General features: G+C 35.8%; 6 protein-coding genes and 2 long non-coding RNA genes across 10 annotated transcripts; 1 reads left to right on the top strand and 7 right to left on the bottom strand.

Annotated features, from left to right (window-relative positions):
* The first annotated feature begins 6,103 nt into the window (after positions 1 to 6,103).
* Positions 6,104 to 8,755, top strand: LOC147277074 (RNA-binding CRS1 / YhbY (CRM) domain protein). The gene is made up of 2 exons (XM_086254707.1): positions 6,104 to 6,729; positions 8,036 to 8,755. Exons 1-2 carry the CDS (start codon positions 6,136 to 6,138, stop codon positions 8,312 to 8,314), a joined length of 873 nt encoding a protein of 290 aa, XP_086110833.1. The 5' UTR covers positions 6,104 to 6,135; the 3' UTR covers positions 8,315 to 8,755.
* A 2,953-nt stretch (positions 8,756 to 11,708) lies between these two features.
* Positions 11,709 to 18,863, bottom strand: LOC147277075 (MATE efflux family protein). The gene is made up of 14 exons (XM_086255156.1): positions 18,348 to 18,863; positions 18,151 to 18,245; positions 17,176 to 17,284; positions 16,947 to 17,002; positions 16,319 to 16,374; positions 15,706 to 15,844; positions 15,447 to 15,584; positions 14,015 to 14,083; positions 13,828 to 13,938; positions 13,467 to 13,595; positions 13,020 to 13,097; positions 12,252 to 12,323; positions 12,093 to 12,155; positions 11,709 to 12,012 (listed from the first exon to the last, which is right to left on the bottom strand). Exons 1-14 carry the CDS (start codon positions 18,805 to 18,807, stop codon positions 11,908 to 11,910), a joined length of 1,680 nt encoding a protein of 559 aa, XP_086111282.1. The 5' UTR covers positions 18,808 to 18,863; the 3' UTR covers positions 11,709 to 11,907.
* A 1,304-nt stretch (positions 18,864 to 20,167) lies between these two features.
* Positions 20,168 to 26,051, bottom strand: LOC147277076 (protein DETOXIFICATION 46, chloroplastic-like). The gene is made up of 14 exons (XM_086255158.1): positions 25,628 to 26,051; positions 25,456 to 25,550; positions 24,312 to 24,420; positions 24,088 to 24,143; positions 23,421 to 23,476; positions 22,756 to 22,894; positions 22,505 to 22,642; positions 22,196 to 22,264; positions 21,995 to 22,105; positions 21,646 to 21,774; positions 21,227 to 21,304; positions 20,955 to 21,026; positions 20,802 to 20,864; positions 20,168 to 20,686 (listed from the first exon to the last, which is right to left on the bottom strand). Exons 1-14 carry the CDS (start codon positions 26,034 to 26,036, stop codon positions 20,585 to 20,587), a joined length of 1,626 nt encoding a protein of 541 aa, XP_086111284.1. The 5' UTR covers positions 26,037 to 26,051; the 3' UTR covers positions 20,168 to 20,584.
* Positions 26,052 to 26,631: 580 nt separating this feature from the next.
* Positions 26,632 to 32,474, bottom strand: LOC147277077 (protein DETOXIFICATION 46, chloroplastic-like). Its single transcript, XM_086255157.1, has 14 exons — positions 31,956 to 32,474; positions 31,341 to 31,435; positions 30,987 to 31,095; positions 30,787 to 30,842; positions 30,190 to 30,245; positions 29,847 to 29,985; positions 29,585 to 29,722; positions 29,434 to 29,502; positions 29,209 to 29,319; positions 28,806 to 28,934; positions 27,872 to 27,949; positions 27,307 to 27,378; positions 27,139 to 27,201; positions 26,632 to 26,982 (listed from the first exon to the last, which is right to left on the bottom strand). Exons 1-14 carry the CDS (start codon positions 32,401 to 32,403, stop codon positions 26,881 to 26,883), a joined length of 1,665 nt encoding a protein of 554 aa, XP_086111283.1. The 5' UTR covers positions 32,404 to 32,474; the 3' UTR covers positions 26,632 to 26,880.
* A 6,233-nt stretch (positions 32,475 to 38,707) lies between these two features.
* On the bottom strand, positions 38,708 to 44,383 carry LOC147277078 (protein DETOXIFICATION 46, chloroplastic-like). The gene is made up of 14 exons (XM_086253254.1): positions 43,852 to 44,383; positions 43,582 to 43,676; positions 43,285 to 43,393; positions 43,081 to 43,136; positions 42,412 to 42,467; positions 42,071 to 42,209; positions 41,846 to 41,983; positions 41,694 to 41,762; positions 41,470 to 41,580; positions 41,107 to 41,235; positions 40,113 to 40,190; positions 39,365 to 39,436; positions 39,196 to 39,258; positions 38,708 to 39,038 (listed from the first exon to the last, which is right to left on the bottom strand). Exons 1-14 carry the CDS (start codon positions 44,300 to 44,302, stop codon positions 38,937 to 38,939), a joined length of 1,668 nt encoding a protein of 555 aa, XP_086109380.1. The 5' UTR covers positions 44,303 to 44,383; the 3' UTR covers positions 38,708 to 38,936.
* Positions 44,384 to 48,396: 4,013 nt separating this feature from the next.
* Positions 48,397 to 50,011, bottom strand: LOC147277079 (uncharacterized). Its single transcript, XR_015123773.1, has 4 exons — positions 49,833 to 50,011; positions 49,700 to 49,745; positions 49,175 to 49,246; positions 48,397 to 48,532 (listed from the first exon to the last, which is right to left on the bottom strand). It is a non-coding gene; the product is annotated as an uncharacterized LOC147277079 (long non-coding RNA).
* Positions 50,012 to 55,766: 5,755 nt separating this feature from the next.
* Positions 55,767 to 57,397, bottom strand: LOC147277080 (uncharacterized). The gene is made up of 4 exons (XR_015123772.1): positions 57,219 to 57,397; positions 57,086 to 57,131; positions 56,561 to 56,632; positions 55,767 to 55,918 (listed from the first exon to the last, which is right to left on the bottom strand). It is a non-coding gene; the product is annotated as an uncharacterized LOC147277080 (long non-coding RNA).
* A 2,454-nt stretch (positions 57,398 to 59,851) lies between these two features.
* On the bottom strand, positions 59,852 to 66,901 carry LOC147277081 (protein DETOXIFICATION 46, chloroplastic-like). Of its 3 annotated transcripts, none has more exons than XM_086253257.1 (15): positions 66,765 to 66,901; positions 66,291 to 66,625; positions 66,102 to 66,196; positions 64,787 to 64,895; positions 64,542 to 64,597; positions 64,115 to 64,170; positions 63,492 to 63,630; positions 63,213 to 63,350; positions 63,063 to 63,131; positions 62,857 to 62,967; positions 62,452 to 62,580; positions 61,811 to 61,888; positions 61,113 to 61,184; positions 60,960 to 61,022; positions 59,855 to 60,347 (listed from the first exon to the last, which is right to left on the bottom strand). In XM_086253257.1, exons 2-15 carry the CDS (start codon positions 66,409 to 66,411, stop codon positions 60,246 to 60,248), a joined length of 1,338 nt encoding a protein of 445 aa, XP_086109383.1. In that variant the 5' UTR covers positions 66,412 to 66,625; positions 66,765 to 66,901; the 3' UTR covers positions 59,855 to 60,245. The 3 variants fall into 3 exon arrangements, with proteins under 3 accessions (XP_086109381.1, XP_086109383.1, XP_086109384.1); XM_086253258.1 differs by having other exon boundaries at positions 66,291 to 66,639; positions 66,765 to 66,859; XM_086253255.1 differs by having other exon boundaries at positions 59,852 to 60,347; positions 66,291 to 66,859.
* Positions 66,902 to 70,246: the final 3,345 nt, after the last annotated feature.

Here is a 70,246-nt window from a genome sequence, read left to right on the forward strand (position 1 = left end):
AGGACATCTCAAGTCATTCCTTAAGGCATCCAAAGTCGTTCCTTAAGAATTTCAAATGTTTATACCCTAAATACATTTTAAATTATATCTACTGAAATTTCAAGTCATGTTTTGACACTTCTAAAGTCATATCATAGAGTTTCTCAAGTCGTGACTTAGGGCATTCCAAGTCGTTCCTTGAGAATTTCAGTTCGTAGCTCGAGATATTTTAAATGTTTATTCTCTTGATACATTTTAAATTGTACCTAATGACATCCAAAGTCATGTTTTGACACTTCTAAAGTCACACCCTGTAGTTTTTCAAGTCATGCTTTAGGACATCTCAAGTCCTTCATTAGGGCATCCCAAGTCGTTCCTTAAGAATTTCAGTTGATAGCTCGAGACATTTTAAATGTTAATACCCTTAATACATTTCAAATTGTACCTAGTGATATCTTAAGTCATGAACACTTCTATTGCCATACTTTAGAGTTTTTCAAGTCATGCCATAGGAAATCCAAAGTAGTTCCATAAGGCATCTCAAGTCGTTCTTTGAGAATTCCAAATATTTATACCCATGATGCATTTCAAATTGTACCTAGTGACATATCAAGTCATGTTTTGACACTTCTAAAGTCATAACATATAGTTTCTCAAGTTGTGCCTTATGGCATCTCAAGTCGTTCCTTAGGAAATCTTAAGTCGTTCCTTAAAAATTTCAGTTTGTAACTCGAGACATTTCAAATCTTTATACCCTTGATGCATTTCAAATTATAGTTAGCGACATCCCAAGTCATGTTTTGACACTTCTAAAGTCATACTCAAGAGTTTTCAAGTTATGCATTTGGGCATCTCAAGTCGTTCCTTACAGTATCCCAAGTCGTTCTTTAAGAATTTCAGTTCATAGCTCGAGGCATTTTAAATGTTTATACCCTTGATGCATTTCAAATTGTACCTAGTGATATCTTAAGTCATGAACACTTCTAAAGCCATACTCTAGAGTTTTTCAAGTCATGCCATAGGAAATCCAAAGTCGTTCCATAAGGCATCTCAAGTCGTTCCATAAGAATTCCAAATATTTATACCCATGATGCATTTCAAATTGTATCTAGTGACATATCAAGTCATGTTTTGACACTTCTAAAGTCATAACATATAGTTTCTCAAGTTGTGCCTTATGGCATCTCAAGTCGTTCATTAGGGAATCTTAAGTTGTTCCTTGAAAATTTCAGTTTGTAGCTCGAGACATTTCAAATCTTTATACCCTTGATGCATTTCAAATTACAGTTAGCGACATCTCAAGTCATGTTTTGACACTTCTAAAGTCATACCTCAAGAGTTTTCAAGTTATGCATTTGGGCATCTCAAGTCGTTCCTTACTGTATCCTAAGTCGTTCCTTAAGAATTTCAGTTCACAGCTCAAGGCATTTTAAATATTTATACCCTTGATGCATTTCAAATTGTACTTAATGATATCTTAAGTCATGAACACTTCTAAAGCCATACTCTAGAGTTTTTCAAGTTATGCCATAGGAAATCCAAAGTCGTTTCATAAGGCATCTCAAGTCGTTCTTTGAGAATTCTAAATATTTATACCCATGATGCATTTCAAATTGTACCTAGTGACATATCAAGTCATGTTTTGACATTTCTAAAGTCATAACATATAGTTTCTCAAGTTGTGCCTTATGGCATCTCAAGTCGTTCTTTAGGGAATCTTAAGTCGTTCCTTGAAAATTTCAGTTTGTAGTTCGAGACATTTCAAATCTTTATACCTTTGATGCATTTCAAATTATAGTTAGCGACATCTCAAGTCATGTTTTGACACTTCTAAAGTCATACCTCAAGAGTTTTCATGTTATGCATTTGGACATCTCAAGTCGTTCCTTAAGAATTTCAGTTCATAGCTCAAGGCATTTTAAATGTTTATACCCTTGATGCATTTCAAATAGTACCTAGTGTCATCCCAAGTCATGTTTTGATACTTCTAAAGCCATACCTTAGAGTTTTTCAAGTCGTGCCTTAGGGCATCCCAAGTCGTTGCTTAAGAATTTCAGTTCGTAACTTGAGACATTTTAAATGTTTATATCCTTGATACATTTCAAATTGTACTTAGTGACATTTCAAGTCATGTTTTGACATTTCAAAAGTCATACCCTAGAGTTTTTCAAGTCGTGCCTTAGGGAATCCCAAGTCGTTCTTTAAACATCCTAAGTCATTCTTTGATAATTTAAAATGTTTATACCCTTGATGCATTTCAAATTGTTTCTAGTGACATCCTAAGTCATGTTTTAATTGACACTTATAAATTCATATCATAGAGTTTCTGAAGTTTTGCCTTAGGACATTCCAAGTCGTTCATTAAGAATTTTAGTTCGTAGCTTGAGGCATTTTAAATGTTTATACCCGTGATACATTTCAAATTGTCCTTCATGACATCTCAACTCATATTTTGACACTTCTAAAGCCATACCCTAGAGTTTTTCAAGTCGTGCCTTAGGGCATTCCAAGTCGTGCCTTAGGGCATTCCAAGTCGTTCCTTAAAACATCTCAAGTCGTTCCTTAAGACTTTCCAAGTCGTTCCTTGAAAATTTCAAATGTTTATACTCTTGATACATTTCAAATTTTACCTACTGACATCCCAAGTCATGTTTTTACATTTATAAAGTCATATCATAGAGTTTCTCAAGTCGTGACTTATAGCATTCCAAGTCGTTCCTTGAGAATTTCAATTCGTAGCTCAAGGTATTTTAAATGTTTACACCCTTGATACATTTCAAATTATACCTAATGACATCCAAAATCATATTTTGACATTTCTAAAATCACACCTTATAGTTTCTCAAGTCATGTCATAGGACATCCCAAGTCGTTCTATAGGGCATCTCAAGTCGTTTCTTTGAGAATTCCAAATGTTTATACCCTTGATGCATTTTAAATTGTACTACTCACATTTCAAGTCATGTTTTAACACTTCTAAAGTCATAAACTAGAGTTTCTTGAGTCGTTCCTTAGGACATCTCAAGTCGTTCTTTGAAAATTTCAGTTCGTAGCTCGAGACATTTCAAATGTTTATACCGTTGATACATTTCAAATTATATTTAGCGACATCTCAACTCATGTTTTGATATTTTAAAGTCTTACCCCAAGAGTTCTCAAGTTGTGTCTTTGGGCATCTCAAGTCGTTCCTTAGGACATCTAAAGTCTTTCCTTAAAAATTTTAGTTCGTAGCTCGAGACATTTTAAATGTTTATATCCTTAATGCATTTTAAATTGTACCTAAAGACATCCTAAGTCATGTTAATTTTGACACTTCTAAAGTCATACCCTAGAGTTTTTCAAGTCGTGCCTTAAGGCATCACAAGTCGTTCCTTAGGGCATCTAAAGTCTTTCCTTAAGCATTTTAGTTCGTAGCTCGAGGCATTTTAAATGTTTATACCCTTAATGCATTTTAAATTGTACCTAGTGACATCATAAGTCATGTTAATTTTGACACTTCTAAAGTCATACCCTAGAGTTTTTCAAGTCGTGCCTTAAGGCATCACAAGTCGTTTCTTAGGGTATCCCAAGCCGTTCTTTACGAATTTCAGTTCGTAACTCGAGGCATTTTAAATGTTTATACCTTGATGCATTTCAATTGTACTTAGTGACATCTCAATTCATGTTTTGACACTTCTAAAGCCATACTCTAGAGTTTTTTAAGTTGTGCCTTAGGACATTCCAAGTCGTTCATTAAAAATTTCAGTTCGTAGCTCGAGACATTTTAAATGTTTATACCTTTGATGCATTTCAAATTTTACCTAGTGACATCCCAAGTCATTGACATTTCAAAAGTCATACCCTAGAGTTTTTCAAGTCGTGCCTTAGGGCATCTCTAGTCGTTCCTTAAGGCATCTTAAGTCATTCCTTGAGAATTTAAAATGTTTATACCCTTGATGCATTTCAAATTATATCTAGTGACATTCTAAGTTATGTTTTGACACTTTTAAATTCGTACCACAGAGTTTCTCAAGTCATGCATTAGGGCATCCCAAGTCGTTCTTTAAGAATTTCAGTTCGTAGCTCGAGACATTTTAAATGTTTATACAAATGATGCATTTCAAATTGTACCTAGTGACATCTCAAGTCATGTTTTGACACTTTTAAAGCCATATCCTATAGTTTTTCAAGTCGTGCTTTAGAGCATCTCAAGTCGTTTAGTAGGACATCTCAAGTCGTTCCTTAAGGCATCCCAAGTCATTCTTTGAGAATTTGAAATGTTTATACCCTTGATATATTTCAAATTATAACTAATGACATCTCAAGTCATGTTTTGACACTTCTAAAGTCATATCATAGAGTTTCTCAAGTCATGACTTAGGGCATTCCAAGTTATTCCTTGAGAATTTCAGTTCGTAGCTCGAGTTATTTTAAATGTTTATACCCTTGATACATTACAAATTGTACTTAGTGACATCCAAAGTCATGTTTTGACACTTCTAAAGTCACAACCTATAGTTTCTCAAGTCATGCCTTAGGACATCTCAAGTCGTTCATTAGGGTATCCCAAGTCATTCCTTAATAATTTCAGTTAATAGCTCGAGACATTTTAAATGTTAATACCCTTAATACATTTCAATGTAGCTAGTGATATCTCAAGTCATAGACACTTCTAAAGCCATACTCTAGAATTTCTCAAGTAATGCGATATAACATAGCAAGTCGTTCCATAAGGCATCTCAAGTCGTTCCTTAGGGTATTCCAAGTCGTTCCTTGAGAATTTCAAATGTTTATACCCTTGATGCGTTTCAAATTGTATGTAGTGACATCTCAAGTCATGTTTTGACACTTCTAAAGTCATAACTTAGAGTTTCTTACGTCGTTCCTTAGGGCATCTCAAGTCGTTCATTGAAAATTTCAGTTCGTAGCTCGAGACATTTCAAATGTTTATACCCTTGATACATTTTCAATTATACTTAGTTACAACTGAAGTTATGTTTTGACACTTTTAAAATCATACCCCAAAAGTTTCTCAAGTCGTGCCTTAAGGCATCATAAGTCGTTCCTCAAGGCATCCCAAGTCATTTCTTGAGAATTTCAGTTCGTAGCTCAAGTCATTTTAAATGTTTATATCCTTGATGCATTTCAAATTGTACCTAATGATATCCCAAATCATGTTTTGATGCTTCTAAAGTCATATCCTAAAGTTTCTCAAGTCATGCCTTAAGGTATCTTAAATAGTTTCTTAAGGCATCTCAATTCGTTATTTGAGAATTTTAGTTTATAGGTCGAGACATTTTAAATGTTTATAAGCCTTATGCATTTCAAATTATACCTAGTGACATCTCAAGTCATATTTCGACACTTATAAAGTAATACCCTAGAGTTTCTCAAGTCATGCCTTAGGACATCCTAAGTCGTTTATTGAGAATTTTAAATGTTTATACTCTTGATATATTTCAAATTGTACATAGTGACATACCAAGTCATGTTTAGACACTTCTAAAGTCATACTCTAGAGTTTTTCAAGTCGTGCCTTAGGGAATCTTAAGTTGTTTCTTAGGTCATCTCAAGTCGTTCGTTAATTAGGGCATCTCAAGTCATTCCTTGACAATTTTAGTTTATAGTTTGAGACATTTTAAATATTTATACCCTTGATGCATTTCAAATTATATATAGGAACATCTCAAGTCATGTTTAGACACTTTTAAAGTCATACTCTAGAGTTTCTCAAGTCGTGCTTTAGGACATCTCAAGTGTTTTCTTAAGGTATTCCAAGCCATTTCTTGAGAATTTTAGTTCTTTGCTTGAGAGTATGACTTTACAAGTATCAAAACATGATTTATGATGTCACTATGTATAATTTGAAATATATCAAGGATATAAACATTTAAAATTCTTAAAGAACGACTTAGGATGCCTTAAAACATAAATTGAGAAACTTTATTCTATAATTTTAGAAATGTCAAAACTGACATAAATATTGTTCTAACCGGAGTAAATTTATGTGGCTATGTGGCATGGTTTAGCAAACATTATTCTATCATAAAAAATAAAATAAAAAATATTTTTTAGACAAAAAAACACAAATATTTATTCAATGTATAATAATAAAATCCTGAAAGTATTGTTGGGACTTGGGGTAACTGGGTAAGAAACAGCAGCAAAAGAAGCAAAATGGCAGCAACAGCAGTAGGAGCCCCAACCTGTCATCGTCTCCACCGCCTCCTCCACCGCCCACCACCACCTTCTTCTTCCTTCTCCCTTCTCTTCAAACCCCTTCTCATCTCCACCACCACCACCACCACTACCACCACCACTATCTCTCCATCCAAACACCTCCACATCCCACACCGCACACTTCTCTCCTCTTCCCTTCCTTACCTCCCCTCTCGTCCTCTCCTCTTCTGCTACTCTCCCACACTCTCCTTCTCTGCCACCGAAGCCTCTCTACAAGAACAAGAGGAAACCCAAGAGCTTCAAATTCAAGAAGATGATGGTAATGATGGTGATGTTGGTGAGGAAACTGAGATTGAAATTGAGAACTTGAATGGGAAAGAGGATGCCCAAGTGGGTTTGGAGTCTTCTTTGATTTTGAAGAGAGATGGGGTCGAGCTACCCAACCTTACAGTGAAGGAAAAGAAGGAACTTGCGTCCTATGCTCACAGCTTGGGGAAGAAGCTCAAGTCCCAATTGGTGGGCAAGTCTGGTGTTACTCCCAGTGTTGCAGCTTCTTTTATAGAGAACCTTGAGTCCAACGAGCTTCTCAAGGTATTTGTTGGTTTGTTGACTACATTTTTTTTTTTTGAAAATTTGTAGTGGTTCAGTTGTTAGTAACTTATTACCCAGTTGGGGTTTAAGGTTTTATGTCAAATTTGAGGGATTTTGTTGTGCTAGTCTGAAATTTCTGTGCTGTTATTGATGAGTGCTTCTCCTCTGCAAGTTGTATTTTCTTGGATTTGTCATAGAAATGGATTCAAGATAATTCATTTTCTTTTGCTTTTTTTTCTTTTCTTTTCTTTTCTGTCATACTAATGTTTTGCCTTTTTGGTTTCTGAATTTAGGAAATACAAGATTGCTGATTCCTATGGTTTTTGAATGCATAGGTGTAAGATTGTTGATTATAATAGTTGTGAAATGCATATGTGTTAGCTTTTTTTTCTCTTTGAATATCTAGTATTAATGGCTTTTGGTAAATAAATTTTGAAATCTCAAATTGATTTGATCTAAGTCATCATTCTAATAGGATTGCCCATTTACTTGTTAAACATGTGTTGTTACCTCATGAGATAGTTGTTCACTTGTTTGGGTTGTTGAAGAGGGACCAGCATGGTAACTGTCTAGTATCCAAGATGATGCTAATGTACAAGCTACCACTTTTTAATAAATGTTGTCTTCTGGTAAAAGAAGTCACTTTTCTAGGCTCCATAACAGTTTACGAGGATCGGGGTGATATTTATTTTTTATATGATTATAGAGAAAAATAATATCATCTTAAATATGATTGAACTATAGAGAAAAAATCCGTGTAGTGGACCTACATTATTTGAGGATCAGGGTTAACTTGAGTTGATTTAATTGAGTTATTGTTCTTCACGCTGTATAACTCACAAGCTTCCCTTACAATCAGTTAGTCCATATTAGAAGAGAAATCTTGTGCTAGAGTTTCTAAATTTATGATGTTTGTAGCATACACTGTGGTTTAGATCATTGCTTCATCTGATCAGATGCTGATAAGAGGTAGCAAACCATTTTCCATACCTAGATATAGGCTTGAGACTGGTTGAAGCATCACAAGTTTAAAATCAGCTGTATATCCAACTTGGTTTTGAATGTGGGCTCATGTAATTGTCTTAAATTCTGAAATGGAGAACTCCATAACAACCCTCCAAAGGAAGGTAAGATTTAACATAGGAGTAGCTCATGCAAGATGAGTTCTGCTGTTAGTCTGTATCTCATTTATTGTGTGACATTCTGTTTTCTCTTTGTTGTAGTTCTACCAATTAACAGTAAAGAACTGAAATATAGTTGGTGTGCCTAGCCTAATGCACATAGCTAACTTGAATTCCGTGAACAGGTTAAAATACATGGGACATGTCCAGGGGAGCTAGATGATGCGGTGGCACAATTGGCAGAAGCAACTGGTTCAGTTGTTGTTGGTCAAATTGGTAGAACAGTGATTCTTTACAGGCCCAGCCTCACAAAGTTGAAAGCGGAGGAGAAAAAGCTGCAGGCTCGGAAGGTATATATGAGAAAAAAGCAGACATTGAAACCCAGATTATTAATGGAATTGCAGAAAAAAGGAGAAAGACCAAGGACGTATGGGCGTGATAGGCGAGGAAGAAGCAGGGTCTAAATTCCTGTCACATTACGGTAATATTATTCTGTTAACTGTGTTGAGAACTGTTCTTATGCCTACCTTCAAAGAATCAAAGCTATGCATGTGTGGATACTCTGGAATTTTTGTTGCAAAGTCAAATTTAAACTGAAAATTAACTTGGCTGGCATCGGTGACCAAATTCAACATGTTTGACTAAATTAGGATGCAAGTTCATGAGTTCAGTAGCTTGGGTGCTTGGAATTTTGATGGTGATGTTGTCGCTGCTGCTTGTATCATGCTTGTTTGGAATCACAAGGATGAAATCTGCATATGCAATTTTACATGTACTTCTCCTCCCCAGTCTCCAGAAATTAGAAATTTACTTGTTGATGTAATATTGTGCATTTCAGAACTTTTAATCATTTTCAACTCAAAAAGGGTAAAAAAAACCCCAAAAGAAAGTGTGTTGGATTGAAACGGTGTCACTTAGCAAACTAGAAAATTGTTTCTCTTCTCGAGTAGCAGAATCCCAGAAAATATTGAGATTTATTATTGTTTGGCGAAAAAGGAAAAAAAAAACAACAATTATAATTTATACTAAAGTTCTTTCTTTGCTCCAAAAAACACAACCTGATTTTGTTGGGAGAGCAGGCAATTCCTCCCTGCCCCTCACTGCCCCATTCATTTATATGCAGTCCCTAGGTAATCCGGATATACTTAAATCCCTTCTAAATTTGATATTTTCAATAAGTTTGGCCTCAAGCAAAAACAAAATCAAAAATCAGTTTAATTAAAAAAGAATGATGAAACTACATCTCATCTATTAAATCAAACACTGCTGGATTCACAAGTAGTTTCCAGGAAGTTGTTGGGCTGTAAAAGCTACCGAGAGCAGTTTTGCTCACCTCCTTTAACTCAGGTGTATGCTCACCTCCCATCTAAAATGCTGCCATGTGTTTAAAAAATTAATCATGAGTTAATCTATTGTATTTAATTATTTATGATATTATAATGATGAGAGAGAAAAATAATTTGACAACTTTTTTCTACCTTTATCCTTATCTTTTATTACTCAACTTTTTTCCACTTTTTTTATTACCTATTAATTTTTATTCTCTTTTATTTAATTATTTCTAATAATTTTTGCTTCTTTTGTTTTTTTGCTCTTCTCCAGTACGCCTCTAGTATCTAAAAAACCACATGCATTTAATAATTTTTGCTTTTTTTTTTTTGCTCTTTTCTAGTATGCCTCCAGTACCCAAAAAACCATATCCAATTTTTTTGGGTCTTCTCATGTATACACCTTTTATCTAATTTTTTAATTAATTTAAAAAAATAATCCAACAACAAATTTTTTTTTTTTTTGCCTAAGAATTCTTCTTTCTTGTCTCATACATGACCTTTTCAAATCAAACAAATTCTTAGGTCAATCCAAGGTGTTGCAACATTTGAAGAGAGAAGAATAGTTGCAACGACATATTTTTTTTTTTTTTGAACTCATGTAACTTTTTTATTGGATTTTCTATGTATGTAAATGAGTTATTTAGATTTTTGTTTGGCCAACATTTTAGATTAAACTTTGCAAATGAGTTTTTTGTTCGAATTGCAAATGTGTTGTTAGAATATTTTTATTTTTTAATTAATTAAAAAAATAGATAAATGTGTATACAGGAGAAGACCCAAAAAAATGAATGTGATTTTTTGAATACTAGAGGCGTACTGGAGAAGAGCAAAAAAAAAAAAAAAAAGAAGTAAAAGTTATTAGAAATAATTAAATAAAAGAGAAAAGAGAAATTAACGGGTGATAAAAAAAAGTTGAGTAATAAAAGATAAGGATAAAATAAGAAAAGAGTTGTCAAATTATTTTTCTCTCTCATCATTATAACATCATAAATAATTAAATACAATAGTTAACTCATGATTAATTTTTTAAACACGTGGCAGTATTTTAAATGGGAAGTGAGCATACACCTGAGTTAAAGGAGGTGAGCAAAACTGCTCTCAAAGCTACCTACGTTTGACTGTGCTAATCAACCTAAATTTATTGGATTGCAAAACAAACCTTTGACTTTTAATGTAGTGTTAAACTTTTTCACGATTCTCACTTTGGTTTTTTAATTTGTTTTACTCTAGTTTTTTTCCGTCACATATGTGAAGTTTTTGTCTAAAATGCTTACGTGGCAGTATGAGTCCACTATTTGTCTATTTGATACTTACGGACAAAAAATAATAAAAAATTATCAAACTTTTAAAAATTTAATTAAAAAAACAATGGAGTAACATAACAAAACAACAAAAACCTAGATTCATCCCCACCGCACCACCGGCCCCTCCTCTCCCTCCTCCCTTCTCTTTCTCTGTCTCCCTCCTCTTTCCCTCTATCTCCACTCCTTCCATCTCACTCTCTCTTCCCCCTCCCTCACCAAAAATTATTGCGTGTATCCAATACACCGCTACATGGTGTAACCAATCCAACGTAACCTTTACTGGATAATATATTTATATTAGTAGGGTCTTTGAGTTTTATTGTTGTTATATATATAGAAATTTTCAAGTAAGGATGTCCTTACTTTAAGAAAAGTAAGAACATCTTCTGGGTAAAGACATCCTTGAATTTTATTTTTTTTATGGGTTTTGAGTTTTGTGGTTGTACTTCTGCACTCCCTCTATTTCAATTTGGTGGAATTTCTTTACCAAAGGCCTGCTTCGGAAATATCTATCATTACAATCTTGAGAGAAGAATTTGGATGGAACTCTTATTATGAGCCTGCACCTTGAGGGTACCTCTAAAGGATTGTGAAGATATAGTGATCATCTTCTGGTTATTATTATTATTTTTTTTATCCTTTTGTGCTTTTATCTATATGCTAATGGCATAAAGCCACAGCATGGAATATAAAGTCATGAGATTTATTACAGATTGACAATGTTTCTTTTCTCTTGGCCAAAAAAAAAAAAAGACAATGTTTCTTTTCTTCAGCTTCTATTAGATACCACATCTACAACTTACTAAGACTATTGATTGCTTACTTCTCAGTCTAGATTGAGGCTGAAGAGGAAGCAGCTCAATGTTTAGAATATGAGGTCAATTGCAATCTATCAACTGCGAGAGCCAGCTTGCAAAGGTTGGGAACTTAGGATCTTATGAATAATGTTAACGGTTTGGCAATAAATGTGGCAATAAATGTGACAACTTGGACTGTTTTACTTTGTTCTTGAGCAGGTCATTATGTTCTTATCAAAATCTGATGAAGAAACAACTTCCAACAGAAAACTTGCAAAGGTGACAAATGGGTAATGTGATTCGTTCTCTAGTCATTCATGCATATATAGAGTTCCAATTATTATTATTATTTTTATCTGAGCCTATTTGGAGTTTCTTCTTCTGTCTACAGAAAAGTTAAACAAATTGATCAAAAGAGAAACAACAGCTTTGAACTCCAAGAAATACAATTGCTTCCATTTGCTCATTGGATCTTGAAGAACCTTGCTCGTGCTTTCATTCTTTGTCAAGATACAACAGTGCTTTTTTGGCCACTAGGATGGTCCATCTAATTTTGTGACTTTGATAATTTGAAAGCACTTTTTCTACAATAAGGGAATTTGATCCTCATTCATATGATTCTATACTAAATAGCTGCTTTGAGTTTTTCCAATTTGTACCGGCTCATAGCTTCAGAGTAGAGTATGCCGTTGGGGGATATAAGTCGTCGGAGAGAGAGGAAAAGCCGAGTCTAAGAATGAAAGCTTGTATTCAGATAAGTTCAAATGGGTAATATTTAGACATGTAAAGCCACAGAGATGTTGGTCTTACCCATTGGAATGCTGCCAGTGCCCACCAACAACCTGCTAAACCATATCCCCTACTGCTCACAAGCTGGTAAAAGAAAAATGGAAGGGTAGCGTGTTTATAAAGAACCAGTAACTGAATAACTCTTGAAGTAGATACCAGAAAAACTAAAACAGATCTTACCAGCAATAGAAGTCCTCCTAAAGAGAAGCATCCACTCATTGACAGACTAATAAATCTTAAATCCCGTCCGGCCTGAAAAAACAAAATATTGATTCTAGAGAAAAAGTTTGTGCCTATGAAGTAAGAGAGTTCTCTATAGTAAATATTTAAGATCAAGAACAAAAGGTCAATGCAAGTTTCAACTTCAAATCATATCAGTCATGAGAGTGTCTTTAATTTGGAATTTGGATGATCAAAAAGTAGCCCAATATTTAGTAAAATTATGATCTTTTTTAGTACATCGAATTTCAGAATAAAAAAGAAAAGTCTACTCCCAGCATGCAGAAGTTCCCAAACACCTAAGACGGTCATGAGATGGGATATATGCATCTCAAGAGGCTTATGTATTTATTTAAACCAAGGAATATGTAATATTAATACCTCTTAATAGATATAGACAATTGAGTTCTCCCCTAGCAACTAGTCCATATTTCATGAAGATAAGACAAATCCCAAGGAACAACCATCAGACTGTTTACCATGCCACAGAGAATTAGAAACACATTCAAGTATAACATGACTATTAGATTTATTAAAACCCTTCCAAGAGAGCTTACATTTGACATTTAAAACCAGGATTAATTGCTCATTATCTCCACTGGAAACATTACACATGCAGGACTCAGTTTTCATCAATCTTTGGTCTAAAGACAGGCATAAGATATGCAAGGAAATGGTTTACAATAAGAAAATGAGAGAGATCATCACTGAAGACAAGATCAAACATACCAGCAAAGTTCCCTCAAGGCTGTGAGTGGGGGGCGTTACAGCTAATGCAAGAAAATATGGAATCAGCACTTTATGCATCTGCATTAACACATAATGAACATCAAGAAGAATTATACTGGTGGAACTTTCTTTATTAGTTATTACAACTTTCCATGATCAACGGACACCATGGGTCAGTAATCAATATATATGGAGCTCAAAAGTTTAATACAATTAGCAAAATAAATGGTGATGATTCAGTTTAAAAGCAGTTGTCGCAACCACTTATGCCATTTGGTTTGGTGGAAAGCTACATATATAGAATGATTGATACAACTAACAAAGGAGAAATACAACCCAACTTGATTCTCCCTTGATCAAGATACCACCACACCACTTATACTGAATGACAACAACAGAAGTAGGAATCAGGAAGGCTTTAAAGAGTTCAAAAAAGAAAGAACCAACCTCCTGTACGATATTCTGATCAGGTGTGAAGATATTTGGAAGCAACCATGGAACACATGTTCCAACAATTCCTAATACCGAACCAAGTATAGCTCCAATGATGACAAGTGACTTGAGAAGCATTCGAGCCTGTTTCATAAAAAAATTTCAGAAGACAATGAACAAATAAAGATCAATATAGTTTATAGATACAGGATCTAAATAGGAATAATCTACATCCGATTCATTGAAAGGGGGAGTATTCTATATAATTTATTTGTCCACAACAAAAAACACATGACAACTCTTCAAATCCAAATCAATACAACAAAGATTAAAAGTCATATGTTATAATATCAATAGAATTTTGAGCATGACAAACCTTTGGCAAACTACGATTTACTCCATATATAAACTCAGGCATAAATGATTGTGCAGTTTGAGAGAGAGGTTCACCCCACACCGTACACATGCAAAATGTTTGAATCATGACCTGAGTAAATGGTAAGTCATCAATGCACATAACCATAACAAAGAAAGCCCAACATGACAAGTATGACCAAACTAACCTGGTGAGCAGCCATGGTATTTGTTCCCATAGATGACGCAAAATATACAAGGAGAGAGTAGAAAGCCACCTACGCATCACAATGTCTCTATTAGAGAACAAAAAAAATATTTTAATTAGGATTCCAAGTTAGTCAGACTATTTGGATTCCTAATGTGTTTAGGGACTGATATAGTTTCCCAAATTAAGTGATATAGTTGTTATTTAGTTTGCTATCATTATTAGGGTCATATTCTTTTAAATCCTTTTAAGATTATGATTAAAGCATCTAATTTTCTCCCTTTCTTCTTAACATGGTGTCAGAGCATTGATTCTGAGATTTAATATTCTTAATGAAAAAAGTTTACTTTTCCGAATAGACTTTTCTATGTTATATATATATGTTGTCATATTGTTCCTCAAAGTTTTTACTTTTTTTTTTTTTTTTTTAAAGAAAAATATTTCACCATTGTTTCTCTCTCTCGCTTGTTGGTCTAAGTGTTTGTTCACCACTCTTAGTAACTGCCATACACCCTTTATTGTTTCTTATTGCATTTTACCATTAGTTGTCTAGTTTTTCATCATCAAAATATCTTCTTTTTAGTGTTTCCCATCGTGATCCCCGTATGAAACCAGTTCTCTCAAGTCAGATTTTGTTGTTGTTGTTGGTTGTTAGTAGTAGTCACCCTTGTTTCCTTTACTTGGTTGCACAAGTACTGTATGGGTGCTCCCTAAGTTGAGTTCTGGTCATTCGTGCTAGGTTGCTGAATTTTTTAAATGTAGTTTGGCTGTTGAATTTGGTGTTAAAAGTTTTTTTGCTTATTGATATTTCTGGCCACAAATTTAAAATATAAGAAAAGTGTATGTTTTGTTTTCAGGCCAGAAAGTATTGAGGTTCGTCATTGTGTTTGTGGTAAGTTGTGATACCCACATTAATCGTTTTGTGAAGACATCTGATATCTTTGTGTTGTGGAGGCACATGATGCTATCCCATTTGTAGGCACACAATGCCTAAGTTGTTGAATTGGTGACCAGAAAGTATTGAGGTCCATCATTGTGTTTGTGGTAAGTTGTGATACCCACATTAATCGTTTTGTGAAGACATCTGATATCTTTGTGTTGTGGAGGCACACAATGCCTAAGTTGTTGAATTGGTGAGGCGCGTGATGCCAGCCTGGTCTTTTTGTGAAGACACATGACGTCTTCGTGTTGTGAAGACACATAATGCCATCCAGTTTGTAGTCACATGATACCTAAGTTGTTAAAGTAGGCAGTAATCTTTCTAGTCATTTTTCAGGAGAGCATCAGCATCGAGAATTTAGACTTTTTGGTTAAAAATTGATCCCTTATCAATTTTTAGGGGGAGTGTAAGAGTATTGAAGATGAAGAATGAATGATGAAACAATCACATTAGAATCATAACACTAGATAAAGAGATAAAATGAAATTGTAACCTTCGACATCAATGTCACAAATACTGGAGCAGCAAGGCCAAATACTGTTAGAAGTTCCTTAGGTGAGGGAACAGAGATGGCATAGGCATTGTATCCTTTCTTGTTCAGAGCTTCAATCATCATATATCCTGCAACAACCTAAAATTATACCAATCAAAAGTAGTGGAAAGGAAATTAATGTGTCAGTAAGAAATATGATAAAATATCCAAACCTTTTATGATATATATATATATATATATATGTGCTTGTCCAGCATACCTGTGACACCATTGTTGCCCATGCAGCACCAGCAATACCATATCCTAAAATGCTGCACAGGAGTACATCACCAACGCCATTTATAGCACTGGCTACAGCCAAGGCCTTCAAAGGACCCCAGGAATCTTTCATGCCAAGACTGGGAAACAGATTGAGAATATCAGAGTATGAACATGAAGTAGCAGCTGCTCAGAATCTCATTAACATCAGCATTTAAAATTCCTGCCAGAGATAACTTTCCCTTAGGCAATAATTAAGTGATTAAAGTCAAAATAACAATTCTGGCAAAAATAAAAAAGAGTCAAAATAAGACTGCTTGTTTCATACTTGTATTTGGCTTGTAAATTCAAATATTCATTTATATTTACTTAGTAGGATTTGAGTTTACAAAGCCATGGTGCCAAAATTTTCCCTGACAGTAAATTCTTTTCACCTAATAGAATCAATATCCCGTGTTCAAAATATATTAAGGCTTTACAATATACATTATGTAGAGTAGTTGCTAATTATGTTGAACAAAGAGGAGGACAAGTGCTTCTATACTTCTATATCTTCAAAAGGTTAGAAATTTATGATGTAGATAATGCCATGCATGGGAAGAGATATAGTAAACCTTGCACTCTGAGAAACCCAGCCAACGAGAAGTGCAGGCCATGCCAATGCTCGTATCTACCAAAATAAAATATTCTGTTCAATTACAAAGTCATTTAAAAGAAATCAAGACAAGGATTCTTCTACTGGTCGTAGAAGAACATCAAGTAGAAAGATATTCATAGCAATCAAGAAAAGGTTCAGCTTGAGTTCCACCCACTAATGAGACATTATTAAGTAATCACTTAGTTTTTCGAGCACAAATTAATGTTGCAGAAACATTATTTTGAACTTCCTTCACAAGTATCCATTCACATGAATATACTACAAAATAAGACTTAACTTTCCTTTATAAGGACCTTCCATATGATAAATATGAACAATGGAAATTACCCACAAAAAAAAAAGACCTCATGTGTCAAATAATCTTGATAAGCTAATGCAAAGGCTACCATAAACATCATTCTCAAGTCTCCATATATGCATAAACAGAACATTCAAGTATATGCAACCTTCTAATGACTAAGAGCAAAAAAAATGCAACTAAAATGAACAAATACAAAGAAAAGGCTTCAATTAACCAACAGTTTTTTGATTAAAGAAAAAAGCACATGAATGATTACAAGAAAAAAGGAACAATGGAAAGACACCTGAACGTATGTATTTGCTGCAGGAATAATATCCACATTCTTTGATCCAGTAAAAGCTGAAAAGCCAGAATTGCATCAGAGATTAATCCTCTATGCTACTTTTATAGACTCTGAAAGCTCTTATTATCCACTTTTGCTAAAATGAATTAATTAAAAAAAACGAAACAAATCAAGCACTCTATCTTTATGTAATGTAAAGATATTGAAAATATGTACCAGTTCTTATTACCAGTTAGTGCCCATGAACCAAAAAATCTTGTAAATAAAAGCATTAAAATTCCACAAGAAAATCCAATAAAGAGCAAGATAGATATCTGATGCTGCACTTCATTTTTATCCTGCACCAATACTAAATAAGTCAAAGAAAAAAAATACAAAAAATCATGGAAATAGTGATTAAAGTAGGAGATGATCCAACACAAGAATTCAGAAGCATAGAGAATAGAAGAATTTTTTTCAGATAAAAAAAATTCTTAGAAGAGCATGGTTTTTATACCAAATCATTAACTGTAGTATGTTACAATGTAGTGATAACAAATTCACACTGACAGTGTATAGATATCTAAAAATACAGGTGAACAAGAAACATAACAAAAACTCATGCCCATGATCACATGCAAGTCATCAGTTATCATTATATATGTGCTATTAGAGATGTCTTCTAATGACTTTTCAATAAAGAACCAAAGCCACGGTTCAACAAAAAGCTTGAACAATGGCCTAAACCATATGAATCTTGACATCTCAACTGTTAAGTGTGTGTTGTGTTAGGCTCAACCTTTGGTTCTGCACACAGAGGCCCCCATTTGGTTTGCTGTTAGTGTACAGTCCTTTTAGTATAAACTGTTAGTGTGTTTTGTGTTAGGCTTCAAAATATTCTTGGGCTTGGTCTCAACAACTTTAGCCTTTAAAATCAATGGTTACTTCACATTAATTATATTGTGCTGCCTCACTAAGCATGGGATGGAATAAAGTGTATTAATTTTTATCTCAATAGTTGGCATCCTACAGGACAGTTGGAGCTATCCCCACTAATACATAATACAACTCGTATAATACTTTTTAATTCCTTGCAACTTGCATTAGATTGCCAAAGAAATTTGTGAATCAGTGTGACACAAAAATACCCAAAACATGAACTGTCTAACTCACTTTCTTATCAACACAAGCATGCATCTTATCCAAGCTCCTAAGAGGAACTAACCTGTCTCGCAAGAGAAGTGGCAACCATGTTTGAAGTTGCAATAGAAAGGAACATAAACACATAGCTCATATAATCACACATGACAGTTCCAGGGCCTGCACAGAAAATAGTAAACAGAGCTCAGCTAAAAATCAACCATTTAAAAGAAAAAAAAAAAAAAAAAAGTAAACTTGAATTTGAACTTGAACTTGAAGTACCTAAAGCAGCAAGCTCAATGGAGCTTCCCTGACCGATCACGACGGTGTCGATGAGACTCATAAGCGGGCCACAGAGCCAGAGCCCGGTAGCGGGTCCCGTAAACACTGCAATCTCCTTCATTTGATTCCATATACTCGGCGGACTCTCACTCTCCAAATCTTCTCGATTAACCTCCACAGCTTCAGACGCCGAAGCATCGTTCCCATCATCTCCGCTGCTACGAATTCCAGGGCTATCGTCGAGGGTGTCGTTAATGCAAGCGGTTACGAGCCGATTACGATGTCGTATTGGATTTGGCGTGGAGAAGCGTAGTTTTGGAATGCCGACTGTATGATTAAAGCGCGGAGTGAAAGAGAGAGGTGGATTACTGAAGAAGAGTGAAGGTTGAGAAAGAGAGTTGTGGTTAGGGTTTTGGAGGAGACGGGAGTGATGAGGAGGGTGAATAATTAGGGTTTTCATTTGCGTTTTTTCTCTTCCAGGAAAATGGGGCAGAAAAAGAGGGAAAAGGGAGAGGACGGAAGGAGAGGACGAAGGTGAGTGGTTTATATACTTTTGAATTCAAATCGAATGGAACAGCCAAGGAAAGAAACAAATTCCAAGTAGAATGGGCTGGGACACGTGGAGGATGGGTATTGGCCAATTAAATGCTCTATTCATTTTTGTTCGTAGCTAAATGATATGCCGCTATTTGATGGCGGGAATTTCTATTCATACCCGCCAATTTACTCTCCATACTCCCCTCATCTTTTGTAAATTTTAAAACTCAACTTTGCCCCTAAACAAAAATTTCCTTCTTCCTTCACATTCCCAAACCTAACCCCTCACCCACTAGAAATTTTTCCCAACCTCACCCCACCACCACTGACTGCCCCTCCCATTCCAACCGTTGGCCACCCCTCCTCCCAATTCGTCGGCTACCGCCACCCTTCCTCCCACATCATCTCTTTCTTTCTCCCTCTCTCTCTTTATCGTGCTCTCTCTATTTCTCCGTCGATGGATAATGGGAAGGGAGAGGAAGGGTGGGATTGCTTGCTGGATGGGTGGCTATAGGCCCTGTAGGGTACTTGATATTTTTTTCTTTCATTGTTCAGTTTTTTAGTTAAATGTAAAACATGAATTTTAAGGAAGAAAAAAAAGGGTTAAATACAAAAATGGTCCATGAACTTTACAGTAAATCTCAATTTGGTCCACTAACTATAAAAAGTGTCAATTTGGTCTACGAACTTTTCAAGTTGTACCAAAGCAGTACAAATGTTAACTTTCATTGAAAAATTTAACGAAAACTGGTTATGTGCACAACAAGTGACCACATTTTTAAAGACATTTTAGTCCGTTCATCACATTTTCATGTGATCAATTCCGTTAATTTTTTGATGAAAATTAACATTTGTACTGGTTTGATATAACTTGGAAAGTTCGTGGACCAAATTGACACTTTTTATAATTAGTGGACCAAATTGAGATTTACTGTAAAGTTCGTGAACCATTTTTGTATTTAACCAAAAAAAAAAGTAGAAAGTATCGCGAGCAATTTAGGGGTATGAAAAGATGCACTCTTTAATGGCTGCTAAACAAATTCATGAAAGCAATTTTTTGAGATACTTCCTCCACAACAACTTTACATAATTCAATAACTGAATGTGTTACAAAATGGCTGACTTTAAGATTCCAATAATGGCTCTTTTTCAGGTCATTAGATTAAGCTCATATAGTGGAAATGACAAGACCCATTTATAAGTCCAAAAATTGATATCATTACCAACCAGCCATCTGATTCCTTTGAGTAAGATACTTTTCCAGGCTATAAAAAATTTGGATCTTCTGTTTAATAGAAAAGAATGTGTCCCAACTATACTATATTTCTTTTTCACAATATTAACCCACCAATTGGATGGTTGTGTAATAATTTTCCATCCTAACTTAGCTAGAACTGCATTATTATGGCTGGAACCTTGAATTACTTATCCTATAGGACTATCTTGTAAGGTACATAACAATTACAACAATTGATCAAAAGAGAACCAGAAGCTGCTTCGAAATACTTTCTTGAGGCCAACATTGCCTCCATGTGGGATCTTGAGGCTGTACCTTGCTCGTGCTTTCAGCCTTGTTGCAGATAAACGAGTGGTGCCTACCTCATTTTTTGATAATTGGTAAAACGGTAACACTGGAACATGAATTTTGATCCTTACCAAGATGTTTGCCATTTATCTCATGTAATCTTATGATTCCTAAACTAAACAGCTTTGAGTTTTTCCATTTCATTCTGGCTCGTGTCTTCAGAGTAAAGTATGCCGTCGGGGGATACAAGGCGTCGTATAGAGAGAAAAAGCCGAGCCTAAGAATGAAAATTTCTATTCAGATAAGTTCAAATAGCTAATAGTAGATAAGTGAAGTCATGTAAGTTCAAGTAGCTAATAGTAGATATGTGAAGTCATGGATGTTGGTCTAACCCATTGAAATCCTACTAGTGCCCACCAGCAGCCTGCTAAACCATATCCTCTACTGGTCACAAGCTGGTCAAACAAAAATGGGAGAGTAGTGTATGCATAAGGAACCAATAGCTCTTTAAGTAGACACCAGAAAAAGATAAAACAGATACCTACCAGCAGTAGAAGTGCCCCCAAAGAGAAGCATCCACTCATTGACAGACTAATAAATCTTAGATCTCGTCCAGCCTGAAATAAACAAACAAATAATGATGCTAGAGCAAAGGTTTGTGCCTATAATGTAAGAGAGCTCTTTATAGTAGTATATGAAATCAAGAACAAAAAGTCAAAGAAAGTTTCAACCCCAAACATGCACAAGATGTGCAATGATAAGGCTTACAATACCAACATGAGAAAAATCATCACACTGCAGATAAACTCAAACATACCAGCAATGTTCCCTCAAAGCAAAGAATGGGAGGCGTCACAGCCAATGCTAAACAAAATTGAATCAGCACTTTATGCATCTGCATTAACACATAATAGAGTATCAAGAGGAATTAAATTTTTTTAAAATTTTTATCAGTTATTACAACTTTTCATGATGAAAATAAGCCATGGGTCAATATATATGGAGCTCAAAAGTTCAATATCATTGGAACATTAAATAGTCATGATTCAGTTTAAGAGCAGTTGTGACAAGTCACACCCACTTATGCCATGTGACTTGGTGGAAAGCTGCAGGTATCATAGAATGATTGACAACTTATAAAGGAGCGATAAAACACAACTTGATCATATAAATTAATGTTAACAAAGAAATATGAATCAGGAAGACTTTATAGAGTTCAAAAAAGAAAGAACCAACCTCCTGTACAATCTTCTGATCAGGAGTATAGATATTGGGAAACAACCATGGAACACATGTTCCAACAATTCCTAATACCAAACCAAGTATAGCTCCAATGATGACAAGTGACTTCAGCAGCATTCTAGCCTGTTTCATATCATAAAATCTTCAGAAGACAATGAACAAAAAAAGATTAATTTAGATGCAGACTATAAATAGGGATCATCCACATTATGTTCATCCAAAAGGGAGTATTCTATACAATTTATTTGTCCATAACAAAAAACACATGAGAATTCTTCAAATCTCCACTAATACAACCAAGATTAAAAGTTATATGTTATCATAGATTTTGAGTATGACCAACCTTTGGCAAACTATGATTTACTCCATATATCAACTCAGGCATAAATGATTGTGCAGTTTGAGAGAGAGGTTCACCCCACACCGTACATATGAAGAATGTTTGAATCATGACCTAGAGTGAATGGTAGTCATCAATGCAAATAACCATCACTTATCTCCAAAAGAAAGATCAACTAACATGACAAGTTTGACCAAAACTAACCTGATGAGCAGCCATGGTATGTGTTCCCATAGATGTCGCAAAATATACAATGAGAGAGAAGAAAGCAACCTATACATCATAATGTCTTTATTAGAGAAGAAAAGTATATGCTAATTATGATTCCAAGTTAGTTAAAATATTTGGTTTCCTATGGGTGTGATCTAGATCTAGTTTCATACATTAAGTGAATTGGTTGTTATGTAGTTTCCCATTATGATTAGCATTTTCTTCTACTGACATTTTTATGAACAAAGAATGATGAAAAAAAAATGAGGCTAGATAAAGAAATATAATTGAATAAATCGTAACCTTCGACATCATTGTCACAAACACTGGAGCAGAAAGCCCAAATACTGTTAGAAGTTCTTTGGGCGAGGGAACAGAGATGGCATAGGCATTGTATCCTTTCTTGTTCAGAGCTTCAATCATCATATATCCTGCAACAACCTAAAATTATACCAGTCAACAGTAGTGGAAAAGAAAATTAATGTGTCAATAAGAACATATGATTAAATATTCAAAACATATATGCTATATATTAATATGTTCCTCCCACTTACCTGTGAAATCATTGTTGCCCATGCTGCACCAGCAATACCATATCCTAAAATGCTGCACAGGAGTATATCACCAACACCATTTATAGCACTGGCTACAGCCAAGGCCTTCAAAGGACCCCAGGAATCTTTCATGCCAAGACTGGGGAAACAGATTGACAATATCAGAGTACAAACATGAAGTAACAGCTGCTCACAATCTCATTGACCTCAGCATTTAAAATTCCCTGTCAGAGATAATTTTCCCTTAGGCAATTAATAAGTAATTAAAGTCATAATAAGAATGCTTGTTTCATAATTGTTTTTGACAAGGCAGAGAGAACTTTCCTTGGGTAATAAATAAGTGATTCAAGTTAAATTAAGAATGCTTGTTCACACATGTTTGACATGCTATTTCATAAATTCATTCATGTTTACTTAGTAGAACTTGATTTGCAATGCCTAAATGGTGCCAAACTCTCTTTCTCCAGCAGTAAATTTTTCTCACCCAATAGATTCAATATCCCCTGTGTTCAAACGATGTTGGGTCTTTACAATATCCATTATAGTGTAGTTGCCAGTTACTTTGAATAAAGAGGGCAACTAGCCCTTCTATGATTTTCTATTTCTATATCTCTAACTGGTTAGATATATATGCTGTAGATAATGTATGGGAAGAGATATGTAACCTTGCACTCTGAGTAACCCAACCAACAAGAACTGCAGGCCATGCCAAACCTCGTATCTACCAACAGAAAATATTCTGTTCAGTTACAAAGTCATTTACAAGAAATCATTTGCAGGAGCATGTCATAAAAATCCAGGATAAGGATTCTATTTACTGGTCATAAAAGAACAAGTAGAAGGATATGTCAATAACAATAATCCATGCAAGTGGTGGACATCATATAACAATCTAGAGAAAAGATTGCGTCTGAGTTCCACCTGGAGATATTATTAAGCAATTTTTTTTGGGCACACATTAATGTTGCAGATACATTATTCAGAACTTCCTTCACAAGTGTCTGTGTGGACCTTACATATGGTAAATTTGAACAATGGTGATAGCCAAAAAATAAAAAAATTAAAGACCTCTTGGGTAAGATATGTCTTGACAAGATAATGCAAAGTCCACAAATATCATTTTTCAAGTATATGTGACCTTCTAATGACTAGGAGCAAACAAAATGCAAAGAAATAAACAAATAAAAAGAAAAGACTTCTATCATGTTTTAACACTTCCCCACCAACTAAATGATTTAAAGGAATGAATCTTCTGAAAAGAAGAGTAACCAACAACTTTTAGCTCAAAGAAAAAAGGACATGAATGATTTAAATAAAAAAATGGCAAGACACCTGAACATATGTATTTGCTGCAGGAATAATATGTGCATTCCTTGATCCAGTAAAAGCTGAAAAGCCAGAATTGCATCAGTCATTAATCGTCTATGATACTTTTACAAACACTTCTTATCTACTGTGCTGAATGCATAAATGAGAAAAAAAACAAAAAAACAAAATCAAGCACTCTATCTTTCTGAAATGTAAAGATATTGAAAAGATGTACCAGTCCTTATTACCAGTTAGTGCCCATGATCCGAAGAATCTTGTAAAGAAAAGCATTAAGAAGCCACAGGTTAATCCCACAAAGAGCAAGATTGATATGTGATGTTGCACTTCATTTTTATCCTGCATCAATACTAGACAGTCAAACAATACAACAAATATTATGCAAGAGAAAAAGAAATTAACATTGCAAATGAATTCACAAGTACACAGAAAAGAAGAAATTTTTTATCAAGAAAGAGAATTATGATTTTACATCATTGCAATAAATGTAGCATGTTACAATGTAGTACAAGAAATTAGCACACTGACAGTGCATAACTATCTAAAGAAGAAGATGCATAAAAAAAACTCGATTGTTAGTGTGTGTTAATGTTAGGCTTGACATCGATTTCCTAACAACTTAAATTGTTAGTTCAATGGTCTGAACATGGTAGTAGTACTTAGTTGTCGGTGAGATCGTTAGTTTAATTTCTAGTAACCCCATTTTAAGTGAAATATTTGGTTTTGCACCTATAATACCCCGTTTGGTTATGGTTATTGGATAGTCCTTTCACATGATGGGAATTGTTAATCTGTTTTATGTTTGCCTTAATATATATTGTTGTGTTTGTTTCCTAGCAACTTAAGCTTCTGGAATCAATGGTAACTTTACATTAATTACATTGTGATGCCTAAGTTAGCATAAGCATGGGATGAGATAAAGTGTACTAATACTTATCACAACAGTTGGCACCCTGGAGGCCAGTTGGAGTTCAGTCGCACAAAATGTGTTGAGAATAGACTCCATAAAGGGAGCCTATCCACACTTAGCACGTAAAATTACTCAAACAAAGACAACTCTGATGGGCGTGACTCGTTTGCACCTACTAGGGCCGTTTCAATTACATCCATTTATCCAAATTTAGTGAAAAGACTCTACCGGCCTGCACACATTTCTTTGTCTTACAACTACTACATCACCAATCACTGAATCACTTCATTTCTTTTAAATACCTTGCAAGTTCCTTTGGATTTCCTATGAAACTTGTGAACCAGTGTGACAGAAAAAATACCCAAAATATGAAAAGTGCATGTCAAACTCATTTTCAATCAACACAAAGCATGCATATATAACCCACCAAAGAGGCATTAATTAAGCTCCTAAGAGAAACTAACCTGTCTTGCAAGCGAAGTAGCAACCATATTTGAAGTTGCAATAGAAAGGAACATGAACACATAACTCATATTATCACACATCACAGTCCCAGGTCCTGCACAGAAAACAGCAAGAAAGCTCAACTAAATTAAAAAAAAAAAAAAAGTGAACTTGAGCTTGAACTTGAAGTACCTAAAGCCGCAAGCTCAATAGAGCTTCCCTGACCGATCACAACAGTGTCGATAAGACTCATAAGCGGCCCAGATATCCAGAGCCCCGTAGCGGGTCCCGTAAACATCACAATCTCCTTCATTTGCTTCCATATACTCTGACTCTCCAAATCCTCTGGCTTAACCTCCACAGCTTCAGAGACTTCAGCATCATCTCCGCTACGAATCCCGGGACCATCTTCAAAGGTTTCGCCAATGCAAGCGGTTACGAGCCGCCTACGACGGCGTATTGGCGCCGAGAAGCGTAGTCTCGGAAGACCAAGTGTGACAGAGAAAGGTGGATTATTGAAGAAGAGGGAAGGTTGAGAGAGAGAGTTGCGGGTAGGGTTTTGGAGGAGACGGGGGTGAGCTATGAGGGATTTGGTTTGCATTTTTTCTTTTCTGCTTGTTTTCCGGGAAAATGGGGGAGAAAAAGCGTCCACCGAGAAAGAAAAAGAAAATGAAAGACGACAGCAGGAAACCAAGACGAACATAAGTGGTTCATACTTTATATTGTTTTCTGTGAATTCAAATATAAAAGGGTTAAAGCCACGTGGAAGGTTCGCGGCCTTTTCTTTCTAGCTTTTCGTTTTTTTTGGCGGTTTTCTCCATTTCGTTATGTTTTGTGATTCAGGAAGTTTCATAAATGAAAGAAAATACAAGTCAAAGACAGCTCTTAATAAAAGAGGATCGCTATTCTCTTATCAAAAATAGGGACCTTCTAAATTTTATTTTTTTGTTGTTAACAGGGGCAAAGAAAACTACAACAAAAACTTTTGGCTACTATCCCATCCTAAACGATCAAAGTTGAAATTCGAGCTAGTTTATAAGAAAGTAAAACCAAATAGTAAAAAATGATGAAACTTTCGGGTTATCATCTTCACTTGAGATGATGAAACTAGCAACAGCTTTAAGAACATTCTTAACAGATCAACATTTAACTTTACAAAGGGAGATCTCTAGGTATCTCATCGTATTTATATTCATTTGACATTTTACTTCAACACTGAACAACTTTATTGTGAATAGAGTGTAAAACAACTATAACAACTTACAATCAACTTACACGCATTGAGGCTTGGAAAAAACAGTGAGACTTCATTTTCCAATTCCTAATAATTAACAAATTGGGTACAACCAATAATCATGAATTTTGCACCCCTCGAAACTTCAAAAATTTCTATAATCATGCAAATAATTATTATTATTATTTTTTTTAAGATGCAGCTTATGAATCTAAGCAGCTTTGAGCTTCCCCACATTATACCGGCTCAAGTCTTCAGACTGGAGCATGCCATTTTGAGACAGAAGACGTTGGAGAGCAAGGAAAAATCGGCCCTGAAAATTTAGAGCACTTGATGAGGTTGCAAGAAAATTCAGCACAGCGTTTCCGGTAGCTTATATTCTAATATGCAAGGGGTTTAGAGTCGATGGATAGACAGAGATTAAAGAAACAAAAAGGTTGCATAAGAGTGTTGAGGATGTTAGTCTTACACAATGAAAGGCTACAAGTGCCCACCAACAGCCTGCCAAACCATACCCTCTATTGCTCACAAACTGGTCAAGAGATAAAATAAGCAATCATTTTGCAATGGTTAATGCATAAATATATACCAGAGAAAGTTTGGGAATTGACTTATGGGCCAAGAAATAGGTCTTTACCAACAATAGAAGAGCTCCCCCAGAAAAACATCCACTAAAAACAAAGCTAAGAAATTTGAACTCTCTTCCGGCCTGCATAAGAAAACAATATCCTCGATCATTAGTCATGATATGCGTTATGCATAGCCTATTAGCCTTTGCAGTGATAATTTATTCTGAATCATGAAAGCATAAAGAACTAAATAAAACAAGTTTGAGCTATGATCATAGTGATCCCCAATCACATTTATAATCTGATACTATGTAAAGACTCTTTTTGTCTCTAGATGGGTATGGCATATCAAGAAGTCTTTTCAGAAAGATGTGACAACAGGAGGATCCAATGCATCTTGCACAATGTTCTCTCAGATCTTAAAGCTAGCCTTACTTATATCTTAGTATATGGAGCAACCTCAGTAAAACTTGGCATAGCCCAACTTAATCTGTAAATAAGTAACTAACAAGCTGAATAATTCCACTATTGGACTCATTTTTAATCCAGAAAATATTTGCAAAATAAGCAGGGTAAGACAAAAGTGAAAATCTGCAGAGAACATTCCACAGTAAAAGTTCTAATAAAACATACCAGTAATGTTCCCTCAAGGGAATGTGTGCAGGGTATCACTGATAATGCAATACAGTATGGAACCAGCACTTTGTGCATCTGCAGGGACACAGGAGTGGAACATCAGGAAGAATATACTTTGTCCATCCAAATAGAAATTTCAATAGAATAATTGGATTCACAATTACTCTCATCAAAGATAAATGATAAAGATGGTGAAGGTGATAGAGGCTATTATAGGGCTAATCTCAGCAAGACTGCAGCCTGTTGGGCTTCACTGACATACTAATTGGTAGGATTTGAAGCAGCCATTCAAATATTTGAACCTTATATATGAGTGCTGAATCTCATGATAAGGTAACATGTATGAACTAAATAGATTTTTTTATTAAAAAATGAACCTGCTCTTTTTCCTTTTCTGTTTATGTATTTATTCAACATTTATATGTAATACAAAGACATAAGCCATACAATTCATTACTTTCAAGCAGGATAAAAAGTTGCAAGCCTTCATTTACTGAAAATTTATTCGAATGCTTTCAATCTATAGTTGATATCCAGCAGGTAAATGTACGAAGCCCTTTAAGAGGGTGGCATTAATCATGTATTGTCAATAGAGATGATGGTGATCTTATCACCACCACTACTATTATTGTTGTTAATTTAATTACTGATGACTAACAGCACAGATACAATCATCTGCTTAAGAGAATAAGCTAAAAATTAAATAATGGTCTTCTGGTTTCAGACTTGTTTCTCAAATATTCTACTTAGTGGGGAGCTGCAAACATTATGTAAGGATTGATGCTACATAGTGGAGCAAGACAACTCAAGTGATCCTTCCCTTGCTCATGAGGCATGACACCACAGAAACACTTAAAGTGAAAGTATATACATGTAGAAAAAAAGATATAGAGATAAAATGTTAAGGGAAACAAACAGACAGAAGACTAACCTCCTGTATGACCTTCTGATCATGTGTAAAGATCTTGGGGAGTAACCAAGGAACAACTGTTCCGATAATCCCTAATGTTGATCCAAGTATTGCTCCAATAATCAGAAGAGACTTCAGCAGCATTCGAGCCTAATTGGAATTATACAACTTTCAGAAAAATCTAGACAGACAGATATCCATGTAGAGACAGTCTGCAATTAGAGGCATATATTCGAGAATACTACCAAAAGGGAGGCCGGGATAGGAATTAAACATTCACTTATCAAAATTAATTAAGAAAAACAAGTGAGAAATGCCTCTTGTGATTCAGAATTAACCTTCACAAGTTTATTAGCCAATGATTCAAATAAGATATATGTATGATGAGATGGCTGTAGCATAGATTAAAATCAATGTCACTAACCTTAGGCAGACTTCGATCTACTCCATATAAAAACTCAGGCATAAATGATTGTGCTGTTTGGGAGAGAGGCTCACCCCATACCGAAAACGTTATGTAAATTTGTATCATGACCTATAGTAAATAATAAGTCATTCATGCGCATGATTAAGTCTCTGATAGGAAGTGAAGGGGATAGCAAAATAAGTTTAAAAGAATTATTAGGTGGACTCTGAGAGTGTAACTAACCTGGTGAGCAGCAACAGAAACTGTGCTCATAGATGTGGCAACGTATGTCATGAGAGAATAGAAAGCTACCTAAAAAATCAAAATGTCTCAGATGTATGTATGTCGTCATATGCAGGACACGAATCTTGTGATAAACCAAAGTGCAACCAACCTTTGACATTGTCTTTACAAACACTGGAGCTGCAAGCCGAAATATAGTTAGAAGGTCGTTAGGTGATGGCACAGAGATGGAGAAGGCATCATATCCTTTCTTGTTGAGAGTTGCAATCATCATATAAGATGAAACAACCTGAAAGACATAAAGAAAATGTATTTTATGATATTTTGGGTACATTTAGGATGCATCAATAGTAATATTTCATAAAGAAATTGATATCCTTAATATTAAATAGGGAAATATCCATTCAGCATACTTGTGACACCATTGTTGCCCATGCTGCACCAGCAATACCATAGCCTAAAAGACTGCAAAATATTATATCACCAGTGCCACTTATAGCAGTGGCAACTGCTAAGGCCTTCAATGGTCCCCATGGATCTTTCATGCCAAGACTGTAAACAGAAGAGACAATTTGGATATGAAATAGAAAAATTTTAATTATGAGTGTTGGAAAATACCAACAGAAATTGCAAATTTAGTATACTAAATACAATAGTTCTTGCAAAGCTAAGGAGCATATGCAACTCATTTCAAAAACTATAATCAGGAAGCATATTCAATTGACAATGCATGGAAAGATAAGGTAATATAAGCACCTTGCACTTTGAGCAACAGTTCCAACAAGAATCGCTGGCCAGGCTAATCCTCGCACCTATCAACATTAAAGATTCTGTTACCAGAGTTTTAAAAAAAAAGAGGCGAAGGAGAATGTGAGTTAGCAGGGATTCTTTCCATATAGTCAAGCAGAAGGTACATCATATAAAATGCACCAAAAGAAAATAGATCTGTGACTGACTAATTCCAAATAAGTGTTGTTTACATGTCCAAAATTTTATAAAATCTTCTCCGAAATGAAATAATTGGTGGCATCAAGTTTTAGAAAGCACAGGTCCAATCACAACTGCCTTCTTACAATCAGATTGGAATTCTCCAAACCTCCACAGTCATATGCAGCAAAACAATAGATGAAGTGCATCAAATAGTAAGGATGGGCAGGCTAAATTCAAGATGCAACCTTTTATGTGGTATCCTGCAGGTTGCAATAACAAGTTGACAATGCAAGAATCATATTGCCAACACCATATATACGAGAGAAGATGCTAAATTATATTGATCTTATAATGTAAAACAATAAATGGAAATTCTTTTTTTTTTTTCTAAATGAAGGTGGCATGTTATAAAAGAGAATGCACCTGAACATAAGTGCTTGCCGCAGGTACAATATTCACATTCTTTGGCCCTGTAAGAGCTGAAGAAATGCAAGACTAGCTTATTTATCATTCAACATATTGGATTTTCTTAAATATCTCCAGTACCGATCTTGTTATTTGATATGGAAAACTATAAAATGACTGATAAAAAACTAGCCACAATTAGTACAAGTCTACATTACCAGCCAGTGCCCAGGAACCTAAGAACTTCGTAAACAAAAGCATTAAGATGCCAAGAGTCAACCCAACAAAGAGCAAGGTAGATATTTGATGTTGCACATCATCTTTATCCTGCAAAATAGTATCTAGTCAAATAGATATTTGGTGCATATATATGATTGTAACCCATTTGATTAATTATTCAATAATAAAAAATATAAAGAAATTTCCACGTTTTCTCTCAGCATCAAATATATTGTTGCTTAGGTTTCTTTGCAAATTCATCATTTTCTGTAGTATTGACGATATAAAAGAAGCAACAATCCTTACTCGATTACACAACGGAATAATGCTACTATACTCTTTAAGAAACTAACCTGTCTTGCAAGGGCAGTTGCAACCAAATTGGAAGTGGCAATTGAAAGAAACATGAACATGTGACTCATATGATCACACAAAATTGTTCCGGGACCTGCCAGCCCCAAACCAAACCTCCAATATTAATTCAAACTAAAGAAATGAACACCCTCCAATCCCTCCATTTTGTTGCCAAAAAAAAAACCAATAACCAAAATGATAAATGTCAATGCTAAATTTCTGAGGAACCACACAGAGAATCATAAAGGGAAATGCTATCCACATTTTCCTTTATTATTCTCATTTTGCAGTGTATTTTCATGATCGGAATCATTTATTTTTTAAATCATTCTTTGAAGATCATCTTTGCAAAAATCAACTAAATTGTAAATCGTTTGGTTATGTAATCAAATAAGCAAACAGTGAATTAAACTGTTATCAAAACCATCTTCTTATTTGATCACAATTACATACTTAAAAAATTTCCAATTTGGTTGAATTTTTTACAAAAATGATCTTCATAGAATGACATAAAAAATGAACAATTTTGATTATGAATTTACACTGTAGACTAAAAATAATAAAGAAAAAAATCGGTGGAAAAAGCTCAAGAAAAATTCCAAAGAAACACATACCCATAGCAGCAAGCTCAATTGAGCTTCCCCGGCCGATAACCGCGGTGTCAATGAGACTCATCAAAGGCCCCATGACCCAAATCCCGGTGACGGGCCCCGAGAACATCAATATCTCTTTTACCTGATCAAATATGGTCTGATTCAGCAACTCCTCCTTCTTAACCACCACTTGTGTTTCTTCCCCCAATTCAGCAGCAACCGAAGCCACTTCGCCATCAATTTCGTGGGCAGTTTCGGGTTCTTGGGCAAGGATTTCCTGGACAGAATTGTTTGCGCAAGAAGCTACTAGTGGACGACAGCGTGGGAAGTTTGAAGAGGAAAACTGAGAGTTGGGAGAGCCATGGGGGAGTATGGAGAGATGGGGTTTGGTGGAAGAGCGAGAGAGAAGAGTGTGAGTTGGGTTTGGAAGAAGAGGGAGAGATGAGCGAGAGAGGGCATTGGCTTGCATTTTGGGGTTGGGAAATGGGAACTATGGAAGAGACTGATCAAATGAAGAAGAAGCAGAAGGACTAAGGAGTGAGTGAGACAGCGGTTAGCGTTTTCTAGTGTGGAATTCCTACTTAACTGAATTTTGAAAGTAGGTGGCGCGTCACTTAATGTGATGTGCATGGCTATTCAATGAGGTAGCGACACCACAGTTGTACGTACCACTGTACGGCCACTCCAAAGATTTTTTTTAGGACGGTCGTTTGTCATATGTATATAGATTTTTTAAAGAAAAAATTTTATAATCAGGACACATATTTTAATAGTTATTTTATTTTATGTCGTTTATCATATGTATATATATATTTTAAATAATATTTATAATTTTTTAAAGTAAACAATAATTATGAGACCGTAGCACTGAGTAATTATACTATACATATGAACAGACAACTCTATTTAAGAATCTCTCCGACCACCAGTACTATGAGCTTAATGCGAGTAATGCTTTTTTGTTGTGGTTTTAATTTTGACAATTTTATTTTTATATTTTGATAATAATAACAATTAAGTTCAAAATGTTAACATTGCCTTTTTTAAAGACAAAAATCTGTCTTGTTAATCCTGTTTATTTAAGACAAAAATGTTCAAAATACTTATACACAAACCAACATGTGTGTGCCACATCGAATTTCTACCTTCAAAATAAACAGATTTAAAGTTTAAACTTAATTACAATAATTATGAAGTACGTGACAAAAATATTGTTAGAATTAAAAATACCGGACGAAAGTGATAAATAACACAGGAATCAAATTATCATATGATCTTCTTTTTTATTTTTTTCAATACGCCTATTAACAGTAGATGACATCACTTTTAATATTTTATTCTCCCAAAACTTTCTTCTCCGGTCCTCTACCTCCACCGACAACAGCGGCCAAACAGTACACTCATCGGATTTTTCGTCGGCAACGGCCACGAATAGCAGAGTAGTACGTTTTGTTTTCTAGCCACACTTTAATGGTCATTGTCAGTGTCTTTTGTTCTCTGCTTTTTGAGTCCATTGCTCTGGCCATGGTGGGTGTGTACCAAATTAATAACCAAAGTCATTTCCTTTTCAAAATACCAACAACCATATTCTCTTCAACATGCCACAAACCCATTACATATTACTATATTAACAACCAAAAAAAAAACAAAAAACTATATTACTCACCAAAATTATTTGAACCCAATCATCAATTTTCAGCCATGACTCATGAGGCATCCGAAAGAAACAAAATTAAATAAGATAGATTTTTTAAACAATCCCATGATTCCCATCTTTTATATATTTTAAATGGGCAAATGGGCAAATGGGCATGATTAGAAGTCAGTCTAATACAGTCTGATATGGGTAGAATATTCGGATTTAAAGAGAACAAACCAAATTAAGTGGCGGCAATCACAGCTCGGCAATAATGTCAAGGAATGATAGAGATGATGGCATGTTTTAAATTAAGAGAAAAGCTTGCATGTAAACGGTGTATATGTATTTTCTCTCGTAATAAATAATTGAATGATTAACATGTGAAAAGATGTTAAGAGGGTGTATGTATATACATCAATTACATGTAAATTTTTCTCTTAAATCAATATGAAAAAATGAAGTATGGGGTGTTAGTCGTGTGACTATTACAATATCGATTGTTTCGATAGAGAAATACTAGTCACTTTTTTCTTTCCAGCTTTTCTTTTTACTTTATCTCTATTCCTCCTAATCTACAGTGTAATTTTATAATAAGAACTGTTTATTTTTTTAAAGAGGAAATTACAAATTTGGTCCACTTATTTTATACCTGGTTCAATTTTGGCCCACGATATTTTTTAAGTTCTATTTTGGTTCACTAATTGTTTCGTTTGTTCAATAAAGGTCCAGATTTGTGACTTTAAATCCTTTAGTTTGTGTTTTCTTCAATTATAATTGAAATATAAGTTATATTTCATCATTTTTTAGTCATAAAAACAATTTGGAGTATTATAATCTAAGAGAATTGAGATTGGGTGAAGTTTGAAAAATTGGCAGTTTCGGATACCCTACTTTGGGGTCAATTATCTTGAGTTTTAGAACTCTAATTTGAATGATCTTTATATGGTTGTAAAGAAGAAATGCATAACTTTAAAACAAGTATATGTTTGCTAAATTTGGGTGAGATTTGATAGAGTAAAAGGCGAAACAAATTTGAGAAATAAATCTGGACATTTATTAAACAAGTGGAATAATTAGTGGACCAAAACAGAACTTAAAAAAGTTTGTAGACCAATATTGAACTAGGTATAAAATAACTGGACTAAATCTGTAATTTCCTCTTTTTTAAATCATGGTGTAAAAATTATTTTTATAAAAAATCAACTAAATTAAAAATTATTTAATCATCAAACTGTTATCAAATAAATAGATATTGAATTTAACTATTACCAAAATCATCAATTTATTTCTTAACAGTTTAATGACGTACTTAAATGATTTTTAATTTACATAAAATATCTTTAAAGGGTTCTAAAAAATAAACAGTTTCAATCATAAATTACACTACGAATTAAAAGAGATAAGATAAAAGATAAAAGGAGAAGGAAGCTAGCAATTTCCATTTTGATTTTTTTTTTTTATGAAATTTTGATAATTGGTATTTTATATGTGGATCAAATGTTGTTATAATTAATACTATGTTTGTGAGTGGTTTGTTGTTAAATGCTAATGATATAGTAAGGTGCAGGTATATTACGAAATTGATAGGATTGTTGGAATGGGTGGTTTTGGGAATACAAAACTTCCTTATGTGAATGGCCAAGTTAAAAAAAGAAAATTCTTTATGTCGATAAAAATCCTCTTATGGTGCACCACGTAATGGTGTATCAGTTACACCATATAAACGGTGATTTAATATGTTTTTCGTGTTTTTTGAGGGACAAACATACTATTACTTATCAAGGATGCTAAACATCCCTACTTAGTTGTTAGTACATTAGAAAGCCAGATAGGCCCTTCCTCAATCCACATAAGAACAAGCAAAAGAACTTAACAAACCAAACAGCTTCTTAGTTCTAGGGGTGGGCATTTAAACCGGAAACCGGGTGCACCGTACTGAACCGGGGGGAAAAAAACCGTTTTGACCAAAACTGGTCAACACCAGGTCAAAACTGGACTGGACCGGTCCAATCCAGTTCCGGTCCAGTTTTTCACTTCCCAGAACTGGACTGGACTGGATTGGACCGTTTAATTAATATGTATTTTTAATTTTTATATATATTTAATTTTTATACAATTTTTATACACTTTATAAACATTTTTATACACATTTTTACACACATTTTTACATACATTTTTACACACATTTTACACATTTTAGATAATAAAATTAATATTAACTTAGCTATATTTTAGACCCTAAAATATATTTTATATAACCATATGGCATATTATTCTATATATATAATAATGTTTTAGTATATAATTTTAGTTATACCTTTTATAATAAAATTAATATATTTTTTATACTCTATAATCTATATACTAAACCCTATAAAGTATATACTAAAATTATTATAGTTATAGGATATAAACTTATAGTATATAGTTAATTAGTTATAAACTTATAATAGAGGAAATTATGTATTAGGGTTTAGGGTTTAAAGTTTAAAAGAAACCCTATAATCTAATAAGTATATAAGTATATAACATATATAACTATATACCCAATTGAAACCCCAATGAAACCCCAATTAGACTCATAGTCAACTATAACCCTATACCCTAATACAATTATAACCATATACCCTAAACTATATTAATTAGTTAATTACTCTATACATATATTATATATAAGTAATAAGTATATAAGTATATAACATATATAACTATATACCCAATTGAAACTCCAATGAAACCCCAATTAGACTCATAGTCAACTATAACCCTATATCCTAATACATTATAACCATATATCCTAAACTATATTAATTAGTTAATTACTCTATACATATATTATATATAAGTAATAAGTATATAAAACCAATTGAAACCCCAATTAGACTCATAGTCAACTATAACCCTATCCTCTAATAAAATTATAACTATATACCCTAAACTATATTAATTAGTTAATTACTCTATAGTCTCTATACATATATTATATATAAGTAATAAGTATATAACTATATAACATATATAATTATATAAGTATATAAAACCAATTGAAACCCCAATTAGACTCATAGTCAACTATAACCCTATACCCTAATACAATTATAACCATATACCCTAAACTATATGAATTAGTTAATTACTCTATACATATATTATATATAAGTAATAAGTATATAAGTATATAATTATATAAGTATATAAACCCAATTGAAACCCTAATGAAACCCCAATTAGACTCATAGTCAACTATAACCCTATATCCTAATACATTACAACCATATACCCTAAACTATATTAATTAGTTAATTACTCTATACATATATTATATATAAGTAATAAGTATATAAGTATATAACATATATAATTATATAAGTATATAAAACCAATTGAAACCCCAATTAGACTCATAGTCAACTATAACCCTATATCTTAATAAAATTATAACTATATACCCTAAACTATATTAATTAGTTAATTACTCTATACATATATTATATATAAGTAATAAGTATATAAGTATATAACATATATAATTATATAAGTATATAAACCTAATTGAAAATTTGAAACCCCAATGAAACCCCAATTAGACTCATAGTCAACTATAACCATATACCCTAAATTATATTAATTACTCTATACATATTTAACATATAACTAATTAACTATATAAGTATAACTATATAACCACAATTGAAACCCCAATGAAAATTAAAACCCCAATTTAATTACAAGTGTTTAAGTGACTTAAGTGTTTAAAAAATTAAAACCCTAATTTAATTACAAAACTCAAACATACAAACAAGTAAACAACTGAAGTCAACTAGTCAAGTACTCAAGTCACTATTCAGTATTCACTAAGACACTAAACATTAAACAAGTAAACACTAAACAGTCAAAGTTTCAAAATTATCAAATATCAAAGTCTGAAAGTCTGAAACCCTCAGCCCTCACGCCGCAACCCGAGCCCGCAGTCCAGACCTCACGCCGCAGCCCGAGCCCGCAGTCTAGACCTCACGCCGACTCGGTCTTCCTCACGCTGTCGCGGTCTTCCTCTCGCCGTCGCAGTCTTCCTCACGCTGTGTCCGTCGCCGACTCGCCTAGTCGCCCCCACCATCTTCCTCTCTTCCCGTCGTCGCGATCTTCCTCTCTCGATCTCTCACTCTCTCAGCGCCTCTCAATCTAGCTCGATCTCTCACTCTCTCAGCGCCTCTCAACTATCTCGATCTCTCACTCTCTCACACTATTTCAGTTATGTGTACTGCTTTTAATAGATGGGAAACTGAATTATATCTTGCACATGTTAAGCTCCAATATTCATTTGTTGTTTGTATGCTTAGGCTTGATTTTGTGTTAGGGGTTTGATTTAGGGTTTGATTTGGGGATTTAGGATTTGATTTGGGGTTAGGGATTACTGATTTTGGGTTAGGGATTTACTGATTTTTCTCTAGCTGGGATGTATGTATTCAATCAAATGGTGTTCAGTGTCGAATTTCACAATGGTTTGTTTCTTAATTTCTTGGTTGATTTGGGGTTGTGAATCTGTTTGGTGGCTTGTAGCAGTACAATTTTTGGTCCAGCCCCAATCAGTGCACCGGACCAAACTGAACTTGTTACAGTTCAGTTTGGTCCAGTTCTGGTGCAAAATGTACAGTTCTCAGCACTGGACCGGACTGGATAACCTTCACAGTCCAGTGCACAGTTTGGGGGGAGAACTGAATTGGACTGGACCGTGCCCACCCCTACTTAGTTCCATCCACCAAAGCACTTTCAAGGCTTCAACCATCAAGCACTCCTCTTCATCAACAAGGAACTTGACCACAAGGTCATGACCCACTTGCAGACCCAAAACGACAGCGTAGCACTCTGCTGCAACAGGTAAAAATGTTTTTCTTGTTTGTTGATTATTTTTCTAACGCATAATTAATTTTCTACGTATACCTTCCAAATTGGCGACACCTTTGAAAATGCAACATTTGCATGAGACCCAATTGTTCTGAAACGTGAGTTCACAAAACATTTGCACATATTTTATTCATTTTACATTTTACTTAACATTGAACTTTATTGTGAATAGAGTGTAAAACAACTACATTTTATTCATTTTACATGTGTTTCTGTCTTTTGTTGAATCTTTTTCATGGCTCCATAGATAATTTGATAAGCCAATTACACTCAAACTGCCTCCCTTATGCCCTTAGCTTCTCATTGTGGCATGGAAACAACAGTGAGGACTTCATTTTCCAATTCCTAATAATTTACTAATTAGGTACAAGAAATAATCATGAATTTTGCACCCCTGGAAACCCCAAAAATTTCTATTATCATGTAAATAAATTTTCTTTTTTAAAATGCAGATTATGCATCTAAGCAGCTTTGAGCTTCCCCAGATTATACCGGCTTAAGTCTTCGGAGTGGAGTATGCCATTTGGAGACAGGAGACGCTGGAGAGCAAGGAAAAATCGGCCCTGAAAAAAATTTTAGAGCACTTGATGAGGTTGCAAAAAAAATTCAGCACAGCGTTTCTGGTAGCTTATATTCTTGTATGTCAGGGGTTTAGAGTTGATGGTCAGAGATTAAAGAAAGAAAAAGGTTGCATAAGAGTGTTGAGGATGTTAGTCTTACACATTGAAAGGCTACAAGTGCCCACCAGCAGCCTGCCAAACCATAACCTCTATTGCTCACAAACTGGTCAAGAGAAAAATAAGCAATCATTTTGCAATGGTTAATGCATAAATATACCAGATAAATTATGAGAATTGACAGATATATGGGCAAAGAAATAGGTCTCTACCAACAAAAGAAGAGCTCCCACAGAAAAGCATCCACTAAAAACAAAGCTAAGAAATTTGAGCTCTCTTCCGGCCTGCACAAGTAAACAATATCCTCATGAGTCATGATATGTATGTGTTATGCATAGCCTTTGCAAGTGATAGTTTATTCTGAATCATGAAAGCATAAAAACTAAATAAAACAGGTTGGAGCTATGATCATATTGATCACCAAGCACACCTCTAGTCACCTATTATCTGATAGCATGTAAAGGCACTTTTTGTCTAACAGATCAAAGCTTCATGATTCTTGACAGCTCAAAAGACAATATGAAAGAAGAACGCATAACCCTCGTGTTCACCCGGGAGAGGTTGAGTGCCCAAAGGGTTGGTTTAGATTTTATATTCAATTCTTACAAAAGTAAATTAAATATAATAATAATTGCTCATCAAAGGTGTCTGCAACTTTATAATCCTCTTGATGGGTATGGGATATCATGGACTCTCTTCAGGAAGATGTGACAATAGGAGTATCAATCACATCTTGCACAATGTTTACTCAGATTTTAAAGCTGGCCTTATTTTTATCTTTGGTATATGAACAACCTCAACAAACTTGGCACAGCCTAACTTGATATGTAACTTAGTAACTAACAAGCTAAATAATTCCACTAGACTCAATTTTTATACATAAAATAGGTGTGTAAATAAGCAGGGTAAGACAACTGAAAATATGAGAGCATGCACAATTAAAGTTCTAACAAAACATACCAGTAATGTTCCCTCAAGGGAATGTGTGCAGGGTGTCATAGATAATGCAATGAAGTACGGAACCAGCACTTTGTGCATCTGCAGGGACACAGCAGTGGAACATTAGGAAGAATATAATTTCTACATCCAAATAGAAATTTCAATTTAATAATTGGACTCACTTCTCTCCTTAAAACCCAATACTCTGATCAAAGATGAATGATAAAGATGGTGAAGGACAGAAGGTGATAGAGGCTATTATAGGGCTAATCTCAGCAAGACTGCATCCTGCAGGGCTTCACTGACATACTAATTGGTGGGCCTTTGAACAGCCATTCAATATATCTGAACCTCTTATATGAGTGATGAATCTCATGATAAAGTAAAAGGTATGAACTATATAGATTTTTTCATTGAAAAATGAACTCACTCTTTTTCCTTTTTGGCTTATGTATTTATTCAACATTTATATGTAATACAAAGACATAAACCATACAATTCATTACTTTTAAGCAGATAGAAAATTGCCAGCCTTCATTTACTAAAAACTTATTCGAATTGATATCCATCAGGTAAATGTATGAAGCACATTAATAGGGTGGTGTCCATCATGGATTGCCAATAGAAATTGATTGGATCTGATCACCACCACTCCTATCATTGTTGTTAATTGAACTACTAATGACTAACAGCACATATACCATCATCTGCTTAAGAGAAATAGCAAAAAAGTCAAGTAATTGTCTTCTGGTTTCCAACTTATTTGTCACATATTCTACTTGCTGAGCTCAACACAGATTGGGCCACTCAACACGGAGCTCAAAAGTTAGGAATTGTCGTAATCCTATTAAAGTAGGTATGGTGGGGAGCTGCAAATAATATGTAAGGATTGATGCTACACAGTGGAGGCTCCCTTGGTCATGACACCACAGAAACGCTTAAAGTGAAAGTAAATAATTGTAGAAAAGAAAAATTATAGAGATAAAATGTTAAGGGGAAGAAACAAAAGACTAACCTCCTGTATGACCTTCGGATCATGTGTAAAGATCTTGGGGAGTAACCATGGAACAACTGTTCCGATAGTCCCTAATGTTGATCCAAGTATTGCTCCAATAATCAGAAGAGACTTCAGCAGCATTCGAGCCTAAATGGAATTATTAAGCTTTCAGAAAACTTTAGACAGACAGATATCCATGTAGAGGAAATTAGAGGCATATATTCAAATTACATAATTGTCACTTATAAAAACTAATTAAAAACACAAGTGATAAATGGCTGTTGTGATTCAGAATGAACCTTCACAAATTTATTAGCCAATGAGTGAAAAAAGATGTATGATGAGATGGCTGTAGCATAGATGACAATACATGTCACTAACCTTAGGCAGACTTCGATTTACTCCGTATATAAACTCAGGCATAAATGATTGTGCTGTTTGAGAGAGAGGCTCACCCCATACCACACACATTATGTAAATTTGTATCATGACCTATAGTAAATGATAAGTCAATCATGTGCATGATTAAGTCTCTGACAGGAAGTGAGGAGGATAGCAAAATAAGTTAAAAGTGTTATTAGTTGGACTCTGAGAGTGTAACTAACCTGATGAGCAGCAACAGAAACGGTGCTCATAGATGTTGCAACATATGTCATGAGAGAATAGAAAGCCACCTAAAACATTAAAATGTCTCAGATGCATGTATGTCATCATATGCAGGCTGTAGATCTTTAGAATAAACTAAAGTGCAACCAACCTTTGACATTGTCTTTACAAACACTGGAGCAGCAAGCCCAAATATAGTTAGAAGGTCGTTTGCTGATGGAACAGAGATGGAGAAGGCATCATATCCTTTCTTGTTGAGACTTGCGATCATCATATAAGATGAAACAACCTGAAAGACATGGATGCATCAACAATAATCTTTCATAAAGAAATTGAAACCATTCATATTAAATAGAGGAATATCCATTCAGCATACTTGTGAAACCATTGTTGCCCATGCTGCACCAGCAATACCATAGCCTAAAAGACTGCAAAATATTATGTCACCAGTGCCATTTATAGCAGTGGCTACTGCTAAGGCCTTCAATGGTCCCCATGAATCTTTCATGCCAAGACTGTAATCATAAAAGACAATTTGGATATGAAATAGACAAATTAAAATTATGAGTGTTGGAAAAATAGCAGAAGAAATTGGAAAATTAGTACACTGATATAGTAGTTCTTGCAAAGCTAAGGAGCATATGCAACTCATGTCAAAAACTATAATCAGGAGGCATATTCAGTTACAATTAATGGAAAGATAGAGAATATAAGCACCTTGCACTTTGAGCAACACATCCAACAAGAACTGCTGGCCAGGCTAATCCTCGAACCTATCAACATAAAAGATTCGGTTACCAGAGTTAAAAATAATAATAAAGGCAAAGGAGAATATGAGTTAGTACTACTTAGTAGGGAAAATAACTTTTTCCGTAAAGTAGTTATGAGAATTGGGAAAACATCAAGCAGAAGGTACATCAGATAAAGTATGTATGTTCATATGCACCAAAAAGAAAAATGCATCAATACTACCAAATGACAGACTAAATCCAAACAAGTGTTTTTAAAATTCAAATTTTAAGATAGATCTCCTCCCAAATGAAAGAATTGGTGGCACTAAGTTGCAGAAAGCACTGGCCTAACGACAACTGGCTTCTTACAATCAGATTGGAGTTCTCCAAACCTCCACAGTCATATGCACCAAAGCAATAGATGAAGTGCATAAATAGTAAGGTTGGACAGGCTAAATTCAAGATGTACCCTTTATGTGGTAACCTGCAGATTGCAATAGAAAGTTGACAATGCAAGCATTGTATTGCCAACACCATATAGCTGAGATAAGATGCTAAACTATCTTATAATATAAAGCAAAAATTGCAAATGCTTCTTGAAAAAAAAAAAAAACAGAAAAAAAAAAAAGGTAACTTGTTATTAAAGGGAATGCACCTGGACATATGTGCTTGCTGCAGGTACAATATGCGCATTCTTTGACCCTGTAAGAGCTGCAGAAACACAAGACTGGCTTATTTATCATTGAATTGGATTTTCTTAACTATCTCCTGTACTGATTCTTGTAGTAGTATATGATACGGAAAACTATAGGATGACAATGATAAAAATATAACCACAATCAGTAGAAGTCTAAATTACCAGCTAGTGCCCAGGAACCCAAAAACTTTGTAAACAAAAGCATTAAGATGCCAGACGACAACCCAACAAAGAGCAAGGTAGATATTTGATGTTGCACTTCTTTTTTACCCTGCAAAATATTATCTAGTCAAAAAGATATTTGGTGCATATATATGACTGTAACCCATTTGATTAATTAACTATCAAAAAAAGGAATTTTCCACTTTAACATGGAATTGTTGCTGAGGTTTCTTTTGCAACTTCATCATTTTCTGTAGTATTGATATAAAAGAAGCAACAGTCCTATATGAAACTAACCTGTCTTGCAAGGGCAGTAGCAACCAAATTGGAAGTGGCAATTGAAAGAAACATGAACATGTGACTCATATGGTCACACAAAATCGTTCCAGGACCTGCCAACCCCAAACCAAACCTCTACTATTAATCCAATCTAAAACATGAACACCCTCCATTTGGTTGCCAAAGAAAAACCCAGAATCAAAATGATGAAATGTCAATCCTAGATTTTCTCAGGAATCAAACAGAGAATGTATAAAAGCTCAAGCAGAATTCCAAAGAAACACGTACCCAGAGCAGCAAGCTCAATTGAGCTTCCCTGACCAATGACCGCGGTGTCAATGAGGCTCATCAAAGGCCCCATGACCCAAATCCCCGTGGCGGGTCCCGAGAACATCAAGATCTCCTTTATCTGATCAAATATGCTCTGATTTAGCAACTCCTCCTTCTTAACCTCCAACACCACCTCTGTTTCTTCCCCCAATGCAGCAACCGAAGCCACTTCACCATCCATTTCATTAACGATTTCAGGTTCTTGGGCGAGGACTTCCGGGACAGAATTACCGCAAGAAGGTACTAGTCGGCGGCGGCGGTGGGTCTCTGGCAACGAAATGCGCAAGTTTGAAGAGGAATATTGAGAGCTGTGTAAGCCATGAGTTTTGGTGGGAGAGCGAGAGAGAAGACTGTGAATAGGGTTTGGAAGAAGAGAGAGAGAAGAGCAAGCCAAGGCTTTGGCTTGCATTTTGAGTTTTAGGAATTGGGAGTGGAAATGTGGAAGAGATTGAAATGAAGAACAAGAAGAGGAGGAGTCAGTCAGTCAGCAGTTGGCGTTTACTATTTTATAACTGAATTTTAAAAGTAGGGAGAGAGAACTGGCGGTATAAATAGGCTGCAATTTGCACATCCTTATTTCTTTCACTACGCACCCATTTTAACCGTTTTATGAAATGACAAAACTCACTCAAAACAAAATTATCATAAAAGACAAAAAATAACAAAATAAACCAAAACTCACCCAACTCCATTGCCGGCCTCCTCCACTCGTCACCGCCCTTGTCGTTGGCGGTCAGAGTCATCGCCTGTGACACATCTTATCTCTCTCTTTCTTTCTCTTCCCTCTTTTTTTTCTCTCTCTCTTGCAAGTTCCTTACTAGACGGAAAGGGTCCTGCTAAAAGAGAAACAGAAAAAAAAAAAAAAAAAAAAAGAGAGAGAGAGAGAGTCGACGACGAATCCGGCCACCACGGGCAAATCCAATGGGTGTGTAGAGGGGATGGGTTGGGTTTGGGGTGCTGTTAGGGTTTTTTTTTTTTGTAAGTGAGGTTATTTGGTAATATTTTAGGTGTGTAGAAAGAAATTTAAAAAATTAAAAAGTAAAATAAAGAGTACAACAGTAAAGGGTGTGTACTAAAAGAAAAGAAGGTGTGCAAATAGTATCCTCGGTAAATAACTGCAATAAGTGACATCATCAGCAATCAGCTGCCTGCCATCACTCTTTAGTCTTTGCAATTATAAGAGAAATTGGGGTAAAAAACATGCACCAACATTTTTAAATTTATTTTTTACTTTCTGGTTGGTGTGTAAGAATGTTATCATCATTGATATAAATGGGAAGATTTTGTGTGAAGGGCAAGTATTGTTTAAATTGCTCAGAAATTTTTAGATGTCACATGGGGGGTGTTACAGTGTCATCCAAAAATTACTTCAAATTGCTTGTACTATTTACTAGTAGGTGTTGACTTTTTTGATTAAAAGGCTTTAATTGTGGTCAAAATGAGAATGTTAATTTCATTCAACTAAAGCTCTTAATCCATAACTTCATATTAGATCTAGGAACAAGAAGAATAGTAACCTTTGAATTTGAAACATTGTTTGTGAATTAACACTTTTCTATTAAGTATTTGAAATCTCTTATCTACTCCTTTAAATAATTAAATTTAATGTTTCTAAAAACTCAAAATCCAAATTACTTATTCTAAAATTCTTCCATCCAATTCCCCTTTTTGACACTTTCTTACCACCAATTCACCCCTTTAACACTTTCTTACCATAACTTACCCAAATTCATGAGTCATTGTTAGGTGGATCTATCTTCTCTTGCATTCACTTTGAAATGTATTGATCCATGACCAATTCCGAACATGTGACATGTGTTTTAGTCATTTTATTTACTTTGACAAACTGACCCAGATTCAGAGGCCTGAGATGGACCAAATTCCCCAGCAAATATAAAATTGTAGAATGCAGAAACTCATGCAGTACTCAATTAAAGAATAATTGCAACCAAGCATTTCCTTTGAATATAAAAACAGCTTAGAGCCAGTCAACATATGAGATCTGAGATCTGAGAGGTGCATTGGCCAAACTAGTAGACCATTTATTATATACCAACCAAGAAATAATGCACCATAATTCGGATACCAACAAATCTCAAATAATTGAATTCCCCCAAAAAATAAAAGCTCAAATAATTGTAGTAGCTAGCCGACAACACTGACTTGCCCAATGCTTGCTTGCTCCAGCAAGGAAGCTGCCTGTCAAATCATTGATATCTCACTCATTGCTGTACTTCTGTCATGAGGGGGCAGAGTCAAAAGTCAAATATATGATAATCAATGCGTACCATGTGTGGTGTGTGGTGTGTGTTGTTCTTTTTTTAACAATACTTGTTTCAGTCCCATTCAAACAAACAAGTAGGGTTTAGGGTACTCCGAGTGACTCTTCTATGAAGCATGATCCGGGACATCTCTTACAACGAGGTGAGCCCCTTAATACATGAGATCCACTTTATTGTGAGGAGATCCACTTTATTGTGAGATATGTCTTGTTGAAGCATGTTCTATTGAGTTTTTCTCATAACGAATTATTTTTTTATATTTAAAATAAATAAAAAATTAAGTCATAAATTAAACTTAAAAAATCAAAAAACATGCATATTCGAAAATGGTTGAAGGAGTTCTTCCAACAATAGACTGAAACAAGTATTTTTATTTTTTTTCAATACAATTAGGCTGAAACCCAAAACAAGAAAGCTACCTAAACCGGGATATACTTCTTGGTTGGCCATAAAACTAGTATCTTCAAATCTTCAATAACAAAAGGAAAATTTTTTAAATAGGACATATATATTTTGGGATTAATGTTATTTCAGACATATATTTAGAGTTATATTGATGAATGATATTAATTAATAATTTGTATCAATATGAGAAATTTCGTCATTTCTGTTATAATTAACTTCTGTTAAAAAAATACGACGTGACAATCACATTACTTTTTTTTAGAGTTAAAACTGTAATTTCCTATTAAAAAAATTAAATTTAAAACTAACAATGAAAAAGATTAAAACTATAAAAATAAATAAATAAAGGAGGTGCAAATCGCACCCCCTCCCCACCCAGCCCCAACCTATCTCCGGCGACAACCCTACTTACCGTCGTTGCCCCACCTCGCCCGTCGATGAGGTCGGGGTTTGCTGAGTCCTCGGCGGAGCCGCAGAGGGGAAGAACATCAGGTTGGTGGCTGCGTAGGGGTAGTCGAAGATGAGGCGGCTGTCGGTGGCGAAGTCGGCGGTGTCGCGGTTGAATTGAACCAGCTCCACTTTGTTGATATAGTCTTCGATGAAGCTCCTGAGGGCGAGGCGGTGGGGCTTGTCGTGACGGGGTGGGGATGGGGGGTGCGATGTGAACTGCACCTCCCTCTTCTTTTGTTTTTTGTTTTTAACCTTTTTCGATTTTAAATTTTTTTATAGTTTTAATCTTTTTAATTATAATCTTTTTTAGTTTTAGTATTTTTTATTTTAATGTTTCTTAGTTTTAATTTTTTTAAAGTATTAATCTTTTTGGTTTTAATATAGAAAGCTGCTATCCGCACACTTTTTTTTTTCTTTTTGCACACACTTTTTATTATCTTTTAGGGTTAAATACAAAAATGGTCCACGAACTTTACAGTGAATCTCAATTTGGTCCACTAATTATAAAAAATGTCAATTTGGTCCATAAATTTTTCAATTTGTACCAAAGCAGTACAAACACTAACTTTCATCCAAAAATTAACGAAATTGGTTATATGAAAATGTGATGAACGGATTGAAATACCTCTGAAAATGTGGTCACTTGCTGTGCACATGATCACTTTTCGTTAAATTTTTCGATAGAAGTTAACGTTTGTACTGCTTTGATACAACTTGAAAAGTTCGTTGACCAAACTGACACTTTTTATAGTTAGTGGACTAAATTGAGATTCACTGTAAAGTTTGTGGACCATTTTTACATTTAACCCTATCTTTTAAAATATAAAATTTCTCTTTAACACACCCTTCTCATTACCAAAATACCCTCAATTTCATTAATTTTACCAAATTTCTCTTACACACCCCACCCATCCATTCAAACAATACACACCCACTTAACCCTTTCAAACAATACACACCCACACCCCCACCCCCAACCTCACGCTCACCCGATCTGTGACGCCCCGAAACTGGGAACACCACAGCGGCACCCGTCTTAAAGATCTTGAGACTATAATACCCCTTACCCCGAGTATTATACTCCCAAGCTCTCTAAAACGAGTTAAGCCCTTTTTATTGAAGAACCCGGGTTGGATCAGAGTAGTAAAAATACAACGGAAGAAATTACTGAAAATGCCTCATATTATAAATAATAGTAAAGAGTACCAACCCGTGAGGGTTATATGTTTCAAATACACTAACCCTAATGCTACATAAATAAACAGTAGATAAACAGATATGTCAGGATAGTCCAACCCACGCCAGAGTGATTCAGTCTTCAATAAAGTGGTGCAACAAATTGGACTCATGGATAGCCATTGGGATATGCCACCTACGAGGATGAAAGAGAAACACCACCACGGATCCAAAGAAAGGATCTAAACCAGATAGCAAGACTGAAACTGACAAGCTGCAAGTGCCACACCCACGACCTCAATCTTGGTCTCCAACAACTGGATTATCTGCACTCACAAGAGTACAGTAGGGGGTAAGCGTCACATACGTTCATCGCTTCCCCTCGAGGGAAAATCCTGATTAGGTTTGAAACAATACTCGAAAATATAGGATTTCAAGGAAAACAGTTTAAAAGCAATGCACACCCAAAAACAGGGTATCAGTATCAATGATACTGTAACCAAAGCCAGTAATGATAAAGATAATTATGCCAATAATCAGTGAGTAAAGCCTTTGCATGCTCATACATCTTTTTCAGTGAAAATCCTTCCTGTCACGTGACATAGTTCAGAAACATACCTGCGACCGATCACATACAGGCCAACCACCAGTATCGGAAATTCAACCACCACCTCGATACTGTGGTGAGAGTATCCATTTACCTGGTAATACCACATTGGTTAGCCTCCCCAGAAGGACATTCGACTAACCAGTCCGTACTTACCCCTCCGGAGGTTTAGGGGATCGAAACCCAAGGTCACAACACGTGCCCGTTACTCTCAGGTCGTCCAAGGTATCACACAGAGAAAAATCACACAAATATGCCATACAAAAATCATGCACATTCTCTGTGAAAGACATTTTCATATACATATAGTACGAAAATAGGCAGGAAATCCAATAACCGGGATATGGTACCTTCCCCCTACCTGCTTTACCAAAGTGTGTCCATTGCCTGATCCCTTTCCTGTGTCTGGGTCCCACTTGTACCTGTTGGGAAACTGGAGATCCGAATCCGACGACAGCTATTAGGAACGTACTAAACGTACTCTCGACCTTGTCTGTTAAGACCAGGTAAAATTTAGAGGTTTGGCACTAGCGTAACTTGCTAGGCTTCTCTAAATTCTTGATCCGGCATGACCCTGCTCCCCGAGGCAGACAGTCATGTCAGACCGTGTGGTTTCTAAGTTTATTTTAATTTATTGTCGAGGAGGTTGATCAGATATGAACCTTACAACGTGACCAGGTCAGTGCATGGGGAAACTGAGGGAGCTCTGGCTCAGTACCCAACGCATGTATGCTCATGGACTGACCTTAGTCATCACGTTATTTGGTTACCACTGATATGGCCTCAATATTTATTAAGTTCATTTAATAACAACAGTTAAACGGTATTTCGTCTATAACCACCACTTAAACAACAGCAAATTAAATAAGCTGGGTTAAGGGTACACCTGTTGAAGACTTCCCACGAGCAGAGTCTCGGTACTACTAGACTTGCTAAATAATAAGATTAAAATAGCCTGATTAACAAGAGATTTATTTAACAAAATTTTAGCAGAAATTCGACAGGGATCAAGAAATTACCTATGGAGCTCAGAAATGATTTTTTTAAAACTTCACCAAAACATAGCCTTCACACTACTAGAATTGAAGAGCTCGTCGCCACGATCGCGTAGGCGAAATCGGATCGTCGATCGGAGCTCCAGAACTCAAGATAAACTCAAAACAAGATTGAAGAAGAGAGAGAAATGAGGAGAGAGGAGAGAGAAGCTCTCTCTTGGGAAGCGTGCGGCTGAATTTGTGAGGATCAGCTGGGGTTCACGCCACTATTTATAGGGAGGGTGAGTGAGTCAACTCGGTTGACTCATCCGAGTTGACTGGGTTGACTCAAGTCAACCGTCATAACTTTGACCAATGAGAAATTGACACGTGGCGAAGGCTTTGACACTTGGCTGCACATGCAGCCATCAGATCTTGCTGCCATGCATCGTTAGACGCTCCAGATCGTGCCACGTGGCGCGATCTGGTGTTTTTCCTATTTTATTTTCTTTTTCCTATTTTTCTCAACTTCAAAAATTAATTAAAAATAGCTCGGGACTCGGAAAAATACCCCGAAAAATACTACGGACTCGTATCGACTAGTACTAATTAACTATGAGGTCAAAATACCAATTTGCCCTTTAGAAAAATTTTGAAAATTTCAAGCTCCACAAACTAAGATAAAATGCTTTTAAAAATGAAATTTTGGGAAATTCATAAAATAATCTCCCGGACTCGGAATAATACGAGACTTGCTCCGTTGGGTTCGTGAGTAAAAGTACCACCTTTTAAAAGGTCTAACTTGGGTCAAAACTCTAGTCAAAGTTGGTCAAACAATTAAAGCTTAAGGCGAAAAATACGATTTTCCGCCAAACAAATTTCTAGAAAAATTCTAGAAATTAAAGAAAAATTCCAAAATAAATTTGGAAAATTTTGGGTCTCACATCCTCCCCTACTTAGAAAAAATCTCGTCCTCGAGATTACCTGAGTTCACTAAAGAGATGCGGGTATCTCTTCCTCATGTCGGATTCCAGTTCCCATGTCGCTTCCTCGACTCCATGGTGCTGCCACTGAACTTTTACAAGTGGTACCTTCCTATTCCTGAGTTGTTTCGTCTCGTAAGCTAAAATAGAAACAGGTCCTTCCACATAAGACACGTTTGGTTCGAGCGGTAAACCAATCCAAGGCATCACCTGAGGGATGTCAGGCACACTCTTTTTCAACTGGGACACATGGAATACGTTATGTATGTATGCTAACTGAGGCGGCAACTCCAACCTGTAAGCAACTTTCCCGACACGTTCCAAAACCTTGAACGGTCCAATATACCTGGGTGCCAACTTGCCTCGCATACCAAATCGAAATGTACCCTTCAAAGGGCTAACTTTCAGAAACACCAAGTCCTCAACTTGAAATTCCAAAGGCTTCCTCCTTCGATCAGCGTACGATCTCTGCCTACTCTGGGCGATTTCTAGTCGTTTCTTGACTATCTTGACCTTTTCGGTCGTTTCTTTAATCACTTCAGGACCCAGAACAACTCGGTCCTCAACATCGGCCCAACAGAGTGGCGAACGACACGGCCTTCCGTAAAGTGCTTCGTACGGTGCCATCTTGATACTGCTTTGATAACTATTGTTATATACGAACTCGGCGAGCGGTAAGTACTCACTCCACTTACCTCTGAAATCTAGAACACAAGCTCGCAACATATCTTCCAGTATCTGAATAACTCTTTCAGATTGCCCATCCGTCTGCGGATGATAGGCACTGCTAAGATTCAACTGAGTGCCTAATTCAGATTGTAACTTCCGCCATAATCGAGACGTAAATCGGGGATCTCGATCGGAAACAATCGTCTTCGGAATACCATGCAATCGAACAATCCATTCGACATAGAGATCAGCAAAATAATCAACGGGTGAGTTCATCTTGACCGGCAAGAAATGAGCTGACTTCGTGAGTCTGTCCACGATAACCCAAATACCATTGTGCCCTTTTGTATTTCTCGGCAGATCGGTGATGAAATCCATAGTAACACAATCCCACTTCCACTCTGGAGTAGGTAACGGTTGCAACAATCCAGACGGCTTCTGGTGTTCGGCTTTCACTTGTTGGCAGGTCACACAGTGATTAACAAAATCAGCCACGTCTCTTTTCATACCTTTCCACCAGTATCTTCGTTTCAAATCTTGATACATTTTCGTTCCTCCAGGGTGCATAGCAAAACTGGTAGAATGAGCTTCGTTCAGAATCCGTTGTCTTGTTTCTTTCCTGTTCGGCACAACTATTCGGCCTCTGTATCTCAAACTTCCATCAGAATGTACCTTCCATTCCCCAGGTGCATCTCCTGAGTATACCTCCTTCTTTTTCTGTCGTATCTCTAGATCCTCTTCTTGTTCTTGAACTAATTCTTGCTCCAATTGGGGCTCAATCTGCATACTTGCAATCCTTCCATCATGGCGTACGTTGACTTTGTACTGATCCAAAGTCTGTAGGATCTCCCGTTCAGCCATCAATAAACTGGCTAGAGTGTTTTTCTTCCTGCTCAGTGCATCAGCTACTTTGTTGGCTTTTCCTGGATGATATTGTAATTCAAAATCATAATCTTTAAGATACTCCATCCAGCGTCGTTGTCGCAAATTCAGATCTCTCTGAGTGAATATATGCTTGAGGCTCTTGTGATCTGAGAAAACAGTGAATCGGCCTCCATACAAGTAGCATCTCCAGATTTTTAGAGCGTGTACAACAGCGGCTAACTCCAAATCATGAGTTGGATAATTCTTTTCATATTCCTTCAACTGTCTTGAGGCATAGGCTATCACTCGCCCATTCTGCATCAGTACACATCCGACTCCTATTATGGACGCGTCGGTGTAGACTTCATAAGGATCTTCATTGTTGGGTAAGACTAACACTGGGGCAGTTGTCAGTCGTTTCTTGAGCTCTTGGAATGCTTCTTCACACTTCTCGTTCCATTCAAACTTGAATCCTTTTCTGAGTAATCGAGTCATCGGGGTAGCAATCTTGGAAAAACCTTCTACGAACCTTCTGTAATAACCTGCTAATCCAAGAAAACTACGGACTTCCGTCATGCTCTTCGGTTGTTCCCAATTCAGAACTGCTTCGATCTTCTTGGGATCAGGAGATAATCCTTTTTCTGAGATGATGTGGCCAAGGAAATGTACCTCTTTCAGCCAAAATTCACATTTTGACTTCTTGGCATAAAGTTGCTTTTGAAGTAATGTCTGTAGAACAATTCTCAGATGCTCTTCCTTACTCTTGGAGTAAATCAGGATGTCGTCGATGAAGACAATAACAAATCTGTCCAAGTATGGACGGAATGCTCGGTTCATCAGGTCCATGAATGCGGCAGGTGCATTTGTCAATCCAAACGGCATCACAACGAACTCATAATGTCCGTTTCTGGTACGAAAAGCAGTCTTTGGGACGTCTTCATCTCGAACTCTGAGTTGATGGTAGCCGGATCTGAGATCAATCTTTGAGAAGTACTTCGCTCCACTAAGTTGATCAAATAGCTCGTCAATTCTAGGCAATGGATACTTGTTCTTTATTGTGACTTGGTTCAGCTTCCGGTAGTCTATGCAGAGTCGCAATGTTCCATCATGCTTTTTGGCGAATAGAACAGGGGCTCCCCATGGTGATATACTTTCTCTGATAAAGCCCTTCTCCTTCAAGTCGTCTAATTGCTTCTTCAGCTCCACCATCTCGGCTGGTGCCATGCGGTAGGGCGGGTTTGAAATAGGTTGAGTGCCTGGTACAAGTTCAATCTTGAATTCTACTTCTCTTGTTGGTGGGATTCCGGGCAGATCTTCTGGAAAAACGTCTGGGTATTCATCTACCACTGGTATTGGTTTATCTTCCTTCTGCTTGGCTTGTGTGGAAAGGATGAGTGAATAGCATAGCATAACTTTCTTGCTTTTGAAACAAACTCTCAGCAATGGGTTGATGGGTTGTAGCGGTTTGTGCAATCGGATGATCACCTCTTCTCTGTTACTCGTGACTACCTTCACTTTTCTTTTCTCACAATCGATCTGTGCCTGATTTTCTTGTAACCAATCCATTCCTAGAATAAGGTCGTAGTAATCCATGTTCAAAGGGTATAGGTTTGCTGTCAAGACTCGGTTTTGGACTACTAGTTGGCAAGATTGGTAAATTCTATCTACTTCGGTTGTTGTTCCAATGGGTGTACTCATGTGGATGGTTTCAGCTAAAGGTTCGGCATGCAATCTTAATTCCTCAGTAAAGCTAACAGAGACAAATGAGTGTGAAGCACCCGTATCAAACAAAATTCTAACTTCAGTATTAAAGAGCAGTATAGTACCGTCAAGTGGGGCTTCTTCCTGGTTAGCTCTTACTGCAAAAACTCGTCCTCCTCTAGCTGGTTGTGGTCTTCCTCCGCCACCTCTTCCTTGTCCTCCACGATTGTTGGGTTGCGGTGGTGCCTGTTGCAATGGTTGAGCTCTAAATGGTTGTGGTACAGCCTGTATCTGTGGTTGTGGCCTGGGGGCATTCTGCTGTGTTCTAGTAGGACAATTATTTCTGTAGTGGCCTTCATCTCCACACTGGAAACAAATTTGAAGTCTAGTCTTCTTCCAGTTTCTTTGGTTTCAGGAGGGTCCTCCCCTCTGAAAATTTCTTCTTTTTCCTAGTCTTGTTCCCTCAGACCTCGCAATTTCCCCTTTCTGTCTAGTTGCAAGGAAATCCTGCTCCTGAGCATAAGCAGTATTGACCACATCTTTGAAAACTGTAAGCCTTTGACTTGCCAAGTATTGGCGACACCCGTTCTTCAGACCTTGCAGAAATCTGACAGTCTTTGCCTTCTCGTCATTCATGGTAGATGGGACGAAACGTCCAAGTTCAGTAAACTTTCCCACGTATTCAGAAACAGTCATGTTTCCCTGCTCTAGATCCATGAATTCCTTCATCTTTGTCATCTGCAGTGGCTCGGGAAAATATCTGTCGTAGAACAATTCCCTAAATCCTTCCCAAGTCATAGTGTTAATATTTTCTCGGTGCCTAATGCATCTCCACCATCCGTCAGCTTCGCCTTCAAACACATGTGTAGCTAGCCAGATCTTGTACTCATCTGGTGCGTTAATCGACTCGAGCTTCTTCTCGATGTGCGTAACCCAATTCTCAGCTAAATCGGGTTCAGAACTTCCGTGAAACTTCATCGGCTTAGTCCTAAGGAAACGATCTAAGTACTCGCCTCGTCGCTTATCTTCACGTTCAGCGGGAGTGAGACGGTTACCAGCTTGTTGAGCAAAGAAAGCCTGCATAAATTCAGCCATTTGTTGTGGGTCGAACCGATTATTGGCATTACTGTTAGTTCGATCGAAACGGGGTGGCATCTTGTCAGCAAGACTGAAAACAAATAAGGGAATGATTGACACAAATAATACAAGGAACAAAAGTGTTTCAAGGGAAAGACTTATCGAAGAATGTGTTTGGTTGGAAACTTCGAAGGAATCTGCTGAATCGGCTCTGGGTTGGCATATCCTGCATATTAGTAAAAATAATCTACTAACGATCTTACAAAGTTATCTATTTATTTATTATTATTATTATTATTTTAGGTCGTACCGCTCTGATACCACTTTTTCTGTGACGCCCCGAAACTGGGAACACCACAGCGGCACCCGTCTTAAAGATCTTGAGACTATAATACCCCTTACCCCGAGTATTATACTCCCAAGCTCTCTAAAACGAGTTAAGCCCTTTTTATTGAAGAACCCGGGTTGGATCAGAGTAGTAAAAATACAACGGAAGAAATTACTGAAAATGCCTCATATTATAAATAATAGTAAAGAGTACCAACCCGTGAGGGTTATATGTTTCAAATACACTAACCCTAATGCTACATAAATAAACAGTAGATAAACAGATATGTCAGGATAGTCCAACCCACGCCAGAGTGATTCAGTCTTCAATAAAGTGGTGCAACAAATTGGACTCATGGATAGCCATTGGGATATGCCACCTACGAGGATGAAAGAGAAACACCACCACGGATCCAAAGAAAGGATCTAAACCAGATAGCAAGACTGAAACTGACAAGCTGCAAGTGCCACACCCACGACCTCAATCTTGGTCTCCAACAACTGGATTATCTGCACTCACAAGAGTACAGTAGGGGGTAAGCGTCACATACGTTCATCGCTTCCCCTCGAGGGAAAATCCTGGTTAGGTTTGAAACAATACTCGAAAATATAGGATTTCAAGGAAAACAGTTTAAAAGCAATGCACACCCAAAAACAGGGTATCAGTATCAATGATACTGTAACCAAAGCCAGTAATGATAAAGATAATTATGCCAATAATCAGTGAGTAAAGCCTTTGCATGCTCATACATCTTTTTCAGTGAAAATCCTTCCTGTCACGTGACATAGTTCAGAAACATACCTGCGACCGATCACATACAGGCCAACCACCAGTATCGGAAATTCAACCACCACCTCGATACTGTGGTGAGAGTATCCATTTACCTGGTAATACCACATTGGTTAGCCTCCCCAGAAGGACATTCGACTAACCAGTCCGTACTTACCCCTCCGGAGGTTTAGGGGATCGAAACCCAAGGTCACAACACGTGCCCGTTACTCTCAGGTCGTCCAAGGTATCACACAGAGAAAAATCACACAAATATGCCATACAAAAATCATGCACATTCTCTGTGAAATACATTTTCATATACATATAGTACGAAAATAGGCAGGAAATCCAATAACCGGGATATGGTACCTTCCCCCTACCTGCTTTACCAAAGTGTGTCCATTGCCTGATCCCTTTCCTGTGTCTGGGTCCCACTTGTACCTGTTGGGAAACTGGAGATCCGAATCCGACGACAGCTATTAGGAACGTACTAAACGTACTCTCGACCTTGTCTGTTAAGACCAGGTAAAATTTAGAGGTTTGGCACTAGCGTAACTTGCTAGGCTTCTCTAAATTCTTGATCCGGCATGACCCTGCTCCCCGAGGCAGACAGTCATGTCAGACCGTGTGGTTTCTAAGTTTATTTTAATTTATTGTCGAGGAGGTTGATCAGATATGAACCTTACAACGTGACCAGGTCAGTGCATGGGGAAACTGAGGGAGCTCTGGCTCAGTACCCAACGCATGTATGCTCATGGACTGACCTTAGTCATCACGTTATTTGGTTACCACTGATATGGCCTCAATATTTATTAAGTTCATTTAATAACAACAGTTAAACGGTATTTCGTCTATAACCACCACTTAAACAACAGCAAATTAAATAAGCTGGGTTAAGGGTACACCTGTTGAAGACTTCCCACGAGCAGAGTCTCGGTACTACTAGACTTGCTAAATAATAAGATTAAAATAGCCTAATTAACAAGAGATTTATTTAACAAAATTTTAGCAGAAATTCGACAGGGATCAAGAAATTACCTATGGAGCTCAGAAATGATTTTTTTAAAACTTCACCAAAACATAGCCTTCACACTACTAGAATTGAAGAGCTCGTCGCCACGATCGCGTAGGCGAAATCGGATCGTCGATCGGAGCTCCAGAACTCAAGATAAACTCAAAACAAGATTGAAGAAGAGAGAGAAATGAGGAGAGAGGAGAGAGAAGCTCTCTCTTGGGAAGCGTGCGGCTGAATTTGTGAGGATCAGCTGGGGTTCACGCCACTATTTATAGGGAGGGTGAGTGAGTCAACTCGGTTGACTCATCCGAGTTGACTGGGTTGACTCAAGTCAACCGTCATAACTTTGACCAATGAGAAATTGACACGTGGCGAAGGCTTTGACACTTGGCTGCACATGCAGCCATCAGATCTTGCTGCCATGCATCGTTAGACGCTCCAGATCGTGCCACGTGGCGCGATCTGGTGTTTTTCCTATTTTATTTTCTTTTTCCTATTTTTCTCAACTTCAAAAATTAATTAAAAATAGCTCGGGACTCGGAAAAATACCCCGAAAAATACTACGGACTCGTATCGACTAGTACTAATTAACTATGAGGTCAAAATACCAATTTGCCCTTTAGAAAAATTTTGAAAATTTCAAGCTCCACAAACTAAGATAAAATGCTTTTAAAAATGAAATTTTGGGAAATTCATAAAATAATCTCCCGGACTCGGAATAATACGAGACTTGCTCCGTTGGGTTCGTGAGTAAAAGTACCACCTTTTAAAAGGTCTAACTTGGGTCAAAACTCTAGTCAAAGTTGGTCAAACAATTAAAGCTTAAGGCGAAAAATACGATTTTCCGCCAAACAAATTTCTAGAAAAATTCTAGAAATTAAAGAAAAATTCCAAAATAAATTTGGAAAATTTTGGGTCTCACACGATCCTAGTCAAGAACACAACCCTGTATACCAACATCGTCATCGGAGCCGTCACCACCGCCGTCAACTCAGCTGTTGAAGTCGCCGTCAACTCGCTACCGTTAATCTGACGTTGGTGGTCTCACCACCTTACTCCACCATAGTCATTGTTGTCAACCCATAGGTATGCCTTAAGCTAAATTATTTTGATTAATATGCAAATCTAGGCTTTTTTATCAAATTTTAAATTGGTTAATGTATCCCAAAACTTTTTTTTTTTTTTTCTGTTTGAGATAATTTGGAGTGCGGGTTTTCTAGGTTTCAAGATTGAAATTTCGGGTTTGGGTTATAGGGTTTCGCATGTCGTTCAACACTGGTCTATCAAATATTTTGGTTTCGTTTAGTAGTAAGCTACCGAACATTTCAGTTTCGTTCGGTAGTAAGTTGTCAAACCTTTCAGTTTCGTTCGACAGCTTACTACCAAACGAAACTGAAAAGTTCGACAGCTTACTACCGAACGAAACCGAAATATTCAGCAGACCAGTTCCGAACGACATGCGAATCCGAAAATGAATAACCAAAAAATTCATTATTGCATTCTAAAAAACCTCAATCCAAATCATCGCAAACTGACGAAAAATGTATTGGAATAGATTAACCAATTGAAATTAGATAAGAAAGCATTACATTTACATTCAAATCCAAAAATTTAGGTTAGGGCATGTCTCTAACTTCCAATGGCTATAGTAGAGAGAGGATGCATGACGGCGATGAAGGCGGCTTGACGGTGGGAGGTGGATATCGGCAATTTTGGGATGGAGGTGGGGTCATGGGTGGGGTGTGTTTTGGTTGTGGTTGGAGGTGAGGTTGAAGGTGGGTGTGTAATTGTGGTTTATGAGTGTTGGGTTTGAGGTGTGTAAAGAATTTTTTTTTTTCAAATAATGTAGGTTGTCATTTAAGGTAATTTCTCTTTGTGTCAATTAAGTAATTTCATAAAATAAGTTGGTGGGGTGTGCCAAAAAGAAAAAAAAGAGTATGCAAATAGCAACACTCTTAATATATTTTGAGTTAGAAATAGAATTAAAATTTTATTTTATATGAAAAGACCATTTTACCCCTCATTTGGATGAAGTTTGTAACAAAAGTGACGGAATGTCCCCCATTGATTCAAACCATTAATTAGTGTTCTTTATTAATACAACTCTAAATATATTTCCTGAAGATCCCAGAATATATGTCTTATTTAGAAAATTTTACCAACAGGAAACTATTGGGATCGCATGTTTTGGTACAACCATACAAGTCATAAATGTTATAGTGGAAATATAATTTAATAATGTACAATACATAAGTTAAGTGATCCACAGCTAATAATAACGAAGCTTTTTGAAATAAAACTTTATACTTGAATGTATCCATTGAACTTTCTTTCATCCTATGCTGGAGCTAAGTGAAAGCATACTTCCATTCATCTTATTTTATTTAAGGTGATCTTGTATGAAAATATTTTATCGAGTAGCACTAGCAGTCTAGCATCTTTGTTTTGCTAGAAACAACAATTTCACAAAAAAACTCAAGTGCTTCCTATAAATTCATGTGGCATCACTTCACTAGGAAATACCTATCAAGTGCAAAAACATTAAAATTCGTCTTTAATATAAAAACAAATCAGCTTCAAGAGCACTCTAAACACATCCTTAAATGACAATGGACTAGGTGGCTTTAGAGTGTTTAGATCCTTTCCAAGTTTTCATGCATCATCTCCTCTGAGGCTTCATAATTAAGGTGACCTAACTAACAATTATTTTTTCTTTTTTGTTAACAAAACACAACTTTCAGCATAATTTGTCAAATAGCAACAAATGATTTTTTCTTTAAAAAGAAAAAAAAAAGAAGCATCTGTTAATTGCAAAGGACTATGTGTCTTCAAACCATTTTCTTACAGAGTAAAACTATTTGATCTAAAGAATGATGAAGGCATTAAAGAATGATCACCGCCCGATCTTTGGCAGCGATTACAGAAGCATATGCTGAATTCCACGATTTGAGAATGGTCCCTTGGCAAAAATCCATAGAATTGGCTTCCTGATCAGCAGCTTCTTAAAGTTCTCTCATTGCAGATAGAAGAACCAATATGGATTCTGAAAATTAAGCAGCTTTCAACTTCCCCATTTTATACCAGCCCAGTTCTTCTGTTTGAAGCATGCCATTAGGAGAAAGAAGCCGCCGGAGAGCAAAGAAAAATCGAGCCTGGAATAAAACAACTTGTGCATTCAGTTAAATGTATAATTAAATGTTGCATAGATGATGAGGGTGTTTTGTCAAGGATCTAGATACCCTTTTTGTCTTGACAATCCTTGGTTTCTAATCTAAGTCCTCTATTAGAAATCCAGGGGTTGTAGTGTTTTCTTAAATTTTACTATTAAACCCTAAATAAAATGGGAGAACCCTTGGGGCCTGTTTGATATTCTATTCAAAAACTATTTTTTTTTTCAAAAACAAAAAAACAAGGTCTAGTCAAGAAAATGTGTTTGGTAGACAATTTTCAAAAACAGTTTTTAGAAAAAAAAAATTCAAAAACATGCTTCTTTTTAAAAATGATAAAACATCGTTTTTTTTTTTTTTTTTTTAACACTTCCTTCTTTCTTAGCTGTCATCATTTTTTAAGTTTAAAAATTGTTTTCAAATTTCATACCAAACACGTTTTCAAATTTTAAAAATTGATTTTGAAAACTCACATTAAAAAAAATCTTAATTTTTGAAAAAAAAATTTGAGTAGGATACCAAACGGGCCCTTAGATTTCCAAAGAACAACTTAAATGATTGTCAAGATGAGGATTTAAATTCATTTTTTTGTCTTACCCATTGAAATGCTACAAGTGCAAACCAGCAGCCAGGCAAACCAAATCCTCTGCTGTTCACTAACTGGTGACAAGTATAACATGAGTTATAATAATGACTAACAAAATTTGAGACTAGAAAATTTGACAGAACAAAGAGGAAATAGATCTCTACCAACAGTAGAAGAGCACCCAAAGAAAAACAACTGCTCATTGACAAGCTGATAAATTTAAGATCCCGTCCAGCCTGCGCAAGAAAACAAAATATTTTGGTGCTAAAATACAAGGGTTCTATATAGAGTTAAGCAAAAAATCCTTCACTAATTGCTGCTTTCTTTAAGTAATCAGTTATTGAGTAAGATAATGTTATCTTTCTTTGCTCTTCCAATACAATCAATCATGTTGTGAGAAGTCTATAAATTAAGGTTTCACCTATAATTGAGCCAATATACTCTTAGGAAGTATCAGTGGATGATTAGAATTATTTTGGATTGTAAGGGGCTTATGTTTGTCAACTCAAATAGATATAGGATTTTCTACTTATATTTGTTGTGTTAATACTGTGCTTATGCCCAACACTTCAGGATTAAGTGTTGGGATTTAGATTTTAGTATTAAGGGTTTATATTAGGAAGATAATTAAATGGAGGCTTGAAATGATATAGCTTTGTCAGAAGCACAATAAATAAAAGAAAAGGATCTGAACTTGTTACAATAAGAGAGAAATGTCACTACTTCGCTTGAGACACACATTGCACAATAAACATGACCCTCATATCAAGTATTATTCATCTTGCTCCATAGCACAGGTAAAAAGGATTTAAATAAAAAATAAAGGGAAACAGAGGGGTCGGATTAGAGTTATCAAACATACCAGCAATGTTCCCTCCAGGCTGTGAGTGCAGGGCGTCACAGATAGCGAGAGGAAGAACAGAAACAATACTTTGTGCATCTGCTTGATACAAGGTAAGAATGAAATATGAGCAATATTCAGATATTCCCAGCATGCTCTTTGTTGTTGCTGTTGTTTTATTTATTTTATTTTTTTTCTGGTTACAGGCTCTTTTTTGTTTAATTAAAAACTATAAATATATACATTTCACATATACATAGAGTTTATGCAGACTGCAATATTCATTTCTCTCCAACCTAGTTCATTTCTTGTAATAATGTACAGTATGAATCATAACCAGAACAAAATAATTTCATTTTCTGGTTGATAATAGCACTAATACAATTCCCTAAACAAGAGCCAGGATGACCTCTGAATATACTTATAGGATCAACTTTACACATGCTCAAGTGGCTCGGTAGTGACAATCAGGTTTAAAAGGCAATTTTCATTATCCCTCTTGAGCAGCAAATTATCATGTGCAAAACCGTAAATATTACAAACTCATAGAGTAGTATTGGAAGTGTCACTTCCCCTGTTATTTATACTATGCCACTATAATCATTTCAGATTACAAATCCTAGAAAAAGAAATGAAGATTATGTTTCAGAACTAAAACTAACCTCTTGTATGACTTTAAGATCAAATGTAAAGATATTGGGGAACAACCAAGGAACAGACATCCCAATAGCCCCTATTGCCAATCCAAGTATAGCTCCAATAATTACGAGTGACTTTAGCAGCATTCGGGCCTGTTCAGTATTGTTAAAAACATTAGAACACTTCTTGTTGACAGAACTCGATGGGGAAGTAGATTCTGCAACTAGAAACATTTATTCAAAAAGCAATGTATGCACTGATTTCCCTTCTTTTTTTTTCATTAAAGAAGAAGAAGAGGAACTCTACATAATCACATATCACTGACACATGAAAACATCAAATATTTTACTCGTTTTTTACAGCAAGAGATCCAACAAAGACACAAAGTATGATGGTAGGAGCACCAACTGAACTTGAACATAACGAACCTTCTCCAAACTTCGGTTAACTCCATATAATAACTCAGGCATAAATGATTGTGCAGTTTGAGAAAGAGGCTCACCCCATACCACACACATGCCATACATTTGAATCATCACCTACAGTGAATGGTATATTGTCAAGATAATTGTCTATTCCTTGTAGATGGACACTGCAGCAAGTAATTACAGCTGTGAGTGCAAATAAAGCTAACCTGATGAGCAGCAACTATATTTGAACCCATAGCAGTAGCAAAATATGTCATGAGAGAGTAGAAAGCCACCTATAACATCAAAAGGTCACAGATGCTTAGATATGTTCACATGTTAGAAGCTTCAGCTATATTAAGATAGATGCAGCCAACCTTAGAGAACATTGTTACAAACACTGGTCCAGCAATCCCAAATATTTGCAGAAATTCACTGGGCGATGGAACAGAGATGGAAAAGGCACTAAATCCTTTCTTGTTCAGGGCTTCAATCATCATAAAAGCGGCAACGACCTGGAACACATGATGATCAGTGGCAGCACTATGTAGGATGTATTTGCAAAATATTGGGTATACTGAAAATGTCTTGGCAAGAACATATGATCAACAAATGAAACTAGATATGGAAACCATTGAAACGGTCATCCAACATACCTGTGATGTCATTGTTGCCCATGCTGCACCAGTAATACCATAGTGTAATAAGTTGCAGAGGACTACATGACCAATGCCATTCACAGCACTGGCAACCACCAGAGCCTTTAAAGGTCCCAGTGAATCTTTCATACCAAGACTGGGAATTAGAAGAGGAAACGTCAAAATACATTAAAAATAACTAAGAATTTAATTTTAGCAATAAGAACCTCAATTCCATAGTTAGGACATGTATCAATTATCAACTGAAGTAGTTAAAAAGGTAGGTGTATTCAGGCCACAGAAGTAACCAAATACCTAGGTATGCTTTAATCAAACACAAGGGTAAACCTAAAGTTCTAAACAAAGCGCCTAAGATGGCAGAAATGTAAAGATGAAAGATACATCAGAAATTAAATTTGATGAACTGAATATAATTGCAAGGCTAACCATGGTGTACCATAATGCATTATTCAATACGCCTCCTTATTGTTTAGCATGCCTCTATGAGGATTAACAAGATTGATATAGTAGTTCTTGCAACTACATGCATTGAATTTGAGAGTAATTTAAAAGCTACTACACTAAGATGCTGCCAACTGATAAGGTAACTGATGATGCAGGGGAGAGGAATTATCATCTACCTTGCACTTTGAGCAACCAATCCAAAAAGAATTGCAGGCCATGCTAACCCCCGAATCTACAGACAAAAAAACATATGTTCAGTTAACAAGTCTTTGGAAAAATTGAGTGGAGAGGAGGTCTTAATTAAATATCAAATAGTAGTCACTAAAGAATATTAAGCAGAAGAATTGTCAGAAGCACTCATATGTCAGCAGATAACCTACTACTTTGACAAGTGAACTGAAGGTTTGCTTTACAAAATTCCTTAAAATTGTGTGTGAGATTCCCAAAAACCAAAGCTAAAGAACTGAAACCATTGAACTGTTTTCTAATATGACTTTATGGTTACTTTACGAGGTTAAAAACCATCAAATCTCCTATCATAGGAGCAAACAACATTTATTTTAAAAATAACAGATAAAAGGGTTTATCCAAAAGAAAACAAACCTGAACATATTTGCTTGCTGCAGGTACAATATGCACATTCTTGGGCCCAGCAAAAGCTGAAAAAAAACATAGATCAGAAAATTCATTAGACATTTAATGGCCTATGGTATTTTTATCCATTATTGGTTCTCACTACTCTAAGATGGTAAAAGGGAAATGATGACTTCGCATTCCAAATATTTTAGTAAATCAGTGCATCTGTCTGTCATACAAAAATGACAAAAAGCTAAACCAGTATTTACTACCAGTTAGTGCCCATGAACCAAGGAATTGTGTGAACAAAAGCATCAGAACTCCACAAGTCAGCCCAACAAAGAGCAAGATAGATATCTGATGCTGCAGTTCTTTTTTATCCTGCACCAATACTATCTTGTCAAAAATATAGTCCAAAACAGAGATGAGCAAATATTAAGGAGTGAACTACCAACCATGGAATTCATAATTAAAATAAGGTGTGGCAAAGTTGTGAATCAACAGACTAATCATGAGTGACTCAGTAGAGTTACAAAAATGCAGAATATGATGTAATTTTTTTTTCTAAACATGTGAACAAAATGTACAATATTCGTTCACTATTTTATTTTCTTAACTAACTACAATAGAGGATTAAAGTAGGGTGGTAAAGCTTTTCAGGGTAGTGCTTCAGCCTCTCCCCAGTAGAAACACCTAACATCTTGTTTGGTAAATTTCCACAAGTTGCTATTGAGAAGCAACTCCTGTTTACAAGCTGATTTTGATTAGTAGAAAAGGGGGTGCTTCTTAAAAGTCTTGTGACTTTGTGTTGAATGGAGTTCATTGAAATTGCAACTATGCCTTCACTCAAGCCAAAGATTCGCCTTAGGTTCTCCTAAACTACATTTTCATAAACTCCTAGATAGCAGCTTTTCAAAAGCCATAGCAATATCTGATCCTTTGGCTCTAAAATTGATTTTCAGAGCCTCTTCTTATTTTATATACCCATTTTATTTTTTGTTACCCATATGTCAGTGAAGGTTTTACTAGACTATTATACCATTATGTGCATAAGAAAACAAAAGGTCTCTGGATTTAAGGGCCTAATTAAAAGTTTAAATGCATGTGTGCTTGCACAGTTGCACGCTTTTGTTTCCTAGGCAATCACCAACCACCATAAACTTAAATAAACAAATATAAATATACACACGTGTGTATGTGTGTGTATCAATGCCTTGGTAAGTACACGATTATGTCGTGTATTGTTTCAATGCGACTATAATGCTTACAACAACAAATCGCACCACAAAAAACAAGAACACCCTTTATGAACTTAAGAAAATAGGCTGGCCTCATAAATTCATGCAATAATACTAAAATCACAATGACTCAAAATAAAATATTAGAACCACCAAAACATTTCACAATTTTAGTTACCAAATGATGTAGTTCAGACTTCAGAGTGGGTCGAAATATGAACAAACAAAAGACCGCCACATCATTAGTTATAATGAGATTTAAAATTTTGGGATTTGTTTTGTTTTGGTATCTCTAGCATTACTCAAATTCAAAACCATATTTGACAACATAAGAACAAAAGAAACTAACCCTTTTGGCGAGCGCAGTGGCAACCATATTTGAAGTAGCAATTGAAAGGAACATGAACAAAAGATTCATATTATCACAAAACACCGTTCCCGGACCTGCCCATCCAAACCCACAATCAAATTACACCATTACACAATTCAATCTCTGAAAACATAAAACTACTTAAAACATTGAACCACCAGTACTTACCCAAAGCAGCAAGCTCCGTTGAGCTCCCCTGGCCGATGACAGCCGTGGATATGAGACTCATCAACGGCCCACAAATCCACAACCCCGTGGCGGGCCCTGAAAACATCACAATCTCCTTCATTTGCTTCCATATGCTCTGCTCCGCAAGCTCCTCCTTCTTTGACCCAACAACCTCCACTACCTTCTCTTGAACCTCCAAATCCCCATTACTCTCAGTCTGACCGAGGCCAACGCACGCGGTAATCAACCTATCGCGAGGTCGGTCACTCTTTGCCGCCAAAACACAAACACTTGGCGGGCACTGAACACCATAACGAATGCTGGAGCTGCGAAAGCTGCAGTGAGAGTACTGAGAGAAGCGCCGGAGGTTATGGGTTTGGATTTTAGTGGTGTGGGAATTCAGAGCCATAGTTTTCAGCTGCATTTTTGTGTGTCTGTGTGTGTTGAAAATGGAGAAGACGAAGAGAACATTACCTTCAATCTCCGACTGGAGATCAGAGTGTATATGTTTCTGCACACAAGCTAACTGCTAACAGGTCACCAGCGGCAATTCCCCACCTGCAATTCTCTTCTTCAGTTGTTTTCTGGTAGTGACGTCATGACAAATTGACGGGATTTTAACAACTTTTCAAATGCTATTGCGTCTCTGTGCTTATGTTGTGTCGTTTTTTGTTTTAGGTGCAGATGTGCTTGTGTCGTTTTGTCTACCAAATTCGTCTAACTTTCTGCAGCCACGGGAGTCGTGAATATTTTAGTATACAATTGCAGAGATTATATTATTATGTAACGGTCTTTCTTTGCTCTTTTCAGTTTTCACACCCCTTGCATCATTTAAAAACTCTAAAATTTTCATGTAATTTTTGTTTTCAAGGCTACTATTTGAACACCCATCTTCTTCTCGCTATATATTTTTTTCTCACCTCACACTTTTTTTTTTTTTAATCTATACTATTCTAAATACACATTCCTAAAATTTTTAAAATATTTTTATTATACAACTATACAAGAAAAAAAAAAAACCAAAACCTAGCACAACCCCTGACCCCACCTCCACTATCATTGGTGGTTCAACCCGAAAGTGGTGGCGAGCGGTGGGGTCGAGATCGGGACTTGGGGTGGCTAGGTTGAGGTGGGTTGTCTTTTATGATCATTTGGTTTGACCTAAAATAAAAAGAGGGGTGTATAATGGGAGGAAATGAGTGTTCATATAGCAATTCTCTTTTTTTAAGCTTGAAAGACCAAATCATCTCTTCAAGTTACGGTCTCTGTCAAGTTAGTGTGGAGTTTAGCGTTATTTGCATCTCATAACAAAACAATACGAGACGATCAAGATCCTTCTTGTTTTTACTCTGTTCAATTTCTAATAAAATCTTAGCCGTCTATTGAACCAACTGCCAAGATCATGTCATGTTTACCGAATATAGAGGCCAAGTTAATGGGTCCGTAATCCGTATGTTGTGAAATTCCAATCCAATGGCTTCTGAAGCCCAAATGTCTCTTCTGAAGCCCAAATGTCTCCTCAGTCCTCACTAGTTGGGCTTTTATAAGCATTCATATCTAAATCAGAAATTTTCCCGCCTTCATCCCCGCAGTGATTAATTCCCATTTTCTAGAATGCGTGAATCAATCAATTGTGATTTTTTGTTTCCATCTTGTGATTTAAATCATGATCGATCACGTTCAAAATTCAAATCGATCCTCATATTTATGATTTTGCCAATTCAATTTGATGTTCCAATTAAAACAAAAAAAATTGGCTGTTGAAGTAATGTAGAAAGTTACTATCAGAGGCTTTTATCCTCACACTTTTATAATTTTATTTGAAGGGATTAAAAGAGGCCTTGGATTCGAGGACGAATAGAATATAGATAATTACAAATAAGTTAATAAAATATTTTAAAATTACAAAAAGGTCAATACCAAATTTTCTATCTTATTTTAGTCAATCATATAATTTCATAAATTACGTTTTGATCAATAGTCTTGCAGGCCCCAGCCTATTAATGGTTTTTCTTTGAGTTCATTTTACCCTTTTGCCTCAGTCCATTGTTTTTATTTTAATGGCAGTGACTGTAATTTTTAGTATTTATTATGTCCTCTTTTGTATAATGCATAATTTTATTTAATTTATTTTAGTCAATAGTGACTATTTTTGGATTTAGGAAATGTTCATTGACATATTTATAATTTTGAAATGTTTTATTGATTTTTTTGTAAATAGCCCATTTGAATACGACTAGGATTTTTTCTCATCAGGATAGTCGTCCTCCTCCTACTGTAGACTTGATTCCACTAGACTTGTACTCTTCGTTAAGTACCTTAAACTTAAAAAACCCCCAAGTAGAATTCATCAAGTAAGTACTCATGTAATATATATACATGCTCCTTCTATTAAGGTATACCTCAACTTATTTATGTTGAGATATACCTTATTAAGGCCCACACGAGTCATTTTGTGTCGATCCGAATCGTTTATTTTTTACATCTCCATTGATAGATCATCCTTGCAAAAAATTAGCCAAATCAGAAATCATGTACCTATCTAACTTTGATCAAACAAATGAACGGTTTTATCAAAAATATTTAATTCGTCTATTTGTTTGATCAAAGTTAGATAGACAAATGATTTCTGATTTTGTTAATTTTTTGCAAAGATAATTTATAAATAAAGGTCTAAAAAAATAAATGGTTCGGATTATCGAAAATATATGAAATGGGCCCCATGAAGTATTCTACAAATAAAATTATTTATAAAATTCTACAATGGAGCCTCCTTATATATAACAATTCTCTACCTTAAAATATAAAATCTTATATCTTAACATATTGAACCTGTAAAAAAAAAAAAAGTTTGAAGAGTGTGCCACTTTGTGAGAGCCCTTGCTTGGTGTCCTTTCCAGACCTCTTTTGTTAATTTTTTATCATTTTTTTTTCTCAAATCAATTTCGATTTCATAACAAGGGTGACGATAACAACAACTTAGTGTTGGTGGATCCATTGGCTTCAAAAGTCAAAACTTCACTGTCAATCCTTTGTTGCTGATTAATAAAATATTCCGCTTGGTTAAGTGGTCCTATGCTTGACAATTGTGTTCTTATTAATTGGGTTAATGCCCTTTCTTGACTGGTTTGGTCCTGTAATCTTGCTGTACATTGCTATATTTTTCGTTCATATATATTAATTAAAATAAATTTAATTTTTTGTTATATTAAAGAGAATCAAATCCTACCCCTTAAAAAATGAACTTTTTGTTAAAATGTCTCTAGTTGGACATTCTTAACATAACAAAAATCAAGTGAGTTAATAATGTAATAAATTACAATTAGAAGCTTAAGGTGAATTTATGAATCCTAAAAATTTTGAGGGCCAAACTGCCAAGCCTCCCTCGCCTTATTATGAGTAAAAAATAATATTAAAAAACCTCACCGGTCTTGTATGTAGTTCCGCCCCCACAAGTTATTTATTCTTTATTTTTTTATTATCAGGCCACACAAGTTGAATACACGTGAAATTGCTGATAAACACGCTGGGGTTGGTAGGGGCATTTTCGAGGCCAAAACGCAGATACTACTGATATTTACATATTATAATAAATATATCAAAATTTATAATGAGGCAGTGTTTGGATCCTCATGCATGCAAACGGCTTGATTTATTTGCTCCACAAATTTATATTAAATTATTTTCTTTAGTTTTTCTCAACCAAATTTTGGCCTCTATGTCTGTCCTCGCTTATTGCAGAAAATCAAAATATATGCTAGCAATTTTCTTGTTTAAGATCGATTGATTAGACATGCAAAGTCATAAAGCACTAATTAGAAGAGTACATACTTTGCTTAGTAGCTAGTTATGTGGCTTTAATTATGTTAATTAATGGTTTGTAACCTAGCTAGCTTAAGTTGGTTAGGCATGCATGATACCTAGCTAACTAACCTTATGCAGTGCTGTATTTAATT

This window comes from Dryas octopetala, chromosome 8 (assembly GCF_963921425.1).
Source record: "Dryas octopetala chromosome 8, drDryOcto1.1, whole genome shotgun sequence".
NCBI classification, from domain to species: domain Eukaryota; kingdom Viridiplantae; phylum Streptophyta; class Magnoliopsida; order Rosales; family Rosaceae; genus Dryas; species Dryas octopetala.

Excerpts from the sequence above, each read along its gene's own strand:
- LOC147277074 (XM_086254707.1), top strand. The coding sequence starts at position 6,136 with ATGGCAGCAACAGCAGTAGGAGCCCCAACCTGTCATCGTCTCCACCGC. Across the intron at positions 6,730-8,035 it reads AGTCCAACGAGCTTCTCAAG|GTTAAAATACATGGGACATG; the intron begins GTATTTGTTGGT and ends TTCCGTGAACAG.
- LOC147277075 (XM_086255156.1), bottom strand. The coding sequence starts at position 18,807 with ATGAAAACCCTAATTATTCACCCTCCTCATCACTCCCGTCTCCTCCAA. Across the intron at positions 15,585-15,705 it reads GGGCAACAATGGTGTCACAG|GTTGTTGCAGGATATATGAT; the intron begins GTATGCTGGACA and ends GTATAATTTTAG. Across the intron at positions 13,098-13,466 it reads ATCAGAATATCGTACAGGAG|ATGCATAAAGTGCTGATTCC; the intron begins GTTGGTTCTTTC and ends GTGTTAATGCAG.
- LOC147277077 (XM_086255157.1), bottom strand. The coding sequence starts at position 32,403 with ATGCAAGCCAATGCCCTCTCTCGCTCATCTCTCCCTCTTCTTCCAAAC. Across the intron at positions 29,320-29,433 it reads TTTCTGTTGCTGCTCACCAG|GTCATGATACAAATTTACAT; the intron begins GTTAGTTACACT and ends TATTTACTATAG. Across the intron at positions 28,935-29,208 it reads TAGATCGAAGTCTGCCTAAG|GCTCGAATGCTGCTGAAGTC; the intron begins GTTAGTGACATT and ends AATTCCAATTAG.
- LOC147277078 (XM_086253254.1), bottom strand. The coding sequence starts at position 44,302 with ATGCAAGCCAAAGCCTTGGCTTGCTCTTCTCTCTCTCTTCTTCCAAAC. Across the intron at positions 41,581-41,693 it reads TTTCTGTTGCTGCTCATCAG|GTCATGATACAAATTTACAT; the intron begins GTTAGTTACACT and ends CATTTACTATAG. Across the intron at positions 41,236-41,469 it reads TAAATCGAAGTCTGCCTAAG|GCTCGAATGCTGCTGAAGTC; the intron begins GTTAGTGACATG and ends AATTCCATTTAG.
- LOC147277081 (XM_086253255.1), bottom strand. The coding sequence starts at position 66,714 with ATGCAGCTGAAAACTATGGCTCTGAATTCCCACACCACTAAAATCCAA. Across the intron at positions 66,197-66,290 it reads AACGGAGCTTGCTGCTTTGG|GTCCGGGAACGGTGTTTTGT; the intron begins GTAAGTACTGGT and ends TTGGATGGGCAG. Across the intron at positions 61,023-61,112 it reads TGGGTGCTCTTCTACTGTTG|TTAGTGAACAGCAGAGGATT; the intron begins GTAGAGATCTAT and ends ACTTGTCACCAG.
- LOC147277076 (XM_086255158.1), bottom strand. The coding sequence starts at position 26,036 with ATGCAAACCAAATCCCTCATAGCTCACCCCCGTCTCCTCCAAAACCCT. Across the intron at positions 24,144-24,311 it reads CGGATCATGGGCACTAACTG|CTTTTACTGGATCAAGGAAT; the intron begins GTAATAAGGACT and ends CTGGCTTTTCAG. Across the intron at positions 22,265-22,504 it reads TTGTGACAATGATGTCGAAG|GTTGCTTTCTTCTCTCTCAT; the intron begins GTTACGATTTAT and ends TATGATGTATAG.